The sequence below is a fragment of the Castor canadensis genome, chromosome 16 (assembly GCF_047511655.1).
Source record: "Castor canadensis chromosome 16, mCasCan1.hap1v2, whole genome shotgun sequence".
In the NCBI taxonomy this organism is placed as follows: Eukaryota; Metazoa; Chordata; class Mammalia; order Rodentia; family Castoridae; genus Castor; species Castor canadensis.
In genome coordinates this window covers 11,230,248-11,302,336 of record NC_133401.1, presented here as the reverse complement: position 1 = coordinate 11,302,336, position 72,089 = coordinate 11,230,248, and the positions used below count along the sequence as shown (strand labels likewise).

At 43.0% G+C, this 72,089-nt stretch overlaps 2 protein-coding genes across 2 annotated transcripts; one reads left to right on the top strand and one right to left on the bottom strand.

The window, feature by feature from the left end:
* Window positions 1-23,742: 23,742 nt before the first annotated feature.
* On the bottom strand, window positions 23,743-29,303 carry LOC141418198 (paired-like homeodomain transcription factor LEUTX). Its single transcript, XM_074058636.1, has 3 exons — window positions 29,186-29,303; window positions 25,156-25,307; window positions 23,743-24,105 (listed from the first exon to the last, which is right to left on the bottom strand). Exons 1-3 carry the CDS (start codon window positions 29,301-29,303, stop codon window positions 23,743-23,745), a joined length of 633 nt encoding a protein of 210 aa, XP_073914737.1.
* Window positions 29,304-41,657: 12,354 nt separating this feature from the next.
* LOC141418197 (paired-like homeodomain transcription factor LEUTX) lies at window positions 41,658-46,699 on the top strand. Its single transcript, XM_074058635.1, has 3 exons — window positions 41,658-41,664; window positions 45,212-45,363; window positions 46,430-46,699. The coding sequence occupies exons 1-3, from the start codon at window positions 41,658-41,660 to the stop codon at window positions 46,697-46,699; spliced, it is 429 nt and encodes a 142-aa protein (XP_073914736.1).
* Window positions 46,700-72,089: the final 25,390 nt, after the last annotated feature.

Below are 72,089 nucleotides of genomic sequence, written 5' to 3'. Positions count from 1 at the left end.
ATCTGTTCTATGATTCTTCTTTTGGAAAGAACTCATTTACTTCTGATCACCCTCTGTGTTATTCCAGGCCACTACTGTATGAAAAATCTTTTCAGACAACGGCATCACTTTTAAGTTTCCAGGCTCAATCCTGTGTTGTATTTGTCTTCAGAATTGCACAGAGGGAGGCTCGCAGGAAAGAAACTCTTAGTAGACCATTTGCTATTACTATTAGACTTAACATGTGAGAATACGGTTTTGGATCTAGTTCCTGCTCTAGACCCCAGTAGAACAGACCAAACAAAAATGGAGTCACTCATGCCAACTGCCTCATAATCAGCTCTAACTCTCCCCATTGGTCTGTTTCCTTGTTGCCCCTTGTAGCTTCTGTAGCCATGGCCAGGTAGGAGCACTTATCTTACCTTGTAGCATGGAGGCTGCCCCATGCACAAATTGCAAATAGAGCCAATTAGATCTCTGGTTAAATGTGTTATAATTTCTTCTTTTGACTTTAGTTTGCTATAAATTGCTAACTCACACTGATTTTCACTACACACGATTCATGGAATTCTTTCTCCTAAAGTACATTCCTAAGAGTGGGAAATTAAGAACTTCCATTAATTAATTAAGAATTAATTTTTTTGCAGTACTGGAATTGAAACTCAGTGCCTCGTGCTTGCTAGGCAGGCACTGTACCTCTTTACCCAACTTTCAGTCCTTTTTCTTAGTGTGGGGTATTTTTGATATAGAATCTTGGTTTTTTTGCCTGGGCTGGTCTTGATCCTAGATGATCTGCTCTCTTCTTCTCAAGTAGCTAGTGTTACACTGCCAAACTGAGAATTAATTTTAATTTTTTAGTAGGACCAAGGCTTGACACCAGGGCTTTGAACGTGCTATGCAAGCATTTGTGCATGCTGTCTACATCTGCAGGCCTCAGTTTTGGGAGCCAGAGTCTCATTAGGTAGCCCAGGTTGGCCTTGAATTAATAATCCTTTTTTTCCCTCAGCCTTCTAAGTGCTGGGATTACAGTGTTGGCCACCACTTTTTAAATATATGCTGATATGTGTAGCATGCACCTGTGTTGCGGGAGTTTGCTGGCTGAGATACGGGACTCTTGAGGCCATTAGCAAGAAGCAACATTTTATTGTGCCAGCACAGACTCAGCAGACTCATGTCCAAACGCTGAGCCCTGAGAACAAAGGGGTTTCACCTTATGTACCCTTGCAAGCAGGTTACAGAAGCAAAAAGCAAGGTCTAGTCCATAGATGGTTATATATAATTTTAGTGGCTACTTTATCCCAATGTTATGTGACTTTCCTGTCCCTAGTGCTACATGACCTTCCTCATGTTCAGATTTCTCAGGTTTTATCTCTCTGCTATGCTGTCCCTACCTCCCTGCTTCTTTCTCAGGACTCAGGCCTAGACTGTTTTCTTCTGATCCTCCTCCCTGCTACATTTGACCCACTTATGGTCAAAGAGCATCATCTTTATTTGGGGTTTGTATTTTTATAGTATTATTACATGTGTGGCTGTTTTTATTTCTGTAACAGCATTTATAATAGTCTTGATAAGCCACAGCTCCAGGGGAACCAGGCTGGCCAATATTAAGCATGCCCCTGGGATAAGGCCCAGTGCCCCTATCAGGGTTTTGAATCCCCCTAAAGCAGAAAACCATCCTCCAGACAGGTCATGGGATCCCATTCTCTCCAGGCCTGGACAGGGACATGGACAAGCTTTTTCATTCTGTCTGTGATCTCTTTTACAACCTTTTAAAATCATTAATTTGTAAGCAGCAGTTGTTTGGGTTATATTTTCTTACAAATTTCTTTTTCAGAAGGAAATAGTCTAAATCCAAGCAGTTCTGATAGATGGTATTGCTCATCTTACTGCTTTGTTTTGTCAGAAAATTGATGGCGCTTGCAGTTTAATTAGCTATAATTTCAACAATGGCCTGCAGCCTGAGGATGTGATTGAGCATATATAGACTCAGCCAGTGAGAGGAGCAAGTTTTTAGCTTTGGCAGAGATGGAAAATTCCTTCCGCATTTCCTCATAAAAGGAGTGAAAAACTTGGTATGAGGAACTGTCTTGGGTAACAGTTTCTAATTTGAGGTGTATCAGACTCTCAGGGTGAAGACCCTTTTTATCTATTTTTCTATCAATTACTTTTGCCTGTGTTTAACTAGATGGCTTATGCACAGTGAAATTTACAAGCTTACAGGTACCACTGGTGTAGTTAGGGGCAGCTTTCCCCTTGTGAAGGAGGGCTGCATATTTTGTCCTTTGTTAAACCAGATCAGTAGTAATAAATAGTAATTATGCATCCTGCCCAAAAGAGATAGAAGAGAGCTATAAAAACCTTTCACCATGAGATCAATCAGCGGGGGCAGTTTCTGCCAAGCCTATGGCGAAGACTGGGGTGAGAACTACAGCAGCAGATACAGACAAGGGGTGACAATGCATTACAGTGACATAACTGGGGTGAAAAACAGCCCCAAGCTTCTGCTGTGTGTACACTAGTCAGCTTTCCGGGGAAAGGGGTGGTGGTGACTAGAGCAGGGCTGTCATCCCGTTGTTCTTGGTGCCCCATTGTTTCCTGGGAAGCAGAGACCTATTGAGGGAGGATGCTCAGGTTCTGGAGGGTGCACCAACCTTTTGGAACAGTTTTTTTTAACCAGCAACAGTCAAAGTTGCTCCTTTTTTTCTTTCACCTTTTTAGGTAGGTTCTCCCTGTTTTTGCTCCCTAGAAGTAAAGGTGCCAGCAAGTTCACTATTTCTGGCATATTTTAATAATCCTATATTGTTTTCTATTTAGTTTTTATTTTTAAGACTTAAAAACTCAACTGAACAAGTACATTAAACCTTTCATCCTTTTCTGTCTCCAAACATTTGATGACATTTTATTTTTTCTCTCTTTTTTCCTTCTCTCTCTCTCTTCACTTTATCTGTGAAGACGTCATCCCAATTTTGTTCTCATTCTTCCATTTTTCCCTCTCTACATTCACAAGCCTTCTGCAACTTTCCTTTTCTTTCAAGTCTAACTAGATTTTATGTATCAGTGCAAGTCCATCCTTCATGTGCTAATTTTTGTAAGAGCTCAGTTAGTTCTGAGCCTCAGTCCTCCTTCAGGATGCCCATTTTAGGTGAAGATGTACAAATTGTGGCACCAAAACTACCCATCAAGACTGAAAGACTCTGATTTCTCCTCAGTCTGCCCAATAAATTGCTACCTGAATTTAACTAAACAACAGAGTCTGATTTTTGAAGACCAATTTTAGCCTCTTGGCTTTCCCAATTTCCTGAGTGTTAGGTTTTTTTTTTTTTACAATTACTCTGTAAACTTTATAAACTTCATTAACCACAGTTTTATCTACTGACCCTTCCAGGGGCCATCCTACACCAAAAGCAGGCCAATCTATTTCACAAAGGACCTTTAGCTTGTTATGAGTTAACTCCATAAGTCCAGTTATCAATCATAACAATCCAGTTATCAATCAAAGTTATCAATCATAACACTCCAAGAAAGTGTTTTTATTCTGATTTCTACCCATCTCCTCTCATTACCACACTGCCAGACAGACACAGAGTGGGAGGGAACTACTCACTCATTTCACAGCTGGGCTGTGTCTCATCTCACAGTTTCATATAATGTCACACAGCATAGTACTTCTACCCTGCTCCCTGAAACTGACAGACATGGCTTCACCCCAAAAAGGTGGTTACTAGGGTGTCTCATTGGGAGGTGATCAGTCTCCCCTTCTACCTCCTTGGACAGGCCTGAATTTGCACCTGGGTTCATACCAGTCTGATGAGCAGTACTCCCCTCCTCCCACTGGTTCCTGTGCCTCACTGGGTTCCGTTGTGCATCCAAGGCCCTCACTCCGACTCACCAGGAGGACAAATCCTCCTCCAGATCAAGCTGTCCATTGGCGCCTGGTGGGATCTCCTACTGGTGATCCAGGAGGATACATCCCAGTGACAAGAAGGGTGATTATTCACCATTTCTGCAATCCTGGATGAGCCCAAAAGCAACGTTGTGGGAGTATGCTAGCTGAGATATGGAACTCTGAGGAAATTATAAAGAAGCAATGCTTTATTGTACCAGCACAGCCCAGTGGACTCAGTCCAAAGGGTGAGCCCTGAGAACAAAGGGGTCTCACCTTATATATCCTTGCAAGCAGGTTACAGAAGCAAAAAGCAAGTTCTAATCTATATATGGTAATATTTAATTTTATTGGATACTTTATCTTAGTGCTACATAACTTTCCCCTGTCTAGTGCTATGTGACCTTCTTCATGTTCAAATTTCTCAGGTTTTATCTCTCTGCTATGCCATCCCTACCTCCCTGCTACTTTCTCAGGACTCAGCCCCTAGTTTTTTTTCTTCTGATCTTCTTCCTGCTACACCTGGACATTAGGCAAAAATTTCCTCAGATGCTAAGTATTCATCAATCCTCCACCTTACTCAATATAAACATATGGCCACTCTTTTTTTGTCTGTTTTCTTGTTTTTTTTTTTTTTGAGGTACTGGGGTTTGACTCAGGGCTTACTGCTTGAGCCACTCCACAAGCCCATTTTTCTGATGGGTTTTTTTAAGGTAAGAGCTGTGAACTATTTCTCCCTGGCTGCGTTTTTTAACACATCCAGGCTTTAATCTTTCTGATCTCTGCCTTCTGAGTAGCTAAGATTACAAGCATGAGTCACAAGCACACAGCTGTTTGTATGTGTTGAGACAGCTGCCCCATCCATGAATTGCAAATAGAGCCAACCAGATCTCCAGTGAAATGTGTCATAATTCCTATTTTGACTTAAGTTTTCTGTAAATTGATAACTCACACTTATTTTCACTACATACAATTCATGGAATACTTTCTCCTAAAGTACATTCATAAGAATGTAAAATTAAATATTTTCATTAATTAAGAATTAATTTTTTTACAGCACTGGGGTTTAGAACTCAGTGCCTCATGCTTGCAAGACAGGCACTGTACCACTTTAGCCAATTTTCAGCATTTTGTTTGGTGTTGGGTATTTTTGAGATAAAGTCATGTTTTTTTTGCCTGGTCTCATCTTGAACCTAGAACCTCTTGCTCTCTTCTTCTCATGTATCTAGGATTACACTGCCTTACTAAAAAGTAATTTTAATTTTAATTTTTTTCAGTGCCAGGAATTGAATCCAGGGGTTTGCACATGCTATGCAAGCATCTGTGCATACTGTCTATATCCCACAGGCCTCAGTTTTTGGAGACAGAGTCTCATTAGGTAGCCCAGGTTGGCCTTGAGTTCACAGTCCTCTTGTCTCAGCCTTCTAAGTGTTAAGATTACAACATGGGCTGCCACTTTTTAAATATATGCTGACACATGTAGCATACACCTAGGCATTAGCAAAAATTTCCTCAGACACTTAGATTTCATCAATCCTCCACCTTACCTACTTAAACATTTGGCCACTCTTTTTTTTTTTTTACAGTACTGTGACTTGAACTTAGAGCCTACACCTAGAGCCAATCCTCCAGCCCTTTTTTATGGGTTTTTTGAGATAGGGTCTCGTGAACTATTTTGCCTTAGGTGCTTCAAACCAATATCCTGGTCTCTACCTCCTGAGTAGCTGGAAATACAGGCACGAGTCACTGGTGCCTAGATGTTTGTATGTTTTGAGACAGGGTGTGCCTATGCAGCCCACACTGGCCTCGAACTTACTATGTAACTGTGTATTGAACTTCAGATCTTCTTACCTCAGCCTCCTGAGGGCTGGAATTACAGGCATGTACTACTGTGCTCGACTTCCATATTGCCACTTTTTAAATAGGACAATAGTAGGGGTGGGACTTCTAAGAATGTGGAGGTAGCTGACAGTTCTAAATTGAAAAGCAATGACATTCTTTAAGAAGACCAATTTGGAGAAAGACCTGGCTTAACCAGAATCTGTGACTTCATAAACCTGCAGTACTTAAGGCGTGCAAGATATGATACAAGTCTCAAGTTCAAGGGTGGGCTGATAACACTTAGGCTGCTGCCATTAAGAGTGGAAGCTCTTCACTCAGGCTGACTGTGTTCCAAGCCTGATTAGGTCGCACCAAGCTCCTGTGAAATGATAAAATGCTTATTGTGTCTGTGCTCTAATGTCCTTGACTGTAAAATGGATATAATAGTGGGACATGCATTCCAGCCTTTCTGTGATAACTAATGAAATAAATATGACCAGCATCTCAGCCTTGAAATCCCACCTTACACGCAGCAAATACCCAATAAATCTTAATTGTAAATATAGATGGATGTGCCCATTACACACATCTTGGCTGTTTCCATTACTTGGTTATTGTGAATAGTGCTGCAATAAACATGGGTGTGCAGGTGCCTCTGGAGTAACCAACCTGTGTCACATTCTTTTGGGTATATCCCCAAGAGTGGTATTGCTGGATCATGTGAAAATACCTCAGTTCTTGAGTGGCAAGACATGAATTGAAGCAAGATGTAAAAAAAAAGTAGAAGTAATAGTAAGGTTTATTAAGGAAAAGAATTTAGTATAACAGGATTAGAGTGGAGAGACATGGAGAAACATTTCCTACCTCCCATACTTGAAATGGGAGTAGATACACAAAATGGTGGCCCCATCTCTCAATTTTGTACTTTCAGGTTGCTGGGGGAATACACCTTGGTCAAACACAGTGGATGTGGGTGGCTGAGATGGCTACTGAAATCGGGATGTGTCATGTCATGCAGGCCCACCCAAATCACAGGGACAAAAGTGTGCTTTAGGACTTTAGCTTGCTAGACATGATATTCTCTACCCAGGGCTGTAGAGTAGCTTAAGTGGTAGAGCACCTGTCTAACTGTTGTGGGAGTTTGTTTGCTGACATATGGAACTCCTGAGGCAATTAGCAGGAAGCAACATTTTATTGTGCCAGCACAGAGTCAGTGAACTCATGTCCAAAGGCTGAGCCCTGAGAACAAAGGGGTCTCACCTTTCAACCTTGCAAGCAGGTTAAAGAAGCAAAAGGCAAGATCTAATCCATATATGGTTATATTTAGTCTTATTGGCTACTTTACCCTAGTGCTATGACTTTCCCCTCCATGGTGCTGCGTGACCTTCCTCATGTTCAGATTTCTCAGGTTTTATCTCTCTGCTATGCCGTCACTACCTCCCTGCTACTTTCTCAGGACTCAGGCCTAGACTGTTTTCTTCTGATCTCCTCCCTGCTACATTATTCCCCCCTTTGATGCTCAGACCCACTTAGGGTCAAAGAGCATCATCTTAACTTAGGGGTTTATATTTTTATAACATCATTACATGTAAGGCCATTTGTCACCTTTTTCTAAAGCCCAGTGGTTTCCCATGTTGGTCCCCCCACAAACATAGCATGATGTGACATTTAGTGTCTGGGCTATAGACCCAGCCAGTGAGAGGAACAAGTTTTCAGTTTTGGCAGAGATGGAAAATTCATTTTTCATCTTCTTATAAAAGGAGTGAAAAACTTGGTATGAACTCCTGGGGATATACCCAAAAGACTGTGGCACAGGTTACTCCAGAGGCACCTGCACACCCATGTTTATTGCAGCACTATTCACAATAGCCAAGTTATGGAAATAGCCAAGATGCCCCATTACTGATGAATGGATCAAGAAAATGTGGTATTTATACACAATGGAATTTTATGCAGCCATGAAGAAGAACGAAATGTTACCATTCGCTGGTAAATGGATGGAATTGGAGAACATCATTCTGAGTGAGGTTAGCCTGGCCCAAAAGACCAAAAATCATATATTCTCCCTCATATGTGGACATTAGATCAAGGGCAAACACAACAAGGGGATTGAACTTTGATCACAAGATAAAAGCCAGTGCACACAAGGGAGATATGAGGATAGGTAAGACACCTAAAAAATTAGCTAGCATTTGTTGCCCTCAACACAGAGAAACTAAAGCAGATACCTTAAAAGCAACTGAGGCCAATAGAAGAAGGGGACCAGGAACTAGAGAAAAGGTTAGATCAAAAAGAATTAACCTAGAAGGTAACACACATGCACAGGAAATCAATGTGAGTCAACTCCCTGCATAGCTATCCTTATCTCAAGTAGCAAAAACCATTGTTCCTTCCTATTATTGCTTATACTCTCTCTTCAACAAAATTAGAGGTAAGGGCAAAATACTTTCTGCCAGGTATTGAGGGGGTGGGGGGGAGAGGGTGGGGGTGGAGTGGGTGGTAAGGGAGGGGGTGGGGGCAGGGCGGAGAAATGACCCAAGCCTTCTATGCACATATGAATAATAAAAAAAGTTAAAAAAATAAAAACAAAAAAAATAAAGGAATTAGGTTTAAAAAATCTAATCTGTACAAGCAGCCATGTGCAAGTAAGCTTCTGGAATGACTGCTTAGCTTCTATTGAAAGCAGTCCTTGTGTATTTGTTAAATGCACACATATTTAACGCTCTAAATCATGCTGCCTTCCACCACAGTGGGTTAACTTCTCAGGTAAGGAGAGTGAGTTGATTAGATTTGATCTTTGATGGCTATAGGTGCTGACTGATGTGCTACCAGATTCCTACACCTCATACTTGACTCGGGGGTCCCAGCAATTGCATGTAGCCGCTCACCCCAGAAGTCAAATGGAATGGTAATGATGGATGGCAGGCAGGGAGTTTAAGCTCTGTGACCATGTGGGGAGGATGGAGGAGAGCACACGGCCAGCTTACTGTTGGGACTACTGACATGAGCGATGGGTTTGTCTAGAGGAAGCATTTGGCATGGGGGTGTCAGTAGGCATCATTAAGCAGTGGTTTTTAAACCATGGTGGTCATCATTCTCTCAGTTCTGGTCTTCAGGGTGGCCTTGGAGAAACTGTCATCGCTGTCACTGATAAAGGGGAGAATCCAATTCTCATAAGATTACTGCTCTGTCTTAGGGGACAGCCTTGGGGTAGTTGCTTCTGCATGGGGACCAGTGTCCTCACGCTGTGACCTGCTGTGAGTCTCCATGGTCCTGGACTCCAGGGTGACTGCAAGTTTAGAACAGTGACCTGAGACCTCAAGGCACTGACCCAAGGGATCTGGAACAGGACATGTAAAAGCTGGTGGTTGACAATCTGTTGATTGTGGTGCCCTGGGAAATATTGGAAACACCTTATTCCTCCTGGTGCCTTCATCCTGGAAGGGGAGCATGACTTCCTTTAGATGGACACTCCTGAAATGACTGACATGTCTATGGGAAGAGCTGAGCAGGAATATGATCCAGGTGCAGAAGGAGACAGGTGCAAAAGGAAGGCAGAGATTCCAGGTTTCTGTACTGCTTTTAGTTACCCACTTGGCATCTGCAGATTAGTGCTTTTTGAAAAGTCCTTGTTGCACTAAAAGAAAAAAAAGAGTTATCCATAGGATATAAGGCTTCAAAATACAGTTAATGATCATGAAAGTTGGCCATTGCTTGTGGACCACTTCCCATAAGCTATCCCTGTTATACTCTTTCTCATATGTCATTATTTAAGCTTTAGTTATTTTCTTTTGAAGTACCCCCACTACTTTGCATTGCCAGCATTATTTTTTAATATAATTTGTTATGTGTGCAAACGCAATGTGGAATGGATTTCAGGAGAAGTGTACTTGGTCAAGCAGAGGTCACTCCAGCAGGGAGGTCATTCTGTCTCTCATACCTTTCAACCTGGTAGGGAGAATACGGCCAGTGGCTTGGTGTGGGGCACAGAGTCCATATTCTCCCAATGCAGCCCAGCTCTATGTGCCTTTCCTGCACCTGTGCTTCTCAGTGGGAGCAGACTACAGCTAATTCAGTTCAGCCTCCCTTCCTCCCTTTTCCTGTTTCCCCATTTCCCTTCTTCTGGCATCTCTTTCAATACATCACTCGAAAAAAATTGTATCTTTAAAAGACCTTTTATGACTGGCAGAGTGCCTCAAGTTGTAGATCACCTGCTTTCAAGCATGAGGCCCCAAATTCAAACCCCAGTACTGTACTAAAATAAATTGGGTCAATAAATCATTTAAACAAGAATCTCTATCTCAGGCCATTCTTCTCAGGCATCTGATCTATGATACCATCAATTGGAAAGAACTCATTTATATCTTATTGGCCTCTGTGAGAAAGAAAAAGTTGCTGGGCCTGGTATTCATGTATTCCTAGCTACTTGGGAGGCAGAGATTTTGAGGTTTGCGGTTTGAGGTCCCCTCAGATAAAAAGTTGGTGAGACCCCATCTCAACCAATAAAAGATTTGGTGATGTGGTGACATGTGTCTATCATCCCAGCTACTTGGAAAGTGTAAATAGGAGGATCAGAGTCCAGGCTAGCCTTAGCATAAATGTGAAACCCTATTTGAAAAATACCCTAGCCAAAAAAGGCTGGGAGTTTGGCTCACATGGTAGAGCACTTGCCAATGAACCAAAATGTCCTAAGTTCAAACTCTAGTTGTCAAAAAGAAGAAGAAGAAGAACAAAATAGAGAGAGAGAGAGAGAGAGAGAGAGAGAGAGAGAGAGAGAGAGAGAGAAGAAAGAAAAAGAAAGAAAGGAAGGAAAACTTGTTACTGCAGGTTCTTGTATTGTTCAAATCTTCAGAGAGGAGGCAGGGCAAGATGGCGGAGTACTAGCTTTCACAAACTGACTAATCTCTTAACGAGAAGAGTCAGGGTAACAAAGTAGAGACTGTATTCAGAAGAGAGAGAGAATACTGGTACCCTGAAAGAAGAACAGGACAAGAGAAAAGCACAAAGAAACTGGTGACAGAACAATTAGGAGACTCCAGCCCATTGTGTATCTGAAGCCAAGTCATTGGTTGGAAGTTGTCATCACCTGTAGTCTTTCAGCTGAAATGTCTGCAAGCTCAGGCAGAAATGTGTAGTGGCTGGGTGGAAGTGTCGTTTTTCACCACTGGACTACGGGGTATCTCAGTAGCCAAATTTTTGCCCATGTGCTCAGGGCACTTGGGGAGTTGAGGGAAAATAGAAGCCTCCACCAGAAGATAATCTAGACAGCCATGGTGATAGTGGCAGACCTAGCTGTCGGACAAGCCCATATCTCCTAGAAGCCTTGAGCCCAGTGTGGGGATTTGGAGGGACAGGGCCTTCCCTGCTGTGCCAGGCTAGCATTGGGCAGAAACATGTTTTTGTCCCCATATTCCAGAAAGCTGTATCATCTTGATCAAGACTTAAAAATGAGGATCAATCATGACTCAGGGAGTATTGGGAGACATGACCACAATGTCAAGGAGGGAGAAGCCATGAAATGTGTTTGTGGAGAGGGAGAAGGTCTGACGTCGATCAGCTGGGAAGTATTAGCATCTAGAGCTCATGCAGTCTCAGGCATAGTGTACTGGTCTGAGGCTCCACCCTCCTTGGCAGAGCAGGTGCCATTGCCTGAGGATCACTGCAGAAATGGCAACAAGCCTGTAACTTGGAGTGCTCAGGTACCTGCCAGCTGTGGACTTTAGTTGCCAGGTGGAGCTGATTGCTGTGAGCACAGGACCTGGGAATTATGCAATTTCCCTCAGCCTCCTCCCTCACACAGGGCTGGCTCTAAAAGCAATGTGACCTGAAGACAGAGCGCCTGAATCCCTCAGATCTCCACTGCCACTGCAGAACTCAATGCTCTGTTTCTTATTTCCTTCACTATCTGAGACATTTATCGAAACCCCTAAGATTGGAGGCTAACTGACCCTGGGGGGACAAACTGGGAATCTGTGCAGCAAGTGAGAACCTGCCTGTCCCACAGACTAAAAATCTCCTTGCAGCCAGCTGTGGCTTACAGTACACAAAGAAGGGATGACTCTAAGGTGAAAGCAGCACAGAGGTGGAAACTGACATTTGACTCTTCCTGCCCTCAACCCACACATAGCACCAACACAGATGCTAGGAACTGCAACAGACTCCAGTTACTTCTCTTCTATTTGAGTGTTGCTGGGAATCAAAAGTGGTGCCCTGAGCACATGGGCAAGAATTTGTTTAATTGAAACCCTCCCCACACTGAGTGGAGAGTTGAGAAAGTACATCTCCACTCATACACAGTCCTGCCTAAACATTGAGGACATTTCAACTCAGCAACTACAGTTGATTATATCTTAAACCAGTGAGTTGGGCTATGCACAAATCCCTATACAGAAACACACTATGAAAAAATAATGCAACAGGACACCTCTAAAAGACAGCAACTCTAGTGATAGACACCAGCAACAATGAAGTACATAAAATCTCAGACAAACAATTCTAGAGAACAGGTACAAGAATGGTCAACAAAGGAAAGAGGTACAGATAAACACCTGAATGAATTACAAGAGAATACAAATAAATGCCAAATGAAATAAATAAGGCAATGCAGGATATGAAGGAGGAATTCAATGAAGATATAGTAATCTTGAAAAAATCAAATTGAAATTCTGGAAATGAAAACTTCAAGGAGTCAAATAAAAAAGAAAACTCAGTCAAAAGCCTGGCAATAGACTGGATGAGTTTGAACACACAGTATTGGCACTTGAAGACAAGCTAGAGGAATTAGAACCTTCAGATAAAGATGAAGAAAACAAATATGAAGGTCAAAATGGAACATCCACGACTTCTAGGTTACAATTCCAAGTCCAAATTATAAAACATAGGCACAGAAGAAGAGGTACAAACCAGAGGTATGGAAAACATATTCAATAATGTAATATGAGAAAATTTCCTGAAACATGAGAGAGAGACAGTCATCCTATGGAAGGCTTTTAGGACACCCAGCACACACACTCATACACACAAAAAACTCCTCCAAGTCACATTATAGTTAAAACTATGAATATACAGAACAAAGAAAGAATATTAAGAGCTACAATAGAGAAATGACAAGTTACATATAAAGTAAATCTATCTGCTTTCTCAAGAGAAACCCTAAAAGCAAGGCGGACAATGTATTTCAGACCTGAAAGAAAACAGCTGGTGACCTAAATTGGTATAGTCAGCAAAACTATCTTCCATGATTGAAGTAGAAATAAAAACCTTTCATGATAAACAAAAAGTAAAGGAATTCATGAATGGTAAGCCAGCACTTCAGAAGATATATAAAGGAATGCTACCTGCAGAAAGGAAGACAGATGTATTCAGGAAAATACCAGAAAGAATAAATCTTACTGGATGAGTAGATTAACAAATGAAGCTGATGAAAGACTCAAATACTATGAAAAAGAAAAATGACAGGTATTAGTACATATATTTCATAACAACTCTCAATGTTAATGTCTCAATTGTCCTACCAAAAGACATAGTCTGGTGTGTTTGATTAAAAAAAGACCAATCCATTTGTTGCCTAAAAGAAACATACCACACTGGCTAAACAAATACAGACTTAAAGTGAAAGGATGGAAAAAGGCACTCGAAGGAAGCAGAACCTGAAAGCAGGCAGGAATAGCTCCTCTCTGACATGCAGAATTCAAAATAAAATTAGAAGAGACAAAGAAGATCCTTTCATACTGAAAAAGAACCAACCCATCACAAGATATAATAATTATAAAATAATACACACTAAACATGAGCACACCCAATTCATAAAACATACACAACTAGACATAAGAGCACAGATAAACTTCATATAAAGTGAGTGAACTCCATACCTGATGTTCACAAACCAATGTCATCCAGATAAAGAATCAACAAGGAAATTTCAGAATTAAACGACACCATAAATGAAATAGATTAAATAAAGAAAATTGCAGACATACACGTTCTTCTCAGCAGCCCAGGGAACTTTCTCCAAAATAGGTCTTATTTTAGGACATAAACCATGTCTTAACAAATACAATAAAATAGAAGTGACTCATGTGCTTTATCAGATAACAATGGATTAACCCTAGAAATCAACAGCAAAAGGAACTACAGAAAATACTCAAACACATGGAGCCTGAACAATACACTGTCAATGATCAGTGGGTCAACAAAATAAAGCAGAAAGAAAAAATTCCTAAGACAAATGGAAATGAAAACAGAACTTACAAGAACCCTTGGGACACAGCAAAGGCAGCACTAAGAGGAAAGTGTATAGCTATGAGTGCCTGTATTTAAAATGTCAGAGGCTGGGTGGCAGTGTCTCACACCAGTAATCCTAGCTACCTGGGAGGAAGAGATCAGGAGTATCATGGTTCAAAGCCAGCTGGGGCAAATAGTTTGCAAGACCTTATGCAAAACAGGGCTGGTGGAGTTGCTCAAGGGCTAGAATCCCTGTCTAGGAAGCATGAGGCCCTGAGGTCAAGCCAGAGTGCCAGCAAAAACATAAATAAAATGTCAAAGAGTCCTCAAATAACCTAAGAATGCACCTCAAGACTTAGAAAACAAGAACAATGTAAAGCTGAAATTAGTTAGTGGAAAGAAATAATAAATATCAGAGAATAAATTAATGAAATGGAGAGTAAAAAAAAAATATATATATATATACATATAAAGAACCAATGAAACTAAAAGTTGGTTGTTTGAAAAGATAACCAATTAATTGACAAACTCTCAGCCAAACTCACCAAAGGCAACAGGGAGAAGACCCATAAAGTTAGAGATGATAAAAGAAGGGAATATCACCCCAAAGACCAATGAAATCCAGATGGAATACTTCAAAAACTTGTATTCACTTTTCCAAAAACACTTCATAACATAATGCTGTCAACATTGGAACAATTTTTAACATAATTTTATAATATTTACTGAAACATAATTCGCATACTAAGAAATTTGCCCTTTTAAAGTACAGTGCCGCTAGCCTACAGGAAACATTAATCTGTCTCCATGGATTTATCTATTTGCACATATCACATAAACAGAATCATAAAAATGTGTCTACTTTCACCTTGTATAAGCTTTACAAACTTTTTCCATGTTATAGCACATATCTGTAATTAATACCTTTTATCCACTTTCAGTTGATATTTGGGTTTCAACTTTTTGGCCATTATGAATAAAGCTATTATGAATGCTTTTGTTCAAGTTTTTGTGGGGACAACGAATTTTAGCAAGTACATATTTCTAAAGCCAAATAGCATTACAGGTTACAAGAATTTATCCCTGTCTAGCATGTTAGCTTCATAATTATATAACTTCTTATTCCAGGATCTGGCCTGAAGAAAATCATCCTCCACTGCCCCGGAAATTTCATTCTTTGGCCTCCGGTAGTCTCTCTTTCTTCATCAAAACCATCACTATGCATACGACTTGAACTGCTAGGTAACATTCTCCTTTTGGTCCCCTGGTAAGCATCCTCCATCTGTTTCTCTAGTCTCTAATTTTCTACATATCTGATTCCTCTTGAATCTTATCGTGAGCATCAGTGTGCCGGATGACATTCCTCAGGAAGACTTTCCCTAACGGAACCCGGGACATTCTTCAATCCCTGGATCCTGAGGAATTAGGCATCTTGTTAGTGGGAAACGAGGAAACGCTCCATTACAAGATCTCCTCCGACCCGGGCAGCAGCCAAGAAGTCGGGGCTCAAAGGCAGCTGTGCAGCTCCGCCCGAGCCCTCCGTGAAAGAGCGGCCTTCCCACCGGTTCCTCTGCCCTTGCCCGGGCCGGGGCTCCCGCCGCCTCCCCCAGCCCAGCCTGGCAGACCACGCAGCCTAAACTGGAAAATCTTGAAGAAATGGATAAATTTCTAGGTGCATTTGTCCTACCTAAAAAAACCCAAGAGGACATCAACAGGTCTATACCTCATTCTATGAGGCCAGCCTTCCACTGATATCAAAACCCAAAAAAGGAACAAAAAGTAGAAATTGTAGATCAAAATAGATGCAAAAATTCTTTTTTCATTTTATCATTTTTACATTTACTCACATGTGTATGTATATCATTTGGGCCATGACAGACTATAAGAAAGACATGGCGTTTTTGCTAGTTTGAGATAAAGACAGCTATACAGAGAGAGATTCTTAATAAAATCTTTGCAAATTTGTAATAAATCATTTGCAAACCAAATTCTTAATAAAATATTTGCAAACCAAATTCCACAACATGGTGAAGTGATCACACACTGTCGGGAGCTGACAGGTGTATGGAATAAACCGCGGGTTGGGTTTCAGTTTGGCACAGCCCACAACTGCAGAAAGGAGAAAGCATAGTTATTCCCAATAGATCGCTGCTTGAATTGGCACAGCCTCAACCGCAGAGGTGGGCAAGATGCGGTACAGCTGTTTAAGATGTTTACATTGGGAGAGAAGTTGTCACAGGTTTCTCCTGTTCCCGAGAGAATGTCACACCCTCCCCTGAGAAGTGTGTCTCCGCCTGGTGTTGCTACTGTGTATAATAAACGCACTGGAGGTGGAGGGGCCAGTGTGTCTCCATCAGAGCACCCAGCCTACCTGGCCCCAGCATCATGCACGTTTTGTCTTTTGTCTGTTGTCTTTTCCGGCATCTCCCATCGCCCCCATTTGTGCAGCCTGCTCTAAATGGTATATAAGAAATTTCCCTTTGTTCTTTGGGCTCAGACTTTGGACATGAGTCCACTGAGTTGCTGCCTGCTTGCTTAGTAACTTGCTTCCTGAAAGCTTTGGTGCCCTCTCAGTCTCTGTCTCAGCCCTCCTGCAACATTTCTGGGAGCCTGCCCTGGACTTGGATGGTGGCATTTCCACTCTTTGTCACTGGTTCAAAGTCCCCATCCCACTGGAACAGCTGCTTCTGCCAGGCACCACTGGACCATGTTCATCTGAGTGGGGGAGCCTCTCTCCTGGTGAGCGAAGGAATCGAGTTCTGGTTGCACAAAGAACATGGGAAGGCTTGGGAACCAATCTGGGAGCCCCACTCATCAGACTTGTAAGAACCGGAGTTCAAATTCAGACCTGCCTCAGGAGGCAGAAGGGAGTCTGATCAATTCTCAGTAGGAAACCAAGTTAAGCCCTTTTTTGGAGTGCAGCTGTGTCTTTCAGGTTCAGGGAGCAGTGTGGAAATACTGTGCTGTGTGAGAGTGTATGAAAGTGCAAGCCTGAGACACAGCCTGGTTATGAAGCACATGTGGAGTCCCAATCTGTGGATCTGTGGCAAACTCATATGGTCTAGGGTGAGCCCTAACAGGGTCACCATTCCAGAGTTTATATGGACACACTATGGCCAAGAGATGCCTAAATTCCCATGCGGGGTGCAGCTGGAGATGGGCAAGGTAAATGATGTTATTTGTTTTCCCCTGTGTGCTGCAAAGGTGAACCTCTTACCTCATCTCCACAGCTCTCATCCCTTCCGTCTTTGTTTCTATCTAGATGTCTAGCAAACAGGAGAAATGGGAAGAGGTCAGAGTAAAAACACTCCCCTAGAACTGTAAGAGGGAACTTAATGGAGATTATGAAGCCAAACTGACTACTGACAAGCTTAGGACCTTCTGTGAAATAAACCAGCCTGCTTTTCATGTAGGATGGCCCTTGGAGTGGTCATTAGATAAGGTCATGGCCAAAAGAGTTTTTAAAGTGGTTGTATGGGAGCCTGAAACACCCAGATGTTTCCTTATATTGATTGCTGGCAGGATGCAGTCCTTAGCACATGTGGCTAAAGGCCAACCCAAGGAAGCATGCAGGGTTATGGTAGCCAAGGTGGCAGCAGCTTCTAAGTACAGGGAAAAATGTAAAAAGCCAAAAAAATCCATATTAACGGTGAATCCCGAGGAGTCCCTGCCCTCCCCCCCATGTGTCACTGTTTAGATTAGAGCATTTCTAGGAGCTGCAGTTTTCTGCCAGATCTGGATCCCCAATTACTCTCTCTTGGAAAAACCCCTTATGAAGCAGAAAGTGGGAGAGTGGGAACCCATGGTATGGGGAGAAAACAAACAACCAAAAAAAGGCCTTTAAAAAATTAAGAGGGTCGAGAGCACACAAGGGAGGGGTGAGGATAGGTAAGACACCTAAAAAACTAGCTAGCATTTGTTGCCCTTAACGCAGAGAAACTAAAGCAGATACCTTAAAGCAACTGAGGCCAATAGGAAAAGGGGAACAGGTACTAGAGAAAAGGTTAGATCAAAAAGAATTAACCTAGAAGGTAATACCCATGCACAGGAAATCAATGTGAGTCAATGCCCTGTATAGCTATTCTTATCTCAACCAGCAAAAACCCTTGTTCCTTCCTATTATTGCTTATACTCTCTCTACAACAAAATTAGAAATAAGGGCAAAATAGTTTCTGCTGGGTATTGAGGGGGGGAGAGGGAGGGGGTGGAGTGGGTGGTAAGGGAGGGGGTGGGGGCATGGGGGAGAAACGAACCAAGCCTTGTATGCACATATGAATAATAAAAGAAGAATGGAAAAAAAATTAAGAGGGTACTTTCAACTGCCCCTGCTCTGACAAGGCCGGCAGTTATGACAAATCCCTTCTTCCTATATGTGTATGAGAGTCTGAGAGCTGTAGGAGTCTTGACCCAGCTGCTAGGTTCCCGGCACTGCCCAGTAACTTATTTATCAAAGCAACTTGATGCAGTTTCCCTAGGCTGGCCGCCCTGCCTGTGCACCCTGGCGCCCACTGCCTTCTTGGTGGCTGAAGCAGACAAACTTACTTTGAGACAAAAACTCACAGTCTGAGTTCCCCACTCTCTTTTGACTGTCATAAAATGTTAAGAAAATTATTGGTTAACAAATTCCTGAATGGTCAAATGTCAAAGGATATAAAAACCTGCATGTCCAGCTAGAAGTTGTTAAGACTCTAAACCCAGCCACCCTATTACAGATTAATTCAGGCCCACCTGAGCAAGCCTGTTTAAGGTTATGGATGAGGTGTTCTCCAGCCGGCCAGCCTTGACCAACCAGCCCATTAGTCTTCCAGATGTTCAGTATTTCACGGATGGCAACAGCTTTGTCCCAAAAGACACGCGTTTTGCTGGATATGCAGTAGTGACTCTGGAAGCTGTCATTAAAAACACAACAACTGCCAGTCGGGACTTCTAACTTGGGAGAAAAAGTGTTAAATATAGACAAAAAAATTCTAAAATTACTAAAAGCTAAGAGATTAAAAATAAAAGCTAAACATGGCCTACCACCCTAGTGTTCAGGAAAAATAAAATATATAAACAGGACTCTAAAATTACAAAAAAAAAAGTATGCCAAGAGACCCACCTACTATGGTATCAATAACTGCCAATATCCTTGCTCAGGATTAGGTTAAGCTCCACCAAACAGACAGGTCTTTCCCTTTTTGAAATGCTTTTTTTGGCATCCACTCCCTTTAGTCAAGGGCCTGTGATGGGACCTTAAAAAAATAGGTGACCTCACCCTGAGAGAACAGATAAAGGCCCTTGATTTGACTGTCTCAAAAATCAATGACTGGGTAAGAGGGAGACTCCCTGTTAGCCTGACAACTCCCATGCACACTTATAGACCAGGGGATGCTGTTTGGGTAAAGAAATGAAATGTTTGACCATAAAACCCTACTGGGGTGGCCCTTTTGTTGTTGTTTTGTCACCCCCACAACAGTTAAGTTAGCAGAGATCATTCCCTGGATCCACCACAGCCAAGTGAAGCCAGCTTCCCTCAATTGGGAGTGCATCCCTGACCCATTCTCCCCATACAAGATCACCTTCAGAATGCTAGAGCCCTTCCTCAACAGGACCCTGCTGTCCAGGAGACAACACAAAATCATGGACAAAGAGACATCAGCCCTTTTCTAGTCACTCTGGAAGCTGACTAGTCTACGAATGGCAGAAGCTTGAGGAGTTGCCCAACTCACTTTTGAAGATGAGTCTGTTCCATGTATTCTTGCTAATCTTGGTCAGTTCTCTACCTGGGGACAACCAGGCTTTGGACTGTAACTCATGTATAGTCCCTACATGAGTGGGGATTGCTGTTACCCTAACTCTGGTTTCCATACTTATTATACTTGTTCAGGAACCATTGCTGGGTCATGCACCCACAGCCATACCACCTACTCACTGTGCTTTCCTGATGGTCAGTGTATCTGTTTTAACCTCATTTATTTCCCTTGGGAGCAATGGCTAGAGGTCCAAAGTTCTCAGCTCATTAATCACACCTGGGTTAATGACTCCAACAAACCTGAGTCTATACTATGATGTGTATCCCGAAATAGCTGAAAACACCGGGCTTGGGCACCTGTTGGGGGCTAGCCTGAGAAAGGACCTAAGGTTAAATGACAAGTATGCATGCCCAAAAGATAACAGTGGGACATGCAGTTGTGTGTACTATAAACAACTCTACTGCCCTTGTTGGGTTATCAAAGGTGGGCAACTTAGCTTAAAGGGGAGGTCCATACCTCACATACAATTGCCATTCTTTTACAAAAAAGGAAGCAACCCTGACTGCACTCTTGCTGCCTGTAGCCCTGTAAATTTCACTATTTTCAACCTCAATTATACAGTCTGGGAAGCTGGGGAAAAGTCTGACATTTAATCTATAAAAAGGGAACAGACCCCAGTACTTTGCTGAATTTTCAACTATTCACAATCACTCATGAGAGCTTCTCATTCCAGGCCTTTCACTCATTTTATGAGGAGATACAAAGTGAGTTTCCCATCTCAGTTGCAACCAAAAACCTGTTGCTCTCACTAGCTGAGTCCACAGCACAAAGTCTGCATGTAATTTCGTGTGATGTTTGTGGAGGAAACAAATATGACAAGAGCTCTTTAATAAAACCACTCCCCCAGCCATGGGGAGAGCATTTGGCTCCTAAAAACCTCTATTATTGGGAATTACTGTATCTCCCATCCAAAAGACCAATTCTCCACTTGATCTGCTTGGGACAAAGATTTTACAATAATGCTACTCAGGAGATTCAGTGGTGGGGAGGGGGCTCCCAATCACACGGAGCCCCAACCTCAGCCTCTGGCTACAATAGCCTGGCATAATCTCAGTGTGAGTAACTGCTGATTACAGATTAATGATGAGAAAAGGGTAATTAAAGAGATTACCAGCAAGATAAAAAAGCTTGTCCATGTCCTTGTGCAGACCTGAAAGGGACAAAGTCCCAATGACCTATGAGGGGCTGGTTCTCAACCCTAGGTGGGTTCATGACCATGATAGGGACCATGTTCCTTGTCTTAAGAGCATCCTGATATTACCCCATCTAATCCCCTGGTACTGGGGTCTTTATCAAGATGATGCTCTTTGACCCAGAAGTGGGTCTGAGCATCAAAGGGGGCATAATGGCAGGGAGGAGAAGAGAGATTAAAGAGTGCTAAGGTGAAACAAAGAAAACTGGAGTTGAAGGCTGTTACCTGAGACCAGAAGAGGTCACCTCGCCACAGAGGTTAAAACACCCAATGAAATGACATGTGATTATGTATGGGACAAGCTGCACCCCATTTCTGTAACCTGCTCTAAATGGTAAATAAGGAAAGCCCCATTTGTTCTCAGGACTCAGCCCTTGGACTCGAGTCCACTGAGTTGCTGCCAGCTTGATTAATAAACTTGCTTCCCAAAAACTTTGGAGTCCTCTAGCCTCAGCCTGAACCCTCCTGTTACATGGCCACTGTGGAAATCACTGTGGAGGTTCCTCACAAACCAAACACAGAATTACCATATGGTCCTTTTTATGCTCCTGGGCACACATCCACGGAACAGAAGTCATTTCCATCTGATCCATGTTATCCTTTTCTCATCTTTACCAGAGACATGGCGAGAGAAACCATCCTTGCCTTGCTCCAGATCTTAGTGGGAAAGCTTTCCCTTCCCCCATCAGTTATTATTTTCACCATGGTTTGTCACAAATGGCCTTTGCTATGGTAAGGAAATTTGCTTCTATACCCAAACTTCTTTTTATACACTTTTTGACCTGAGCTTTTTCTCAAGATTTTATCACTACCCCTGTGTCATTCTGATGACATTAGCAGAGTGTCTTTTCCACCCTTCACTTTCAGGCTGTGTAAAAGGTGAAGTGAGTCTTGTGTAGGCAGCATGTAGTGGAACTTTTTAAAAAATGCATTCAGCCACTCTGTGTCTCTTGAGGGAACGTTTTAATCCATGTACATTCAAAGTAGCTGCTGCTAGGTACAGACTTAAAAGTATTGGACAGGTGTGGTGGTGACTGCCTGCAATCCCAGCTATGTGGTAGGTGGATGATGGTGGCTCAGGCACGAGCGTGAGACCTTACCAAAAATGAACTAAAATCAAAGGGTCTAGGGGCGTGCCTAAATGGTAGCACACTTGCCTAGTAAGTGCAGGAGCATGAGTTTGAGCTCCAATACCATAAAAGTGATTTGTCAGTGTAAATCCATTTATTTGTGTGGGAACTGCTACCTAGGCTCCACCTTCCACTGTTAGTCTGTTGTGTCAACGCCCAGATGCCCCTAGTGAGAAGCACGGCCATCAGGCAGCAGCTAGAAGTGATGGCAAACCCCTGCCCAAGAGAAACTGGGAGATGTGTTTTACCCCTTTTCTGCACTGCTGGTGGGTGTGACCCCTGGAAGTGCTAGATGCCTTATTTTGTGTTCTACTTTACTGCATTAACAAATTTTTGAGTGGAATCTTTCAAGGTTTAACATGTAGGATCATGTCATCTGTAAATAAAGAGAAGTTTACTTCTTCCTTTTCATTTTATGCCTTTCATTTCTTTTTCTTGTCTGATTGCTCTTGCTACTATCTCTTTGTTATATGATCTAGGGAGACTAGCTCTGCACCCCCAGACCTAATGAGGCTTAGGATGCAGACCCACAGGTGGGAACTGTGAAATTGGAACATAATGCATGCACAAGTTGCTTCCAGGAGTTATCAATGCACCTGCTTTTCTTCCAACTCCCCCCACAACTGGGGTATAAACTCAGCAAGTCACACCTGCTAGGTTAGCATTCCACTACTTGAGTCACACCAGCAGACCTTTTTGATTTAGTTTATTTTTTCAGACAAGGTCTCCCAATTTAGCTCCAATCATAGCTTGGGTATAGATCCTTTACTTCTGCCTGCATCATAGCCCGGTTACAGACAGATGCCATCACTCCTGGCCCTTTGACCAGTTTTGATTTCCTAGCAAGCCTTGAAAAGAGGATTGGGAAGTACCTAGAATCTGCCTAGGCCTTCAGAGGTCTGTACTCTCCATGCCAGGTAGCTCCATAAAGCTCATTTAATTAGGAACTTGGTTGTAAACAGCAGTGTTGGAAGAGTGTGCTGGAAAACCACTCCTGTGAGAAACTCAAAGCTTTGGATTTCAAAGCATGCGTTGTCCTGATCCTGGGAGAGGAGCTCCCTCCCAGAAGTGCTTAAGCACCCCTGTAAAACTGTCACTTTCTTCAGTGGGCTAGAGACTCTCGTGAATGGCCTGTCCCTTCCACTCCTGGAGACAGGAAAATGAAGAGGTACCTCAGGAACCTTAGAGGTTGGGCTAAGGCCCCAGTGCTCTCCCTCAGGGAAGAGCTGAGTTCTGGGATCATTCCTGACCCTAAGGCAGGGCCCAGGACGCGATTGTGCCTCAGTTTCCCCCCATGTTATGTAGAGGTGTTTCTTTAACTGCCCAGACACAGGAGCCCCTCAATGTGTTTCTCAACTGCTCCTGGAGCTAACCCATTCCTGCGCAGATTCAGAGGTGCATGGCTGAGGAGGGGCAGGGCGTCCTAGACGCTGCATTACTGATGTCATTAGACTGATGATGTCATTCAGTCTACTAGGATTTGGTATTGATATTGGGTGTGGGGGACTCAAGCAAAGCACAGAAAACACAGCAACGAGGAAGGCAGGTTGATTTATTTCCTCTTACAGAAAAACATAAACCTGATATCTGATCTGAGTAGGCTGAAATCAACCCATGATGATGTTCATCAATGTCCCTCCATCGGACAGGGTTTGAGTCACAGATGTCTTCCTTGGGCTGTGGGCATCAGAGAACACCATGAAGACCACTCCAGCCTCCCCTTCAGTGCAGGCATCCTGGCAACAGGTACCTGTCTAGGCTGTCGGGATCATCATCCCCAGGCAAAGCGTACAGCTCCACCAGTTGGTCCATGTTGTAGGCCATGGAGACCCAAGGAGGGGCTGCATCTTCCAGGTGGATCTCATGGATGTCACAGGGCTCCAAAGCACACTGTGAGCTTGATGCTGGGCCACCAGTTGCTCCTGGTCCCTTGTCTCCAGAACTCCCCTGTGGCTCCTGTTTAGCATCGTCTGAGCCTCTGGAACTGGCTGAAAAGGTGTCAGCCGCATTCCCTCCTGGTTTTGGGTTTGGCTCTTTCTCTTGCTGCTGTTTTTTCCACCTCACAAGATTGTTCTTAAACCAGGTCTGAGAGGGAAGAGACGGCAGGTTAATAAAGAGGGGCGATGCAAGGAGAACCCCCAGGACTCCCAGGAAACAGCTTTAACTTTTTTTGTTGTTGTTTTTGTGAAAAAGCTAATCCCCAATCTCTTTCTATTTATGTGAACAAGGGAAGTTCTTTTCGTCTCTGTTGTCCTGGATCCCAGAGGATAAAGTGGGTGGGAGATTGCATTTACAAAGGACAGGGCACCCAAAACCTGATCTTGAGGTACTCAGTACAGGGGTTCTGTGTTAGTGCTGGCTCTGGGTTTTCAGAGGCAGCATTCTGAGTACAGGGTGGAGTGGAGGCTGGGAAGCCCTCTGTCCTGAGTATGCCCTGGAGGGACCCTGAGATCTGCACTGGGCAGACTGAACAAAACACATGATAATGTTCGTCATTGTGACAATGTGGCTTGTCACCCCGAAGGATAGTGTGCTGGACTCTTGGTCCCCAATGTAAAGGTCTTGAAAGGTGATGAGACATTTAAGAGGTAAGGTTACTGGTAGGTGATGAGGTCACCGTGCTTCCTCTGTGAGGGGGATCAATGACCTCCAGGAAGTGGGTTAGCTCTTGAGTGTCTGTATTGCTCATCAGAGCAGTGGTGTTAAAAAGTGAGGACATCCTACCTGCTGCTCACGGCTGTCTCACATGCCCTCAGCACATGAGGACTCAGTGTGAGATCCTGCCCAGATGTGGCTCCCCAAACTTGGGACTCTTCAACCTCTAAAGCTGTAAGCCAAAGTAGTCAGTTTTTCCTTGACAGTACCCAGTCTCAGGAACTTCAGCAAGATTAAATAGAATCAGATAATACAGGAACAACCTACATGGGGGAATCTGAGAACCAGCCTCAGAGGGTTCTAGCATTGTGGGGCTGGAGTCTGAAAGACCTGGATTCAAATGTCACTATTATCTGAGAATCTGAGTGTCTCACGTGTGTGTGTGCCTGTGCAATTGTCACGAGTAGGCATTGTTGTGATGAAGGTTAACAGTGTGTGGATCTCTGGCTCAGGTGTGATGTAGACACAGTGGGGACACACCTTTATGACGGCCACATCAAGCTGCAGCCTGGCAGCCAGCGCCTGCACTGTGTCCCAGTCTGGTCTCTTGGTCTCACTGAAGACGTCCCTCAGCACCCTCAGCTGTCCCTCACTGAACCTTGTGCGTTGCCGACGAGCATGGTGTGGTCTTTCTGCAGAGGGAACAGACATCACACTTCCATTGAAAATTTCCAAATGCCAACATCTTCCTGAACCTGATCTCAGAATCCACAACTTGGTCTAAAATGTCACCTCATGCACCCTGCTTGTTGCCATCCTGCTGGGAGTGATCAATGCCCCAAATGTCAGCACCATCCTGAACTCAGTGGAGTACTTGTAGAGCCAAAAGTGGGGAAAGCTGTTTCCTGTGACCTCGCTCTGTCACCCCTGGTGGAGGAACATCAACCTCTTCCTGACTCTGGCCATCACTTTGTCTTTCTAGCAACCCGGCAGCATCTTTCTGTCTCTCTGAAACTCAGTTTCCCTAACTGGAAAGTGATTCAAACCAGGTAACTCCATTTATTCAGAAGAATGCACTAGAAATTCATAGGTGTAGAAAATGAGCCAGACTAGTGGGAGAAAAGTATCTGTCCTTGAATGTCCTCTGCTCACTGAACAAGACTCAAATGAGATCAATTCTCCATTCCCAGAATCAGTCCTGTAACAGGTGACTTCAACCCAGTGGGGAGGGCAGGGCAGGACAGGGATGCACCCTTTACCACACCCCATCCACCCCAAAAACTTCTTACAGACTCAGAAGGTAAAGCAAAGAGAACTGAAAAGAAAAATGGAGGCAATGAACCGAACCTGGGCACATTGTACGAGTATGTGGAAAACTCACAGGAAACCTCCTGGCCTGGGACTGTGGACTAATAAAAATGTTTTTAAAAAACACAAGAAAACACAAGCCTTAGAGGGAGAAATCCACCTTTTCCTCCACCAAGAAGAAATATTGAATAGTTTTATCTATAATTATTCTTTTGTATTGTGGCAGTTGCAGGTGGATTCATGTTTTGTGCTTTTTGTTTTTGTTCTTATGGCCATTCTGTCTCTACTGTGCTTACTCAGCCCTGTTTTCTCTCATGTCCTTCCGGTTTCCCTACACCTCCACCCATGCGCTATCCTTCTTTCATATTTTGCTTCCTCTCTCCTTTTTCCTTTCTTCAGCAAACCTTCTTTATACTTAATTATCTGTGTCTAATAATCTTCTAACTCCTAGTGTATCCTATAAGTATTCTAGTTCCTTTTCTTCCTTTCTAACCTTTCCAGGGGGGCAGCTGATGTTTCCAGGTGTTTTAAACTGCATTAAATATCTGATGTTTTTTCAGTTGTTGTTTGTCCTGCCTGCTTTCTGTCCCTTGAGTGATAGTAGGAACTGTGACTCCAAGAGGAGACTCTCCACTAAGAAGTCACCAAGAAAAAAGGAAGCAAATAAATATATAAATGAATGAATAAAACAAAGAGACATCCATCCTAAGTGATGCACAAATCACATTGCCAAAATAAACTGCATACAAGACAGCATTACCCTGAATCCAAAATACAATAAGGATGTAGCAAAAAGTGAAAATGAAAGACCAATTCCCTTGATTAACATAGATGCAAAAACTCTTATCATCTGGGTGCCTGTGGCTCACACCTATAATCCTAGCTACTCAGGAAGCATACATCAAGAGCACTGAGGTGTGAAACCAAATCTGGCAAAGAGTCCATAAGACCCTACCTCAATGAAACTCTTCACAAAAAGTGTCTGGTGGAGTGGCTCAAGGTGTAGGCCCTGAGTTCAAACCCCACAAAAGAAAAACTCTTAATAAAATACTTGCAAACCAAATTCATCAATACATTAAATAGATCATACACCAAGGTCAAGCTGGTTTCATTCCAGGCAGGCAAGGATGGTTCAACCAATGCAAATCAATAAACATAATACAGCACATAAATAGAATCAGGGACAAAAACCACATGAACACATCAGTAGTGGAAGAAAAAGCCTTTGATAAAATTCAACATCCCTTCATGATAATGCTTTGCAGAAAGTAGGAATAGAGCTGGTGGTGTGGCTCAAGAGGTAGACTGCTTGCCTAGCAAGTATGAGGCCCTGAGTTCAAACCCCAGCGTTGAGCAAAAAAAGCTATGAATAGAAGGAACTTACCTCAAAATAATAAAGAATATATAGTTAGAGAAGTTTATATTCCAACAATATGGGGTGTAAATCTGAAAGCATTTCCCTTACAATCAGGTCCTCTCTCTCCACCAACATTCAATATAGTCCTTGAGCTCCTAGCCAGAGCAATAAGGAAGAGGAAAGAAATAGAAGAGATTCAAAAGGAGAAGAAGGAAGTCAAGCTATCCCTGTATACTGATGATGGGATTCTATCCTTAAAAGACCCTAAAAACTACAGCAGAAAATTTTAAGACCTGATAAGTACTTTTAGCAAAGTAGCAGGTAACAAAATCAACATACAAAAATCAGGATCTTTTTATATGCCAACAGTGAACTATCTGAAAAAGAAATCACGAAATAATCCCATTCACAGTAGCCTCAAAAATAAATTAAGTGCCTACAAATAAAGCAAATTAAGAAGAAAGACAACCACAATGAAAACCATAAAACACTGAGGCAAGATACGGAGCAGAAATTGAAAGACAGAAAGGTCTCCCATTAAATGGATCAGAACAATCAATATTGTAAAAATGGCTATATGCTGGCAGCAAACAACAGATTCAAAGCAATCCCATCAAAATTCCAAAATTCTTTCCAGGTGCCTGTGGCTCACTGTAATCCTAGCTACTCAGGAGGCACAGGTCAGGAGGATCGAGGTTTGAAGCCAGCCTGAACAAATACGGTTCTTGAAACTGTATCTGGAAAATATCCATCACAATTTTGGGCTGGTGGAGTGGCTCAAGGTTTAGGCCTTGTGCTCAAGCCCCAGTACTTCAAAAAAATGTTATTCTTCACAGAAATAAAAAAATCAACTCAAAAATTCATATAGAAGCATAACAGACCCTGAATCACTAAAGCAATTCTGAGCAACAATTCTTAGCAAAACCAACAGAGCTGGGTTTGGGGGCAGGGCTCAGTGCTACAGTACAGCCTAGAAGGCATAAGGCCCAGAATTCAAACCTCAGCAGAGTTAAAAAAAAAAAACAAAAAACCAAAGTAAACTTAAGTAAGACATCTGGACAATAGAATTCATATGCAAACTTAAAACACAAGCTATAGACTGAAACAATGTATTTGCAATAAATGTAAGAGATAATAGTGTCTAGATGACAAAATAATTCTACCATGCCTCAAAAAGAAAAAGCTTAAGAAAATGGAGGAGGATGCAAACATGAAAATTAGCACAGGAGCAAACAAAATGGCATTGAAGATAAAGGGGCTCGGTTGCACCTTAGGAAAGAAACAGCGGGGTTGGGGAGGATGCCTGGTGGTTCAGCAGTGCATAGCAGACCGGCGGGCCAGGATTCCATCCCAGCACCAAATAAACGGGATGGAGCGGGGATTACGTCACGCACCATTTACACCTCCCTATTGTTGAGATGGAAATGTTTGGATTGGCCTGGTGGCTCACACCTGTAATGCGAGCTAAATCGGAGAGCAAAGACCAAGGCGGCCAGGAAAAAAGATCCAGACCCTATCTAGAAAATAAATTGAAAAAAAGAAAAAGGATGGGGTTCTACTCGCAGAGCACCTGCCACGCTCAAACCCCAGAAAAAAATAGTTTGAGAGACGCCTGGGGTGTGGCTCAGGGGTGCAGCCCTCGCCTAGCACGCACAAGATCCGGGTTCCAGGCCCAGCATTGATGGCGACACCTGATGCTATGATGATGTGGGGAGCAGACACTCCTGTCTTGCTGGGTCCAGCTGCAAACTGTTTTCAGATGCTCCCTGCTGGCGACACCCAGTGATCCTCAAATTGTGCACTGGCCTTCACAAAACCCGGGACCTCCACAAGATTCCCACTTCTCCCCTTGCTTTGCCCACAACCTCTGCTGAGCCCCAGGGTCTCGCCTTTGCCTCAGCTTACCTGACATGAAGGCTCTGGATGGTGATGGTGGATGTTCAGCCAGGTGTGCGCTCCGGCTGCAGAGCTGATGTGCCCGCAGGATGGAGGCCCAGTTATTTAAGGACGGTTTTAGTGTCATCAAGCCCCTGCCCTACCCCTCCCTACTGTCACACCCTTCCTTAATCCATTCACTGTCTGTGTCCTGAGAACCTGAACAGTGCAAGGAGCGGCATCCTGCCCAGACATCAGATGGGATTCAAGGCTGACTCCTGTCATCACAGAGACAGAAACCCAATGGCAGTCGTGCAAACAGAACATAGAGAAAATGTCCCAAACTTTCCCCAGCGACAAATGAGTGAGTACACAGCAAGGTGCTGACATGAAGAAGTTGGTAAGCTTGCTATGGGGGATGGGGGGTTTTGAACACAGGCTCCGGAGGACAGGGGACTCCTAGGAGACACCGAAGACACCCCAGGGGACTCTGAGGACCTTGAGAACAGTGACCTCAGCCAGTGCTCCCGATGGAGATAGTGACAGATGTCACTGAGGACGTCAAGTCATAGAGACCTCATGCACAGTAAGGGAGACTGGATTGGGCAGCCGGGAGCCCAGGGAGAGCTGTAAGCCAGAGACGTCACACTGCTCTGCATTTAAAGAATCAAGCTTCTCCAGTCTCTCTTTTCTCTTTCCATTCTCCCACGTTCTCCACCTTCCAGGCGCCATGTTTACTCATTCATTCATTCCTCTCCAGTGTTTTTCTCCATGGGAGGTGCTGTTTGTGACTTAGGTGTGCTTTGAGAGGACTTAGGGAGCTGGTCCCTGTCCAAAAACCTGGGCTCTGCACGGCTGATGTGGACCCAGTTTCTCTGAGCTGGAGATGAGACTCTGGCCTTGGTCCATCTTATGTCCCACACTCCCCAGTCAACACCCGCACACCAGTGTGCCTGTTTAGACAGGTCATGAGGAAACCAATGAACTCTTGTTCTGGATTCATTGTTAGGTAGCTCAAGCCCCCAAACCGTCAAAGGACCCACATATGTCTTTTCCAGGAAGAAATTTCAGGAAAACTAAAGCAGCCATAGGTAGAAAGTCCTTCCAAAGATGTATCTGAAAGGGGAAAGCTGCCCTCAGATTTTCTGCACCCACTGTAGACTCAGTCCTTGGAGTCTTCCTGTGGCACTTGTGAGGAAGAAAAGAGGCTAATCTGTTGAAAGCCTTTTCCTGTCAGAGGTCCCCATGGGAGGCCACTGCTTCTGAGGGACATTCTGGGAGGAGAGTGGCCCAAAGCCAAACACAGGGGAAGGGTTTGGACTTGATCCAAGTGAAGCCATTCGAGGATCTCCAAGACCAAGAGCACTCAGCCCTTTTGCTTGTGAGGCACTTGAAAAGGAGAAACCCTGGCCTCAACCCAAGCAAACTAATGGGGTGCCAGGGTCTCACCTGAGAGGCTCCATGTGAGGCAGAGGATGAATGGGGTTGAGGTTTCTGTACCTCAGGATTTGCTCTTCTAATTCCTCTGCTCTGAGCATTACCCCATTCTTTTCCCGATCCTTTCCAGTACTGGTGGTTATGGAATCCAGGGCCTCACTGAGCTATATACCCCTATCCCTGCACCACTTTTGTTGGGTTTTGATTTGGGTTTGGGGCTATCATAAATAGTGCTGCTATGAATCTGTGTGTCAGTGTATTTTGGTGAACACATGTAAGTGTGTGTCTATTGTCTTTTGCTTGTTTTTGGTGGGATTGGAGCTTGAACTCAGGGATTCACGCTTGCAAAGCAGGTGGTTTACCATTTACCACTTGAGCCACACCTTCAGAACTCTATTTTCCTTTTCTAGAGGTTCAGTTTGAACTCAAATCCTTGCCCTTGCTAGGCAGGTGCTCTGCCACATGAGCCACATCCCAGTTCTTGCATGTTTCAATTTCTGTGGGTGTTTTCCCAGGGTCGAGACTTGGGATTCCACCTTCCCCAAAGACTACATGTACAGGTTGATCACCCTTCATCTCAAAATCTGAAATGCCTCTCAGTTTAAAATGTTTGAGCACCAACATGACGCCACAAGTGGAAAATTCCACATCTGACCTCATGTGACAGGTCAAGGTCAAAATGCAGGCAAATAAACATACTGTGTAAAATTACCTTCAGTCTATGTGCATAAGATACACAGGAAACAAATGAATTTTGAATTTTGTGTTTAAACGTGGACCTAACCTAAATACGCAAATATTCAAATGCAAATATACCAATATCCAAAGAAATGTGAAATCCAAACCACTTCCGGTTCCAAACATTTCAGAGTAGGGTTACACAGCCTGTGCTATTTCAACTTATTTTTTCTCAGGCCCTCTTTGAACCGCTCATTGTGGCTCTTATATCAAGGTTTCCCAGGTAGGGTTCTTTGTTTTCAGGAATTTTTTGTTGCTTTTTAGCAGAATATGGTGAAGATTTCTCAACTAATGTTCTCACATTTGATTGTGAATGAGAATCACCTGGAGAGCTGGGAACTCTGAGTCATGATCATTCTATTTTTAGCTCATTGAAGGTCCACCATGTTGTTTTCAGAAGCTGTGCAATTTTGCATCTCACCAGCCATGTACAAGAGGCATAATTTTTCCCCATTCTCACTGACTCTTATTTCCTTTTTTTTTCAATTATAGCCAGGTGCAGATGCCAGTTGCTCACATCTGTAGTCCTATTGCTTGGGAGCCTGAGATCAAGAGTATCATGGTTCCAGGCTCACCCTGACCAAAAAGTTCAAAAACCCCATTTTGACCAACATCTGATTGCAATGGTTCATACCTGTCACCACAAACTCTTGGGAGGCTTAGACGGCAGTTACAAGACAGCTGAGGCCAAAAAGCTTGCAAGACTCCCACCTCAATGGAAAAATGCTGGTGTGGTCATGTGGTCCTGTATCCCAGCTCCTGCAGGAAGCATAAATAGGCTAGCCTGGGCAAAAAGCAAGACCCTATCTCCAAAATAAACAGAGCAAAAAGGGCTGGTGTCATGCAGGAGAGTGCCTGACTAGCAAGCATGGAGCCCTGAGTCCAAACCCCAGTACTGCCTACAAAGATATTTATAATATTAACCAAAGCCAAAAGGGCTGACAGCATGGGTCCAGTGGAATTGTCCCTGCCTAGGAAGGGGAGGTCCTGAGTTCAAGAATCTGCAACTCTGAAAAAGGGAGTGGGCATTGTCCAGCAAGCAGAGCCCTGAGCTCAAACCCTAGTATCCCCCTCAAAAAATATATACATATAAAATAATCATGATGGAGGGAGTGATATCTCCTTGTGGTTCTATTTGCATTTTCTTAATGACTCAGGACATTGAGCGTCCTTGTGGTTCTATTTGCATTTTCTTAATGACTCAGGACATTGAGCGTCTCCGTGTGCTTGCTAGTCATTAGTGAACCCTTTGGGGACATTTCTACAGAAGTCCTCTGCTCACATTTAAATTGTGGTTCACATCTTTTAATAGTTATGTAAAGTCCTATATTTATTAGCAGGAGTTTTTCTCTTTCTGTGGATTGCCTTTGTACTCTCTTTCATACACAATGTCTTTTTATTTTGATGAGATCCAATTTATGTGCTTTTTCCCTTGTTTCTTGTCTTTTTTTTTTGGCAGCTCTAGGGTTTGAATTCAGGGCCTAATGCTTGCTAGGCAGGTGCTGTACCGCTGAGGCACTCTGTCAGCTACCTTGTTTCTTGTGCTTTTGGTGTTATATTCAAGAAACCACCCCTGTATTCCAAATTCAAAATCATAAAGATTTTTATCCTAAGACTTGTGTAGTTTCAGCTTTGTATTGAGGTCATCGATCCATATCAAGTTCATTGTTGCATATGTTTGTAGGCAAGGGTCAAACATTGTTCTTTTATGAAGTGTTTCTTTTATTTTGAAGATTTTGAACTCAGGGCCTTGCTCTTGCTAGGTAAATGCTACACCACCTGAGGCCCTCCCCCAGCTCAATGGCTGCTCTTTTGCATGTGGCTATCCAGATGTTGAACCTTTGTTCTATCCAGATGTAGAATCTTTCTTCTATCCAGATGTAGAATCTTTGTTCTGGAACAAAGTGCATTTTGCCTGCAGAACAGAAAGTAGTTGGTGAAGGATTGTCTTTTCTACAAAAATAAAGGACAGTGGTAGGTGACAAAAGTCTGTCCAGGTGTGTTCACATCCGTTAGGGTTTAGTTGAGGAAATCTTAGAGAAAGGACTAAAGAGGACTGTTTCTTCTTTGAAGGGTTGGGACTTCAGGCACATATGAGAACATTGCAGGCAGCCTCCTCCTGCAGAGGGAGGGGAGAAACAATGAAAGGTGAGGGGGACCCTGATTCTGAGGTAGGTTTTAGGATCATTCAACTTCCTTTAGATCAAATTTCTCAGTATCCAAAAATGCCATATTTTTGTAGTATCATTCTCAGCTCCACCAGCAGTGTTTTGTTTTGTTTTTCTTTTTTCTTTTTACTTCCATTCAATGTAATGTTTTGGAAACCCATCTGTCAGGGTATAAGAATGACAAGTCCTTGGTCTTGCCAAAGAAAGAATTCAGAGCACACACACAGGAGTTTGTAACAGAGCAAGATTTTTTTTTAAGTCAAAGCAAGAATTTGATGCAGCAGAAGCAAATGCAAAGTAAGAGTATAGCTTCACAGATGCTGAGGGTGGGAGCCTGACCACACAGTCAAGTGCATGGAGCACTCACATCACAGACACTTTTCTGAACTGTGGGAGATTAGATACATTAATTTCATGTACAGAATGGGAGGAAATTTCTAAGAACTGGGGATGGGGAGGGTTTTACCTAATAAGAAGACCTCAGAGCCAAGATAGCAACTGAGCGGAAGTGTGCACATAAGCCACAGCTCTAATGAAATGTACTGAGGCATCTGGGGACCCTTTAGACTTGAGAAAGTGCCTATTAGGAAGTAGCCTCATTTGTGGTGAACCCATACTCCAGGACATTTGTTTACAGGACATTTGGTAGTGTATACACGAGTACCACGCTGCACCAGCTCTCTCTGGCTCCTTTCTGGTGTGGAGCTCTTTCTGCCTGGCCACTCCGTAACACATCCATGCTGTGTGTCTGTCTCTAGATTTTTTCTTATTGCTGAAGGTATTTCTTTATGTGGGAATCATTACAAATCCCTACCATTTGTGTGAGCTCTTGTGGCTACCTTCCCTACTTTGATGAAGGGCCAAAGAAGTAGAAATGAAGCTTGGAGAATGAACTTGACTTTGCAAAATGGACTATTTTGTGGCCCACATAATGGGACACAGGGAGCCAGTTGTGATGGCACATGTTTGTGATTGCAGCAACTCAAGATGAAGACTAGGCTGGTCAAACAAAAGTAGCAGCAAGACTCTCTGAAAAAGAAAAACAAAAGGGCAGAGAGCCTATAGCCCAAGTGTGCATGAGACCTGTGTTCAATCCCCAGGACATAAAAAAATAGGGTCCACATGGACCTTAAAATTGGGGCATCTCCTGAGTTGGAATGAGGGGGCCAGATGATCTGTAGACCCCCGCTTACAAGGTAGGAAAGGGAAGGGATCCTCGTGTTGTGACCATATCTCTTTGGGAAGGAATGGTCTTGCCCCTACCATGTTGAGTTTCTTGTTTTTGCAAAATATGATCACATTTTCCCTTCTTCAGTTTTACTCTCTTTTGTGTTTATTGTTTGGTTTGGAGGTTTTTTTTTGTTTCTTTGACTGTTGTTGTTTTGTAGTACCAGGTACTGAACTCAGGGCCTTGTGCTGACTAGACAAGTGCTGACCCTCAGCTCATTTTGCTTTAGTTTATTTTCAGAAAGGTTCTCGAGCTTTACCCTGGCCTGTCTCAGACTGTCATCTTCCTGTACCTGGGATTGCAGGCACACCCCACCACACCTGACTGCTCTGTGGTTTTTGAACCACGCCTACAGCACTAGTGGATCTATGTTCAAGTTTGAGGACATTTCTTTCTGAAGATTGGGATCTTGGTATGGGTGTTGATGTGCAATCTTCCAGCTGCTTCTCACTGAGCACAGTTCTCTTCCTTCGGGAAAGCGTCTAGTGCTTGCCTTTAGGCAGGCCTTGGAGTTTCACACCTTCCAATCCAGATGTCTTCCTCTGTTCAGATACAGAGAAGAGATGACTGGCCTCCTTTTAGTTCTTCATATACAACAAAATCATTCCTTCTTTTAGAGCCTTCTATGCGACAGCAGTCCTGAAAATTTCAAAAAATGGAATAAGGTTGCAGAGAGAATGTGCTAGGCTAAAAGATGTAGTGACCCAATTAAACTTGATCCAATCAAACTTGATTGGATGACACATTTAAAAAAATCTATACAGGACATCTGTTGGGGAGGTAGAAGTAGCAGCTCCAGTCTATTTACCAACTGCAAGCATGGCTCAAGCCATAGATCGAGCATTCTTCCACTTGAGCTATATGCTCCCTGCCCTTTTGTTTGCTTGTTTGTTTTTCTTTTTCAGAGAGGGTTTGCTTTGACAGAGCAAGTCTTGAACTTCAAATCCTCCTGTCTCTGCATCCTGAGTGGGTGGGATCACAGACTTGTGCCACAATGTGTTCCATTGTGTAGGCCACAAAATAGTCCATTTTGCAGAGTCAAGCTCATTCTCCAAGCTTCATTTCTACTTTTTGGCCCTTCATCAAAGTAGGGAAGGTAGCCACAAGAGCTCACACAAATGGTAGGGATTTGTAATGATTCCCACATAAAGAAATACCTTCAGCAATAAGAAGAAATCTAGAGACAGACACACAGCATGGATGTGTTGTGGAGTGGGCAGGCAGAAAGAGCTCCACACCAGAAAGGAGCCAGAGAGAGCTGGTGCAGCGTGGTACTTGTGTATACACTACCAAATGTCCTGTAAACAAATGTCCTGGAGTATGGGTTGACCACAGTTGAGGCTACTTCCTGTTAGAGTGGCCAACGGTCCTAGCAATGACCCTAACAGGCACTTTCTCAAGTCTAAAGGGTCCCCAGATGCCTCATGTACATTTCATTAGAGCTATGGCTTATGTGCACACCTCCGCTCAGTTGCTATCTTGGCTCTGAGGTCTTCTTATTAGGTAAAACCCTCCCCATCCCCAGTTCTTAGAAATTTCCTCCCATTCTGTACATGAAATTAATGTATCTAATCTCCCACAGTTCAGAAAAGTGTCTGAGATGTGAGTGCTCCATGAACTTGACTGTGTGGTCAGGCTCCCACCCTCAGCATCCGTGAAGCTATGCTCTTACTTTGCATTGGCTTCTGCTGCATCAAATTCTTGATTTTACCTTAATAAATATTTCTCTGTTAAAAAAACTCCTCTGTGTTTGACCCAACCTGTTTGGGAAACCTTTGGTTTCTAGAGAAGTTGTAAGCCCCAGATGTCAGGAAACCACGAAGCCATGTTTCAACTATGAAAGAAAGCCTGCTTCCCGTGTGTGCTGACACACATTAAAATTAAAATTGCTCATAAATGCTAACCTTTTCACTGTTTTTGATTTTTTTCTTTTCCTTTATTGTTGTACTGGGTGGGGTACATTGCCTTTTTAAAGTTTCTTACAATGTATCTCACCCCCAAATTCTGACCTTTTCTTTGTTACAGCAAATTGCTCACTTCTTGCCAGAATAAATGCCATTAGCTGTCTGCTTAAGGGTGTTCCTCGGTTCTCTCTGTGTGTGTACTGGGAGTGAGGGTGAAATATTGCCAGAAAGGCTCCTTTCTCTAGTGATTATTAGGTTATTCCAGGAAGCCCAGTGTCCTGTAATAAAAAGTTTCCTGTTGAAAACATTTCAAAGGATCAGCCTACCTTGTAGATTTTCTATGAATCACAAACTGTTTTGTATTTAATTTAGAGGAAAGGGTAAAAAAGTGAAAACTCAGTCTTCACGTAAAGCTTCAAGGGATGTTAGAGCTTAGAGAGTTTTTGCAGTTTTATGAGAAGTTGTACTACTAATTTTACTATATTCTTGTTTATAAGTGAGCAGATGCCTGGGGAAATTGTTGAGTTACAATGGCATTTCACTGAAATTCCTCCCAAGTTCAGACACTCTTCTAACACAGTGACACCTGTCTTCAGTTTCCTGTGAAATGTCAGTGGAAATTTCCCAGGAGCCATGTTTAGGATAAGTTGGTACTGTTCCTCGGTGTGACAGCTTTGGCCTTCTTGATTTTGGTGTATGTGCTCAAGTATCTAAACCTGTAGTCTGTGCTGTATATGCTATCCTAACTGTTAATTGTACTATTGATTATTTTGGTTATTTTGCTTGAAGATTGATTCAGACTTTTCAATTAGATAGAAATAAAGTTTTTCCTGCTTATAAAAAATGGGACCAAGGATCTGAATGAACACAGATGCAACAATTCTCAATGAGATACTAGCAAGTAAAATATACGAGCATATTTAAAGAATTAAAACCAAGTGCAACTGATTCCAAGATGCCATGTACCATCATCAGTCAGAGCTGGCCGCTGGTGACTCACACCTGTAATACTAGCTACTCAGGTGGCAGAGATCAGGAGGTTCCAGGTTCAAGACCAGCCAGAGCAAATAGTTTGCGAGTCCCTATCCTGAAAAACAACCAACACAAAAAGGGGATGGTAGAGTGTCTTAAGTGATAGAGTTCCTGTCTAGCAAGCACAAGACCCTGAGATCAAACCCCCCACCCCTCCACCCCCCAAAAAACAAGGGAAAAACATAAATTGGACTTCATCAAAATAAAAAAAGCATTGTGTATCAAAGAATATTCTTAGAGAGTGAAAAATAGATCCACAGAATGAGAAAATACATGCTAATATATGCCTATGTATAATTATTAAAATATAAGCAACACAATTTAAATACAAGCAGAGGAACTGCATAGACTTGTCCCCAAAACAGGTACACGAATCTCTGACAAGCACACAGAGATGCTCAATGTCCTGAGTCATTACGGAAATGCAAATAGAACCACAATAGGGTATTGCTGCCATCATCATGATTATATCATACATATTTTGGGGTGGCGGTACTACTGGGATTTGAGCTCAGCGCTCAGTGTTTTCTAGGCAAATGTTATAGCACTTGAACAAACACCTCACTCCCTCCCTTTTTTGGAGGTACATATGATTGAATCAGGGCCTCCCACTTTCTAGGGAGAGACCATACTACCTGAGACATGCTGTCAGCCCTTTTGGTTTGGTTAATATTATTAATATTTTTAGACAGGACTGGGGTTTGAACTCAGGGCTTCATGTTTGCTAAGCAGGCACTCTACTGCTTGAGCTACAATGACAGTCTTTTTGCTCTGTTTATTTTGGAGATAGGGTCTTGCTTTTTGCCCAGGCCATCCTGGACCACCTATTTATGCTTCCTGCAGTAGCTGGGATACAAGACCACACAGACATTTTTTTTCCTTTGAGGTGAGGGTCTTGCAAACTTTTTGGCCCTAGATGTCTTGGAATCACCATCCTCCCTATAGAAGCTTCCTTTCCTATAGTTTCGGATGACAGATGTGAGTGCCACTACACTCAGATATTGGATGAGATGAGTCCTCTAGTACTTTTTGTCCAGGGTGGACTTGAACTGTGATCTTCCTAATTTCATGTCCTATGTATCTAGGAGTATAGGCATGAGTCACTGGTGCCAGCACCTGGCTATAATTTTTTTAAAGAAAATAACAAGTGTTAGTGAGAATGAAGAAAAATTACGTTTCTCCTATATCAGTGAGATTCGAAATTATGTACCTTTAAAACAGTTTGCTGGATCCTCCATTAGCTAAAAATAGAATGACCAGGACTCAGACTTCCCAGCTCTCCAGGTGATTCTCATTCACATTGAAATGTGAAATGCTCAAAACCAAAACAAAACAAACACCCCAAACAGAAAACCCTACCTGGTAAACCTAGATATAAGAGCACCAATGGGAGGTTCCACAGAGCACAGGACAGGAAAAGACTTGAAATGGCACAGGTTGTATAACCCTCATCTGAAATGTTTGGAAATGGAAGTATTTTGGATTTCACATTGGATATTGGTATATTTGCATTTAAATATTTGCATGTTTATGTTAAACCCAAGTTGTTAGCCCTTTTGGCTTTGGTTAATATTATAAACTTCTTTGTAGACAGTACTGGGGTTTGGACTCAGGGCTCCATGCTAGCTAGTCAGGTGCTCTACTGCTCCACACCAGCTCTTTTTGCTCTATTTTGGAGATAGGGTCTTGCTTTTTGCCCAGGCTAGCCTATTTATGCTTCCTAAAGGAGCTGGGATACAGGACCACATGACCACACCAGCATTTTTTCATTGAGGTGGGAGTCTTGAAACTTTTTTGGCCCCAGCTGTCTTGGAACTGCCATCTTCCTATCTAAGCCTCCCAAGAGTTTGGGATGACAGGTATGAACCATCAGATATTGGTTAAAATGGGGTTTTTGAACTTTTTGGTCAGGGTGAGCCTAGAACCATGATACTCTTAATCTCAGGCTCCCAAGCAGTAGGATCACAGGTGTGAGAAACGAACATCTGCACCTGGCTATAATTAAAAAAAAAAAAAGGAAATAAGAGTCAGTGAGAATGGGGAAAATGCCACCTCTGGTACATGACTGGTTAGATGCAAAATTGTGCAGCTTCTGAACACAACATGGTGGACCTTCAATGAGCTAAAAATAGAATGACCATGACTCAGAGTTCCCAGCTCTCCAGGTGATTTCGCTCATTCACGATCAAATGTGAGAACATTAGTTGAAAAATCTCTACCATGTTCTTCACAAAAAGAAACAAAAAATTCCTGAAAATGGTACAAGCTGTGTAATCTTACTCTGAAATGTTTGGGACCAGAAGTGGTTTGAATTTCACATTTCTTTGGATATTGGTATATTTGCATTTGAATATTTGTGTATTTAGGTTAGATCCATGTTTACACACAAAATTCAAAATTCATTTGTATCCCATGTATCTTATGCACATAGCCTGAAGGTAAGTTTACACAGCATTTTTATTTTCCTGCGTTTTGACCTTGAACTGTCACATGAGGTCAGATGTCGAATTTTCCACTTGTGGTGTCATGTTGGTGCTCAAACATTTTAAACTGGGAGGCATTTCAGATTTTGAGATGAAGGGTGATCAACCTGTACATATAGTCTTTGGGAAAGGTGGAATCCCAAGTCTGGACCCTGGGAAAACACCCCCAGAAATTGAAACATGCAAGAACGGGGATGTGGCTCATGTGGCAGAGCCCCTGCCTAGCAAGGGCAAGGACTTGAGTTCAAACTGAACCTCTAGAAAAAGAAAATAGAGGACTGAAGGTGTGGCAGAAGCAGTTAAGAGCCTGTGAGGCAAGCCTGAAGGCCTGAGTTCAAGCCCTAATCCCACCAAAACAAACAAAAGACAATAGACACACACTTACATGTGTTCACCAAAATACATTGACACACAGATTCATAGCAGCACTATTTATGATAGCCCCAAACCCAAATCAAAAACCAACAAAAGTGGTGCAGGGATAGGGGTGTATAGCTCAGTGAGGCCCTGGATTTCATACCCAGCAGTACAGGAAAAAAAACCGGTAAGTGTAAACACATAGAGTAACACAGTATAAAAAAATAACAGTTCAAAATACAGCACTGAGAACAAGAGAGCTCTACATGCAAACAATATGGACCAAGGCCAGAGTCTCATCTCCAGCTCAGAGAAGCTGGATCCACATCAGCTGTGCAGAGCCCAGGTTTTTGGACAGGGACCAGCTCCCTAAGTCCTCTCAAAGCACACCGAAGTCACAAACAGCTCCTCCCATAGAGAAAAACACTGGAGAGGAATGAATGAATGAGTAAACATGGCTCCTGGAAGGTGGTGAAGGTGGGAGAATGAACAGAGAAAAGGACGCTGAGAGGCTGGAGATGCTTGATTCTTTAAATGCAGAGCAATGTCACCTCTTTGGCTCACAGCTCTCCCTGGTCTCCCGGCTGCCCAATCCAGTCTCCCTTACTGTGGATGAGGTCTCTATGACTTGACGTCCTCAGTGACATCTGTCACTATCTCCATTGGGAGCACTGGCTGAGGTCGCCGTCCCCAAGGTCCTCAGAGTCCCCTGGGGTGTCTTTGGTGTCTCCTAGGAGTCCCGGAGCCCGTGTTCAACCCCCCCCCCATCCCCCATAGCAAGCTTACCAACTTCTTCATGTCAGCACCTTGCTGTGATGTGTACTCACTCATTTGCTGCTGGTGAAAGTTTGGGACATTTTCTCTATGTTCTGTTTGCACGACTGCCATTGGGTTTCCGTCTCTGTGATGACAGGAATCAGCCTTGAATCCCATCTGATGTCAGGGCGGATCGCCACTTCTCACACTGCTCAGGTTCTCAGGACATAGAGAGCAAATGGATTAAGGAAGGGTGTGACAGTAGGGAGGGGTAGGGCAGGGGCTTGATGACACTAAAACCGTCCTTAAATAACTGGGCCCTCCATCCTGCGGGCACATCAGCTCAGGAGTCAGAGCACACACCTGGCTGAACATCCACTATCACCGTCCAGAGCCTTCATGTCGGGTAAGCTGAGGCAAAGGCGGGACCCTGGGGCTCAGCAGAGGTTGTGGGCAAAGCAAGGGGAGAAGTGGGAATCTCGTGGAGGTCCCGGGTTTTGTGAAGGCCAGTGCACAATTTGAGGATCACTGGGTGACACCAGCAGGGAGCATCTGAAAACAGTTTGCAGCTGGACCCAGCAAGACAGGAGTGTCTGCTCCCCACATCGTCATAGCATCAGGTGTCGCCATCAGTGCTGGGCCTGGAACCCGGATCTTGTGCGTGCTAGGCGAGGGCTCCACCCCTGAGCCACACCCCAGGCGTCTCTCAAACTATTTTTTCTGGGGTTTGAGCGTGGCAGGTGCTCTGCGAGTAGAGCCCCATCCTTTTTTTTTTTCAGTTTATTTTCTAGATAGGGTCTGGATCTTTTTTCCTGGTCGCCTTGGATTATGACCTCCCATTTAGCTGGGATTACAGTTGTGGGCCACCAGGCCGATCCAAACATTTCCATCTCAACAATAGGGAGGTGTAAAATGGTGCGTGACGTAATCCCCACTCCATCCCGTTTATTTGGTGCTGGGATGGAATCCTGGCCTGCCGGTCTGCTATGCACCGCTGAACCACCAGGCATCCTCCCCAACCCCGCTGTTTCTTTCCTAAGGTGCAACCGAGCCTCTTTATCTTCAATGCCATTTTGTTTGCTCCTGTGCTCATTTTCATGTTTGCATCCTCCTCCATTTTCTTAAGCTTATTCTCCTTCAGGTTTAGTAGAATGATTTTGTTGTCTTCTAGACACTCTTTATCTCTTACTTTTATTGCAAATACATTGTTGCAGTCTAGCTTGTATTTTAATTTGCCTATGAGTTCTATTGTCCAGATGTCTTATTTAATTTTTTTTTTGTGGTACGGGGGTTTGAGCTCAGGACTTTCACCATGAGCCCATCTGCCAGCCCCAGCTTTGTGTGTGTGTGTGTGTGTGTGTGTGTGTGTGAAGGATTTTTGGAGATAGGATCTCACGAAATGTTTTCCCTTTCTCTGTCTCCTTTGTAGCTAGGATTACGGTGAGCCACTGGCACCTAGCAAGACATTGGAATTTTGATGGGATTGCTTTGAATCTGTCCTTTGCTGTCAGCATGTAGCAATTTTCACAATATTAATTGTTCTGACCGTTTAATGGGAGACCTTCCCTTCTTTCAATTTCTGCTCAGTATCTTGCTTCAGTGTTTTATGGTTTTAATTGTGGTTGTCTCTCTTGTCCTTAGTTAGCTTTATTTGTAGGCATTTACATTTTTTTTGAGGCTACTGTGAGTGGTATTATTTTCCTGGTTTCTTTTTCAGGTAGTTCACTTTTCGCATATAAACAAGATCCTGGTTTTTCTATGTTGACTTTGTAACCTGCTACTTTTCTAAAGTACTTATCAGCTCTTAAAATTTTCTCCTATCAGTTTTAGGGTCTTTCAAGGATAGGATCCCATCATCGGCAACATGCATAGCTTGATTTCCCCGATCCCCATTTGTATCTCATATACTTCTTTCCCCTGCCTCATTGCGCTGGCTAGGAGCTGGAGGACTATATACTTTATGGCTTTTTTTGATCAACACTGTGGTTTGAACTCAGGGCCTCAGGCTTGCTAGGCAAGCAGTCTACCACTTGAGCCACACCACCAGCTCTATTCCTACTTTCTGCAAAGCATTATCATGAAGGGATGTTGAATTTTATCAAAGGCTTTTTCTTCCACTACTGATGTGTTCATGTGGTTTTTGTCCCTGATTCTATTTATGTGCTGTATTATGTTTATTGATTTGCATTGGTTGAACCATCCTTGCCTGCCTGGAATGAAACCAGCTTGACCTTGGTGTATGATCTATTTAATGTATTGATGAATTTGGTTTGCAAGTATTTTATTAAGAGTTTTTCTTTTGTGGGGTTTGAACTCAGGGCCTACACCTTGAGCCACTCCACCAGACACTTTTTGTGAAGAGTTTCATTGAGGTAGGGTCTTATGGACTCTTTGCCAGATTTGGTTTCACACCTCAGTGCTCTTGATGTATGCTTCCTGAGTAGCTAGGATTATAGGTGTGAGCCACAGGCACCCAGATGATAAGAGTTTTTGCATCTATGTTAATCAAGGGAATTGGTCTTTCATTTTCACTTTTTGCTACATCCTTATTGTATTTTGGATTCAGGGTAATGCTGTCTTGTATGCAGTTTATTTTGGCAGTGTGATTTGTGCATCACTTAGGATGGATATCTCTTTGTTTTATTCATTCATTTATATATTTATTTGCTTCCTTTTTTCTTGGTGACTTCTTAGTGAAGAGACTCCTCTTGGAGTCACAGTTCCTACTATCACTCAAGGGACAGAAAGCAGGCAGGACAAACAACAACTGAAAAAACATCAGATATTTAATGCAGTTTAAAACACCTGGAAACATCAGCTGCCCCCCTAGAAAGGTTAGAAAGGAAGAAAAGGAACTAGAATACTTATAGGATACACTAGGAGTTAGAAGATTATTAGACACAGATAATTAAGTATAAAGAAGGTTTGCTGAAGAAAGGAAAAAGGAGAGAGGAAGCAAAATATGAAAGAGGGAAAGCACATGGGTGGAGGTGTCGGGAAAAACAGAAGGACATGAGAGAGAACAGGTCTGAGTAAGCACAGCAAGAGACAGAATGGCCACAATAATAAAAATGAAAAGTACAAAACAACATGAATCCACCTGCAACTGCCAGCATACGAATGAAAAATTATAGATAAAACTATTCGATATTTCTTCTTAGTGGGGGAAATGGTGGATTTCTCCCTCTAAGGCTTGTGTTTTCTTGTGTTTTTTAAAACATTTTTATTAGTCTACAGTCCCAGGCCAGGAGGTTTCCTGTGAGTTTTCCACATACTCATACAATGTGCCCGGGTTTAGTTCATTGCCTCCATTTTTCTTTTCAGTTCTCTTTGCTTTACCTTCTGAGTCTGTAAGAAGTTTTTGGGGTGGGTGGGGTGTGGTAAGGGGTGCATCCCTGTCCTGCCCTGCCCTCCCCACTGGGTTGGAGTCACCTGTCACAGGACTGATTCTGGGAATGGAGAGTTGATCTCATTTGAGTCTTGTTCAGTGAGCAGAGGACATTCAAGGACAGATACTTTTCTCCCACTAGTCTGGCTCATTTTCCACACCTATGAATTTCTAGTGCATTCTTCTGAATAAATGGATAGTTACCTGGCTTGAGTCACTTTCCAGTGGGGGAAGCTGAGTTTCAGAGAGACAGAAAGATGCTTCTGGGTTGCTAGAAAGACAAAGTGATGGCCAGAGTCAGGAAGAGGTTGATGTTCCTCCACCAGGGGTGACAGAGCGAGGTCACAGGAAACAGCTTTCCCCACTTTTGGCTCTACAAGTACCCCACTGAGTCCAGGATGGTGCTGACATTGTGGGGGGGTGTTGATCACTTCCAGCAGGATGTCAACAAGCAGGGTGCATGAGGTGACATTTTAGACCAAGTTGTGGATTCTGAGATCAGGTTCAGGAAGATGTTGGCATTTGGAAATTTTCAATGGAAGTGTGATGTCTGTTCCCTCTGCAGAAAGACCACACCATGCTTGTTGGCAGCGCACAAGGTTCGGTGAGGGACAGCTGAGGGTGCTGAGGGACGTCTTCAGCGAGACCAAGCAACTAGACTGGGACACAGTGCACGCGCTGGCTGCCAGGCTGCAGCTTGATGTGGCCGTCATAAAGGTGTGTCCCCACTGTGTCTACATCACACCTGAGCCAGAGATCCACACACTGTTAACCTTCATCACAACAATGCCTACTCGTGACAATTGCACAGGCACACACACCCTTGAGACACTCGGATTCTCAGATAATAGTGACATTTGAATCCAGGTCTTTCAGACTCCAGCCCCACAATGCTAGAACCCTCTGAGGCTGGTTCTCAGATTCCCCCATGTAGGTTGTTTCTGTATTATCTGATTCTATGTAGTCTTGCTGAAGTTCCTGAGACTGGGTACTGTCAAGGAAAAACTGATTACTTTGGCTTACAGCTTTGGAGGCTGAAGAGTCCCAAGCTTGGGGAGCCACATCTGGGCAGAGTCTCACACTGCGTCCTCATGTGCTGAGGGCACATGAGACAGCATGAGCAGCACATGGGATGTCCTCACTTTTTAACAGTCCACTCTGGGAATTCATACAGTCCCCTAAGACCTAACCCATTTCATGGAGAAAGTCATTGATCCCTTTCACAGAGGAAGCACGTTGACTTCAGGCCCTTCCAGTAGCCCTGCCTCTTAAAGGTCTCATCACCTTTCAACACTTTTACATTGGGACCAAACTTCCAACACACTATCTTTTGGGGGACAAGCTACACCCAAGCTCTAGCTTCTCTATTTCTAGGTTCTGCTTCAACAGGACAGTCACATCATTCAGGTGCATTGCATCTACATCCCAGGGTAAACTCAGGGTGGATGAATCTGAGGGCTTCCCAACCTCCACTCTACCCTGTAGTCAGAATGCTGTCTCTGAAAACCCAGAGCCAGCAACACCTGTGCTGATTCCTCCAGATCAGGTTTTGGGGGCCCTGTCTTTTACTACCCTTTGAAAATCCAATCTCCCACACACTTTATCCTCTGGGATATAGGACGGCAGAGATGAAAAGAACTTTCTTTGTTCACACAAATAGAAAGAGATTGGAGATTAGCTTTTTCACAACAAAAAAAAAATAAGTTAAGCTGCTTCCTGGGAGTCCTGGGGTTTCTGCATGGACTCCCCCATCTTTATTAACCTGCCGTCTCTTCCCTCGCAGGGCTGGTTTAAGAACAATCTTGTGAGGTGGAAAAAACAGCAGCAAGAGAAAGAGCCAAACCCAACACCAGGAGGGAATGAGGCTGACACCCTATCAGCCGGTTCCAGAGGCTCAGACGACGCTAAGCAGAAGCCACAGGGGTGTTCTGGAGACAAGGGACCGGGAGCGACTGGTGGCCCAGCATCGAGCTCACAGTGTGCTTCGGAGCCCTGTGACATCCATGAGATCCACCTGGAAGATGCGGCCCCTCCTTGGACTTCCATGCCCTAGGACATCAACCAACTGGTGGAGCTCTATGCCTTGCCTGGGGACAACGATCCCAGCAGCCTAGACAGGTACCTCTTGCCAGAATGCCTGCACTGAGGGGTGAGGTTGGAGTGGTTTTCAGGGTGTCCTCTGACGCCCACAGCCCCGGGAAGATGTCTGTGACTCAAACCCTGTCCTATGGAAGGACACTGACCGACACCATCATTGGTTGAGTTTCTGCCCAGCTCAGATCTCAGGGATTTATGTTTTTCTGTAAGGCGAAATAAATCAACCTGTCTTTCCTCATTGCTGTGTTTTCTGTGCTTTGCTTGAGTTCCCCCACACCCAAACGTCAATATCAAATCCTAGTGACTGAATGACGTCATCAGTCTAATGACGTCACTAACGTGGTGTCTAGGACGCCGCGACCCTCCTCAGCCATGCATCTCTGAATCTGCGCAGGAATGGGTTCTCTCCAGGAGAAGTTGAGAAACACATTGAGGGCTACTGTGCCTGGGCAGTTAAGGAAACACCCCTACTAAACAGGGTGGGAAAGTGAGGCACCATCTCGTCCTGGACCCTGCCTTAGGGTCAGGAACGATCCCAGAACTCAGCTTATCCCTGAGGTAGTGCACTGGGGCCTTAGCCCAACCTCTAAGGTTCCCGAGGTACCTCTTCATTTTCCCATCTCCAGGAGTGGAAGGGACAGGACATTCACGAGAGTCTCTAGACCACTGAACAACGTGGCAATTTTACAGGGGTGCTTAAGCACTTCTGGGAGGAGCTCCTCTCCCAGGATCAGGACAATGCATGCTTTGAAATCCAAAGCTTTGAGTTTCTCACAGGAGTGGTTTTCCAGCACACTCTTCCAACACTGCTGTTCACAACCAAGTTCCTAATTGAGCTTTATGGATCTACCTGGCATGCAGAGTACAGACCTCTGAGGGCCTAGGCAGTTTCGAGGCACTTCCCAATCCTCTTTTCCAGGCTTGCTAGGAAATCAAAACTGGTCAAAGGGCCAGGAGTGATGGCATCTGCCTGTAACCAGGGCTATGATGCAGGCAGAGGTAAAGGATCTTTACCCAAGGTATGATTGGGGCTAAATCAGGAGACCCAGTCTGAAAATATTAACTGAATCAAAAAGAGCTGCTGGTGTGACTCAAGTAGTGGAATGCTAACCTAGCAGGTGTGACTTGCTGAGTGTATACCCCAGTTGTGAGGGGAGGGGAAGGAAAACAGGTGCATTGATTACTCCTGGAAGCAACTTGTCCATGCATTATGTCCCAATTTCACAGTTCCCACCTAAGAACCTGCATCCTAAGCCTCATTAGGTCTGGGGGTGCAAGGGAGTATGTACATGTGAATCTCCCTAGAACACATAGCAAAGAGATACTAGCAAGAGCATCAGACAAGAAAAAGAAATGAAAGGCTTAAAATGAAAAGGAAGAAGTAAACTTCACTTTATTTTCAGATGACATGATCCTACATGTGAAACACTGAAAGATTCCACTCAAAAACTTGTCAATCTAGTAAAGTAGCAGAACACAAAATAAGGCATCTGGCACTTCCAGGGGTCACACCCACCAGCAGTGCAGAGAAGGGGTAAAACACATCCCCCAGTTTCTCTAGGGCAGGGGTTTGCCGTCACTTCTAGCTGCTGCCTGATGGTCATGCTTCTCACTAGGGGCATCTGGGAGTTGACACAACAGACTAACAGTGGATCGTGGAGCCTAGGTAGGAGATCACACACAAATAAATGGATTTACACTGACAAATCTCTTTTTTTATGGCATTGGGGATCAAACTCAGGGTCCCACACTTACTATGCAACTGTGCTACCACTTGAGGCATGCCCCTAGTCTTTTTTGATTTTAGTTTATTTTTTGGTAAGGTCTCACCATGATCCGCCTACTTCTGCCTCCCATATGGCTGGGATTGCAGGCAGTCACCACCACACCTGTCCAACACTTTTAAGTCTGCACCTAGCAGCAGCTACTTTGAATGTACATGGATTAAACCTTTCCCTCAAGAGACACAGAGAGGCTGAATTTGTTTTTAAAAGTCCCACTACATGCTGCCTACACAAGACTCACTTCACCTTTTACACAGCCTGAAAGTGAAGGGTGGAAAAGACACTCTGCTAATGTCATCAGAATGACACAGGGGTAGTGATAAAATCTTGAGAAAAAGCTCAGGTCAAAAAGTGTATGAAAAGAAGTTTGGGTATAGAAGCAAATTTCTTTACCATAGCAAAGGCCATTTGTGACAAACCATGGTGAAAATAATAACTGATGGGGGAAGGGAAAGCTTTCCCACTAAGATCTGGAGCAAGGCAAGGATGGTTACTCTCGCCATGTCTCTGGTAAAGATGAGAAAAGGATAACATGGATCAGATGGAAATGACTTCTGTTCCGTGGATGTGTGCCCAGGAGCATAAAAAGGACCATATGGTAATTCTGTGTTTGGTTTGTGAGGAACCTCCACAGTGATTTCCACAGTGGCCATGTAACAGGAGGGTTCAGGCTGAGGCTAGAGGACTCCAAAGTTTTTGGGAAGCAAGTTTATTAATCAAGCTGGCAGCAACTCAGTGGACTCGAGTCCAAGGGCTGAGTCCTGAGAACAAATGGGGCTTTCCTTATTTACCATTTAGAGCAGGTTACAGAAATGGGGTGCAGCTTGTCCCATACATAATCACATGTCATTTCATTGGGTGTTTTAACCTCTGTGGCGAGGTGACCTCTTCTGGTCTCAGGTAACAGCCTTCAACTCCAGTTTTCTTTGTTTCACCTTAGCACTCTTTAATCTCTCTTCTCCCCCCTGCCATTATGCCCCCTTTGATGCTCAGACCCACTTCTGGGTCAAAGAGCATCATCTTGATAAAGACCCCAGTACCAGGGGATCAGACAGGGTAATATCAGGATGCTCTTAAGACAAGGAACATGGTCCCTATCACGGTCTTGAACCCACCTAGGGTTGAGAACCAGCCCCGCATAGGTCTTTGGGACTTTGTCCCTTTCAGGTCTACACAGGGACATGGACAAGCTTTTTTATCTTGCTGGTAATCTCTTTAATTACCTTTTTCTCATCATTAATCTGTAATCAGCAGTTACTCACATTGAGATTATGCCAGGCTATTGTAGCCAGAGGCTGAGGTTGGGGCTCCGTGTGATTGGGAGCCCCCTCCCCACCACTGAGTCTCCTGAGTAGCATTATTGTAAAATCTTTGTCCCAAGCAGATTAAGTGGAGAATTGGTCTTTTGGATGGGAGATACAGTAATTCATAATAATAGAGGTTTTTAGGAGCCAAATGCTCTCCCCATGGCTGGGAGAGTGGTTTCATTATAGAGCTCTTGTCATATTTGTTTTCTCTACAAACATCACAAGAAGTTACATTCAGACTTTAAGCTGTGGACTCAGCTAGTGAGAGCAACAGGTTTTTGGTTGCAACTGAGATGGGAAATTCACTTTGTATCTCCTCATAAAATGAGTGAAAGGCCTGGAATGAGGAGCTCTCACGAGTGATTGTGAATAGTTGGAAATGCAGCAAAGTACTGGGGTCTGTTCCCTTTTTATAGATTAAATGTCAGACTTTTCCCCAGCTTCCCAGTCTGTATAATTGAGGTTGAAAATAGTGAAATTTACAGGGCTACAGGCAGCAAGAGTGCAGTCAGGGTTGCTTCCTTTTTTGTAAAAGAATGGCAATTGTATGTGAGGTATGGACCTCCCCTTTAAGCTAAGTTGCCCACCTTTCATAACCCAACAAGGGCAGTAGAGTTGTTTATAGTACACACAACTGCATGTCCCACTGTTATCTTTTGGGCATATATACTTGTCATTTAACCTTAGGTCCTTTCCCAGGCTAGCCCCCCACAGGTGCCCAAGCCTGGTGTTTTCAGCTATTTCAGGACACACATCATAGTACAGACACAGGTTTGTTGGAGTCACTAACCCAGGTGTGATTAATGAGCTGAAAACTTTGGACCTCTCGCCATTGCTCCCAAGAGCAATAAATGGGGTTAAAACAGATACACTGACTATCACGAAAGCACACTGAGTAGGTGGTATGGCTGTGGTGCATGACCCAAGAATGGTGCCTGCACAAGAATAATAAGTATGGAAACCAGAGTTAGGGTAACAGCATTCCCCACTCAGGTAGGGAGTATACAAGAATCACAGTCCAGGGGTTAGGGGTTTAGCTCAGTGGAAGAGCGCTTGCCTGGCAAGTGCATGGCCCTGAGTTCAGTCCCCAGCACTGAAAAAAAAAAGAGTCACAGTCCAAAGCCTGGGGCTCCCCAGATAGAGAGCTGACTAAGATTAGCAAGAATACACAGAATGGACTCATTCTCAAAGTGAGATGGGCAACTCCTCAAGCTTCTGACATTCATAGACTAGTCAGCTTCCAGAGTGACTAGAAAAGGGCTGATGTCTCTTTGTCTGTGGATTCGTGTTGTCTCCTGGACAGCAGGGTCCTATTGGGGAAAGGCTCTAGCGCTCTGAAGGTGATCTTGTATGGTGAGAATGGGTCAGGGATGCACTCCCAATCGAGGGAAGCTGGCTTCACTCAGCTGTGGTGGATCCAGGGAACGATCTCTGCTACGTTAACTGCTGTGGGGGTGACAAAACAACAAAAGGGTATTGCCAGTGGGGCTTTATAGTTGAACATTTCATTTCTTTACCCAAACAGCATCCCCTGGTTTATAAGGGTGCATGGGAGTTGTCAGGCTAACAGGGAGTCTCTCTCTTACCCAGTCATTGATTTTTGAGAGAGTCAAATCAAAGGCCTTTATCTGTTGTCTCAGGGTGAGGTCACCTATTTTTTTAAGGTCCCCTCACAGGCCCTTGACTGAAGGGAGTAGATGCCAAAATAAATATTTCAAAAGGGGAAAGAGTCTGTTTGGTGGGGCTTAATCTAATCCTGAGCAAGGCTATGGGCAGTTATTGATCCCATAATAGGTGGGTCTCTTGGCATATTTTTTATTGTAATTTTTAGAATCCTGTTTATACTTTTTATTTTTCCCAAACACTGGGGGTGGTAGGCCAGGTTTAGCTTTTAAGTTACTTTTAATCTCTTAGCCATTAACTCATTAACTCTTAGCCACTTCAGCCACAAAAGCTGGCTCATTGTCTGACCCAATAGACACCCTATTACAGGTTAATTCAGGCCCACCAGAGCAAGACTGTTTAGAGATTATGGAGAAGTTTTCTGAATTCAGGGATGATTTTTTTTAAGACACCTGGCCACTTTTTGGTCTTTCTCAGTCCGAGTGGGGCAGGCTTTTATCCATCCTGAGAAGGTGTAGACAAACACCAGCAAACATCGGGGATTGGTTTTGGCCCTCAGACTGCACCTTTTACATATTGTCTTACTTGGTGACATAAAAATGCTGGGCAGGGTGGTCTCAAAGGCTATTTGTCCTGAGTGAGTTCCTTCATGGAACTCTTTGACAAATGGGAGCCAGTGACTCAGGTATGACAATGCAAGCCTCAGTAAACTTCCACCATCTGTCCAGTAGAAAATTTTCACCGTCAGTCTCAAACCAAGCCTGTTCTCGTGAAGCACACCATAGATCTCATTCAGATAAGGAACACAGGAACAAGGCAGCTGTCCATGAGGATGATGTTTGTCCTCCTGTGAGGGCTGCTCACTTGGCTTCCCTATCAGCCTTTCTATTTCCCCAAACAGCTGTTGTCCCCCTTCTGGTGCCCTGGGCAGTGCATGACCTCTACTCGCTTAGGGGCCCACAGAGCTTTTAGTAATTTTAGAATTTTTTGTCTATATTTAGCACTTTTTCTCCCAAGTTAGAAGTCCCAACTGGCAGTGGTTGTGTTTTTAATGACAGCTTCCAGAGTCACTACTGCATATCCAGCAAAACGAGTGTCTTTTGGGACAAAGCTGTTGCCATCCGTGAAATACTGAACATCTGGAAGACTAATGGGCTGGTTGGTCAAGGCTGGCCAGCTGGAGAACATCTCATCCATAACCTTAAACAGGCTTGCTCAGGTGGGCCTGAATTAACCTGTAATAGGGTGGCTGGGTTTAGAGTCTTAACAACTTCTAGCTGGACATGCAGGTTTTTATATCCTTTGACATTTGACCATTCAGGAATTTGATAACCAATCATTTTCTTTATGAGCCATGACAGTCAAAAGAGAGTGGGGAACTCAGACTGTGAGTTTTTGTCTCAAAGTAAGTTTGTCTGCTTCAGCCACCAAGAAGGCAGTGGCCGCCAGGGTGCACAGGCAGGGCGGCCAGCCTAGGGAAACTGCATCAAGTTGCTTTGATAAATAAGTCACTGGGCAGTGCCAGGAACCTAGCAGCTGGGTCAAGACTCCTACAGCTCTCAGACTCTCATAAGTCTGAAGAAGGGATTTGTAATAACTGCCGGCCCTGTCAGAGCAGGGGCAGTTGAGAGTGCCCTGTTAATTTTTTAAAGGCCTTTTTTTGTTTGTTTGTTTTCTCCCCATACCATGGGTTCCCACTCTCCCACTTTCTGCTTCATAAAGGGGTTTTTCCAAGAGAGAGTAATTGGGGATCCATATCCCACAGAAACCTGCAGCTCCTAGAAATTCTCTATTCTGTACAGTGGCACATGGTGGGGGGTGTGAACTCCTTGAGATCCATGGGTTTTTTTTTTGTTATTTTATTTATTTATTTATTTAGTTTTAAAATTCATATGTGCATACAAGGCTTGGGTCATTTCTCCCCCCTGCTCCCACCCCCTCCCTTACCACCCACTCAGCCCTCTCCCTCTCCCCCCTACCCCCTTAATACCCAGCAGAAACTATTTTGCTGTTATTTCTAATTTTGTTGTAGAGAGAGTATAAGCCATAATAGGAAGGAACAAGGGTTTTTGCTGTTTGAGATAAGGATAGCTATAGTGTGAGATTCCTCTCATTGCTTTCCTGTACATAAGTGTTACTTTCTAAATTAATTTTTCTCGAACTGACCTTTTCTCTAGTTCCTGATCCCCTTCTCCTATTGGCCTCTGTCACCTTAAAGTTTCTGCATTAGTTTCTCTGCATTGAGGGCAACAAATGCTATCTTGTTTTTTGGGTGTCTTACCTATCCTCATATCTCCCTTGTGTGCTCTCAGTTTATCATGTGGAGATCTACTGTTAATATGGGGTTTTTTTTTGGATTTTTACATTTTTCCCTGTACTTAGAAGCTGCTGCCACCTTGGCTACCATAACCCTACATGCTTTCTCTGGGTTGGGCTTTAGCCACATGTGCTAAGGACTGCATCCTGCCAGCAATCAATATAAGGAAACATCTGGGTGTTTCAGGCTCCCATACAACCACTTTAAAAACTCTTTTGGCCATGACCTTATCTAATGACCACTCCAAGGGCCATCCTACATCAAAAGCAGGCCGGTTTATTTCACAGAAGGTCCTAAGCTTGTCAGTAGTCAGTCCATAATATCCACTAAGTTCCCTCTTAAAGTTCTAGGGGAGTGTTTTTACTCTGACCTCTTCACATTTCTCCTGTTTGCCAGACATCTAGATAGAAACAAAGATGGAAGGGATGAGGGCTGTGGAGATGAGGTAAGAGGTTCACCTTTGCAGCACATAAGGGAAAACAAATAACATCATCACTTTGTCCATCTCCAGCTGCACCCCTCATGGGGATTTAGGTGTCTCTTGGCCATAGTGAGTCCATATAAACTCTGGACTGGAGACCCTGTTAGGGCTCACCCTAGACCATATGAGTTTGCCACAGATCCACAGATTGGGACTCCACATGTGCTTCATAACCAGGCTGTGTCTCAGGCTTTCACTTTCATACACTCTCACACAGCACAGTATTTCCACACTGCTCCCTGAACCTGAAAGACACAGCTGCACTCCAAAAAAGGGCTTTACTTGGTTTCCTACTGAGAATTGATCAGACTCCCTTCTTCCTCTTGAGGCAGGTCTGAATTTGAACTCAGGTTCTTACAAGTCTGATGAGTGGGGCTCCAAGATTGGTTCCCAAGCCTTCTCATGTTCTTTGTGCAACCGGAACTCACTTCCTTCGCTCACCAGGAGAGAGGCTCCCCCACTCAGATGAACATGGTCCAGTGGTGCCTGGCAGGGGCAGCTGTTCCAGTGGGATGGGGACTTTGAACCAGTGACAAGGAGTGGAATCGCCACCATCCAAGTCCAGGGCGGGCTCACAGAAATGTTGCAGGAGGGCTGAGACAGACTGAGAGGGCACCAAAGCTTTCAGGAAGTAAGTTACTAAGCAAGCAGGCAGCAACTCAGTGGACTCATGACCAAAGGCTGAGTCCCGAGAACAAAGGGAGTTTTCTTATATACCATTTAGAGCAGGCTGCACAAATGGGGGTGATGGGAGATGCCGGAAAAGACAACAGACAAAAGACAAAACGTGCATGACGCTGGGGCCAGGTAGGCTGGGTGCTCTGATGGAGACACACCGGCCCCTCCACCTCCAGTGCGTTTATTATACACAGTAGCAACACCAGGCGGAGACACACTTCTCAGGGGAGGGTGTGACATTGTAATCCTCGGGAACAGGAGAAACCTGTGACAACTTCTCTCCCAATGTAAACATCTTAAACAGCTGTACCGCATCTTGCCCACCTCTGCGGTTGAGGCTGTGCCAATTCAAGCAGCGATCTATTGGGAATAACTATGCTTTCTCCTTTCTGCAGTTGTGGGCTGTGCCAAACTGAAACCCAACCCGCGGTTTATTCCATACACCTGTCAGCTCCCGACAGTGTGTGATCACTTCACCATGTTGTGGAATTTGGTTTGCAAATATTTTATTAAGAATTTGGTTTGCAAATGATTTATTACAAATTTTGCAAAGATTTTTTAAGAATCTCTCTCTGTACAGCTGTCTTTATCTCAAACTAGCAAAAACGCCATGTCTTTCTTATAGTCTGTCATGGCCCAAATGATATATATACACAGGTGAGTAAATGTAAAAATGATAAAATGAAAAAAGAATTTTTGCATCTATGTTCATCTACAATTTCTACTTTTTGTTTCCTTTTTTTGGTTTTGGTACCAGTGGAAGGCTCGCCTCATAGAATGAGGTACAGACCTGTTGATGTCCTCTTGGGTCGTTTTAGATAGGTCACATGCACCTAGAAATTTATCCATTTCTTCAAGATTTCCAGTTTATTAGAATACAAGTTTTTGAAGTATTCCCTCGTGATCCTCTGTATTTAAATATAGGCACTCATAGCTATAAACTTTCCTGTTAGTGCTGCCTTTGCTTTGTCCCAAGGGTTCTTGTAAGTTCTGTTTTCATTTCCATTTGTCTTAGGAATTTTTTATTTCTGTTTTGTTTGTTGACCCACTGAGCATTGACTGTGTATTGTTCAGGCTCCATGTTTTTGTGTATTTTCTGTAGTTTCTTTTGCTGTTGATTTCTAGGATTAATCCATTATTATCTTATAAAATACATGAGTCACTTCTATTTTATTATATTTGTTAAGATATGGTTTATGTCCTAAAATAAGACCTATTTTGGAGAAAGTTCCCTGGGCTGCTGAGAAGAATGTGCATGTCTGCAGTTTTATTTATTTAATCCATTTCATCTATGGTGTCTTTTAATTCTGAAATTTCTTTGTTGATTCTTTATCTGGATGACATTCGTTTGTGAACATCAGGTGTGGAGTTCATGCACTTTATATGAAGTTTATCTGTGCTCTTATGTGTAGTTGTGTTTGTTTTATGAATTGGGTGTGCTCATGTTTAGTGTGTATTATTTTACAATTGTTATATCTTGTGATGGGTTGCTTCTTTTTCAGTATGAAAGGATTTTCTTTGTCTCTTCTAATTTTATTTTGAATTCTGAATGTCAGAGAGGAGCTATTCCTGCCTGCTTTCAGGTTCTGCTTCCTTCGAGTGCCTTTTTCCATCCTTTCACTTTAAGTCTGTATTTGTCTAGCCATTGTGGTATGTTTCTTTTAGGCAACAAATGGATTGGTCTTTTTTTAAAATCAAACACACCAGTCTACGTCTTTTGGTAGGAGAATTGAGACATTAACATTGAGAGTTGTTATGGAAATACATGTACTAATACCTGTCATTTTTCTTTTTCATAATATTTGAGTCTTTCATCAGCTTCATTTGTTAATCTTCTCATCCAGTAAGATTTATTCTTTCTGGTATTTTCCTGATTACATCTATCTTCCTTTCTGCAGGTAGCATTCCTTTATATATCTTCTGAAGTGCTGGCTTCCCATTCATGCATTCCTTTAGTTTTTGTTTATCATGAAAGGTTTTTATTTCTACTTCAATCATGGAAGATAGTTTTGCTGAATATACCAGTTTAGGTCACCAGCTGTTTTCTTTCAGGTCTGAAATACATTGTCTGCCTTTCTTTTAGGGTTTCTCTTGAGAAATCAGATAGATTTGCTTTATATGTAGTTTGTCACTTCTCTATTGTAGCTCTTAATATTCTTTCTTTGTTCTGTATATTTACAGTTTTAACTATAATGTGACTCGGAGGAGTTTGGTGTGTGTATGTGTGTGTGTGCTGGGTGTCCTAAAACCCTTCCATGGGATGACTGTCTCTTTCTCATGTTTCAGGAAATTTTCTCATATTACATTATTGAATATGTTTTCCATACCTCTGGTTTGTACCTCTTCTTCTATGCCTGTGTTTTATAATTTGTACTTGTAATTGTAACCTAGAAGTCGTGGTTGTTCCATTTTGACCTTCATATTTGTTTTCTTCATCTTTATCTGAAGGTTCTAATTCCTCTAGCTTGTCTTCAAGTGCTAATACTGTGTCTTCATACCCATCCTCCTTCATATCCTGCTTTGCCTTATTTATTTCATTTAGCATGAAATGTGCCTGTGGAGAGGGAGAAGGTCTGACGTGGATCAGCTGGGAAGTGGATTACAGTTTGCTTGTTTATTTGCATAAATGTGGCAGTATGTCTTCCTTCCAAGTACATGGGTGAAAATGATGTCACTTCACATATTTTTCTTAGCATGATCGTTTTTGAAGTGCTGATATCGTCCCCTTTGTTGCATAACGCCTGGACTTTCAGCTATTGTGGGTAGCATTCTCCATGTGATGAATATGGACAGGCTTTGTTTTATTTTGTGTGTGGTGTGGGTTTGTGTGTGTGTGTGTGTTTGTGTGCAATATTTGTAGTTTGAAAATGTATTAATTTCTTTGCTCATTCTAATAGGTTCTCAGACTACAAACTGTTTGACAGACATTGTGTATACCCACTTTACAGGAATACATAAGACCCCTTCAGTCAAACTCTTTCTTTTACACTGTGGCAATTGATGGAATACACCAGGCTGTGCTAGTGTTCAATGACTTTTGATTTTGCTAAATGCTGCTATTCAGTACATACAAGCAAAGAAATTCATTCACTCGATAACAATTAAGATATCACCAGTTTGTGTGTGTGTGTGTGTCTGTGTGTGTATGTGTTTGTTATCTTTATGTTTCAATTTGCCACCCTGATTTGTAGAAATTAGCTTAATTCCCAATGTCAGTTTGAGGAAAAGCCTTGAGTCACCCTGACTTTAAGTCTTCAGTTCCTTGAATGACAGGTGTAGTGTTTTGTCACTGAGAATTTTTGTAGAAATGAATGCCCTTCCCGAGTGTTTCATGGTATTCCACAGTTTGTGGTGTTCCTGAAAGAAGCCTTCATTGGAGAAAGGGTATCCATTTCACTGACTAGAAAGTACTATGCATTCATTGACAACCCCTTGTGTGATCCAGTACATTTCTCGGATGAAAGTGAATTAATTTCTTTGTCCTCGTTAAGTGAATTCCTGTGGTCAGTTTCTCGCTCTTGCCAGCCAGTCTGTGCGTTTCCCTGTTTTGATGAAGTTAGGAACAGAGAAGTCTAGAATAACAACATCCTGGTTCGCAGTGTGGTAGAGTTTGCGTCCACATTTGGGAAGAACCTCAGGTGATGTTAGATGTTGTTCTGAGAGGGAAGTTGCCTCATCCAATGTGAAAGGAGTTTTCCTGGCTGATGGAAGTGAAAAAGGCTTTAGGCGTTTTGGTGCTGAACTCAAAAAAACACATCTTGTTGTCCAAAATTTGGGTACTAGATTGGGAATTCTTGAAATAGGAGAGAAATATCATCCCAGTTCCACCTAGAGCAAGCAGAGGTGGTATTATGGAGCATGAAAGGCATGATCAGGTACAAACATCTTTGCAGGACACTGTGACACAAGTGGCTGGAGACTGGAGGGGGAGGGTCCTTAAGGGCAGTGCTTACGCACTCTGACCAATCAGGAAAGACATGGTTGTGACATCACAGTGGGCTCACAGACCCTTGAACTTGGAGAGTCCTGAGGCTGCTCCTGCCTGGCCTATTGCTATGGCACCCAGCCAACCAACAGGAAGAAGCTGAAGGAAGGTGCCTCTGATCTGTGTTGAGTCTTCACAGTTAAGTGTGGCCTAGGGAAATGGGGGGCATTCAGAGCAGGAGCCCCATGGGTGACCTGAGCCCATCAGATTAGGGGAATCCATTCTTCACTGCTAGCCAAAGCTTCCATGTCCCACAGTGTGGAATGTCCACAGGCCTGTGAGGCACATAGGGCTGGATCTAAATTTGCAGAACAGGCCGCCATGGATCTCACTGTGATACACACGCTGCCTTGATTTCATGGGCCCACCAGACCACATGATCTTAGGGTGTGGTGCTAGCAAAATGGGAAGGTAAGTTGACATTACATGGCGGCCCAGGCACCTGTTGATTTGACAGCAACTCTTCTGTTGCCTACAGGGTACACTAAACCATGGGCAAGGAATGTTGGAAGAAGTTAACCTGATTCTCCACTGTTTCCTGGTATCCATTAAGGATTGCTATTGCTGAAAGGTACTTTTCTTACATGAAGGTTCAGAAATTCACTGACTCCAGAATGTTTGCTATTCCAGGAGCAATGAATGTGTGTATGTTTGTGTGTATTTCTTTGTGTGCTTCTGTGCATATGTGTATGTGTGTGTGTGTGTGTGTGTGTGTGTGTGTGGGAGCCCATGCACACAGGATTGGTAGGATAATATATCTTTTGTCAGTTTCTTTGAGATACCCTTTTCCAAAATGGCAGTCACGATTGTTTCTTGGAAGTCAATAATTTTGGATAGATCAAATCTTCTTTTCTGTGGATCAAGTACAATATATTTTGTAAGGAGGAACTATTCAGCATTCATGGAATATAAACAATTCAAGTGATTGCTTCAGGCACAGTCTTGGTGGATTACACTTTGCTTGTTTATTTGCATAAATGTGACAGTATATCTTCCTTCCAAGAACATTGATGGAAATAATGTCACTTCACATATTTTTCTTAGCATGATCCTTTCTGAAGTGCTGATATTGTCCCCTCAGTAGCGTAACACCTGTACTTTCAGCTATTGTGGGTAACTTTCCCCATGCGATGAATATGGACAGTCTTTGTTTTATTTTGTGTGTGGTTTGTGTGTGTGTGTGTGCAATATTTCTGGTTTGAAAATGTTTTAGTTTCTTTGCTCGTTCTAATCAGTTCTCAGACTACAAACTATTTCACACACATTGTGTATACCCACTGTTTAGGCATGCGTAAAACCCCTTCAATCAAACTGTTTCTTTTACACTATTCAGTACATACAAGCAAAGAAATTCATTCACTCGATAACAATTAGGATATCACCAGTTTGTGTGTGTGTGTGTATGTGTTTGTGTATGTGTTTGTTATCTTTCTGTTTCAATTTGCCTCCTTGATTTGTAGAAATTAGCTTAATTCCTGATGTCAGTTTGAAGAAAAGCCTTGAGTCACCCTGACTTTAAGTCTTCAGTTCCTTGAATGAAAGGTGTAGTGATTTGTCACTGAGAATATTGGCAGAAATGAATATCCTTCCCGAGTGTTTCATGGTATTCCATAGCTTGTGGTGTTCCTGAAAGCTGCCATTCACTGGAGAAAGGGTACCAATCACTGTCTTGGGAATACTATGCATTCATTGACTATCCCCTGTGTGATCCAGTGCATTTCTTGGATGAAAGTGAATTAATCTCTTTGTCCTCATTAAGTGAATTCCTGTGGTCAGTTTCATGCTCTTGCCAGCCAGTGCATACATTTCCATGTTTTGATGAAGTTAGGAACAGAGAAACCTGGGTAACAACATCGTGGTTCCCAGTGTGGTACTCTTTGCATCCACATAAGGGAATAACTTCAGGTGAAAGGAGATGTTCTGAGAGGGAAGTTGCCTCATCCAAAATGAAAGGAGTTTCCTGGCTGATGGAAGTGCAAAAGGTTTGAGGCATTTTTGTACTCACCTCAAAAAAACGCATCTTGTCATCCAAAATTTGAATACTAGATTGGGAGTTCTTGGAAACAGGAGAGAAATATCACCCCAGTTCCACCTAGAACAAGTGGAGGTAGTAATATGGAGCAGGAACGCCATGCTCAGATCTAAACATCTTGCCTGGATGCTATAACACAAGTGGCTGGAGACCTGAGTTGGCTGGGTCCTTAAGGAGAGTGCTTACGCAGTCCGACCAATCAGGAAAAACCTGGTTGTGTTGTCACAGTGGGCTCACAGCCCCTTGAACTTGGAGAGTCCTGAGGCAAGCTCCTGCCTGGCCTGTTGCTATGGCAGCCCAGCCAGCCAAGCATGAAGAAGCTGAAGGAACGGGCCCCTGTCTTGTGTGAAAGACTTCTCTGTTAATTGTGACCTAGGGAAACAAGGGGCAGAAAGAGCAGGAGCACATGGGTAACTTGAGCCCATCAGATTGAGGGAATCCATTCTTCATTGCTAGACAAAGCTTCCATGTCCCACAGTTTGGAATGCCAACAGGCCTGTGTGCCACCTGGGGCTGTATCTAACTTTGCAGAACAGTCCACCGTGGACCTCACTGTGATAAACACACTGCCTTGATTTGAGAGGTTCACCAGACCACGTGATCTTAGAGTGTGGTACTAGCGGTCTGGCAAGCTAAGAATGAGGTTATATGGCGGCCCATGCACCTGTTGATCTGACAGCAATTCTTCTCTGGCCTGCAGGGTACACTAAACCATGGGCAAGGAATGATGGAAGAAGTTAACCTGATTCTCCAGTGTTTCCTGGTATTCATTAAGGATTGGTACTGCTGAAAGGTACTTTTCTTACATGATTTCCAGAAATTCACTGACTCCATAATGTTTGCTATTGGATGAGCAATGAATATGTGTGTGTTTGTGTGTATTTGTTTGTGTGCCTCTGTGCATGTGTGCATGTGTGTGTGTGTGTGTGTGTGTGTGTGTGTGTGTTTCTGGGAGCCCTTGCACACAGGGTTGGTATGATAATAGTTCATTTGTCAGTTTCTGGGAGATACACTTTTTCAAAAAATGGCAGTAATGATTGCTTCCTGGAAGTCAATAATTTTGGAAAATCAAACTTTATTTTCCATACACAAAGTACAATTTATTCTATAAGGAGGAACTCTTCAGGATTCAGGGAATATGTGCACTGTATGTCCAGACATCATGATACATGGGTCAATGTGCCTCACTGGCTTACTAAAAAGGATTTCAATTCAAGTGATTGCTTCAGGCACAGACTCTGATGGTTTACACTTTGCTTGTTTATTTGAATAAATGTGGCAGTGTGTCTTCCTTCCAAGAACATGGGTGGAAATGATGTCCTTCACATATTTTTCTTAGCATGATCCTTTTTGAAGTGCTGATATTGTCCCCTCAGTAGCATAAAGCCTGGACTTTGTGCTATTGGGGGTCATATTCCCCATGCGATGAATATGGACAGGTTTTGTTTTATTTTCTTGTGTATTTGTGTGTGAAATATTTCTAGTTTGATAATGAATTTCTTTGCTCTTTCTAATATTATCACATTACAAACAATTTCACACTCATGTGCATCCCCACTATTTAGGCATGCATAAGACCCCTTCAATCAAACTCTTTCTTTTACACTGTGGAAATTGATGGAATGCACCAGGCTGTACTAGTGTTCAATGACTTCTGATTTTGCTAAACGTTGCTATTTAGTACACACAAGCAAAGACATTCATTCAATCAGTAACAATTACGATATCACCACTTTGTATGTGTGTGTGTGTGTGTGTGTGTTTGTGGGAGCCCTTGCACACGGGGTTGATAGGATTATATTTCTTTTGTTAGTTTCTGTGATATGCCCTTTTTAAAAAAACTGCAGTCAAGATTGTTTCCTGGAAGTCAATAATTTCGGATAGATCAAACGTTCATTTCCGTAGATCAAGTACGATATATTTTGTAAGGAGGAACTATTCAGCATTCAGGGAATATGTGCAGTGTATTTCCATGCCTCATGAAACATGGGTCAATGTGCATCACTGGCTTACTAAAAAAGATTTCAATTCAAGTGATTGCTTCAGTCACAGACTCTGGTGGATTACATTTTGCTTGTTTATTTGCATAAATGCGGCAGTATGTCTTCCTTCCAAAAACATGCGTGGAATTGATGTCACTTCAGATATTTTTCTTAGCATGATCTTTTTTGAAGTGCTGGTATTGTCCCCTCAGTAGCATAACATCTGGACTTTGTGTTATTGTGGGTCACATCCCCATGCAATTAATATGGCCAAGTTTGTTTTACTTGTGTGTGTGTGAGTGTGTGTTTGTGTGTGCAATATTTCTAGTTTGATAATGAATTTCTTTGCTCTTTCTAATAATTATCACATTACAAACAATTTCACACTCATGTGCATCCCCACTATTTAGGCATGCATGAGACCCCTTCAATCAAACTCTTTTACACTGTGGAAATTGATGGAATGCAATAGGCGGTGGTAGTGTTCAATAACTTTGGACGTTGCTAAACATTGCTATTCGGTACACACAAGCAAAAAATTCATTCAATTGATAACAATTAGGATATCTCCACTTTGTATGTGTGTCTGTGTGTGTGTGTTTGTGTACGTGTGTGTGTTTGTTTGTGTGTTTGTTATATTTGTCTTTCAATTTTCCTCACTGATTTGTAGAAATTAGCTTAATTCTTGATGTCAGTTTGAGAAAAAGCCTTGAGTGGCCCTGACTTTAATTCTTCAGTTCCTTGAATGAAAGGTGTAGTGTTTTGTCACTGAGAAGTTTTGCAGAAATGAATGTCCTTCCAGAGTGTTTCATGGTATTCTATAGTTTGTGGTGTTCCTGAAATCTGCCATTCACTGGAGAAAGGGTCCCAATATCACTGACTTGGAAATACTATGCATTCATTGTCTATCCCCTGTGTGATCCAGTGTATTTCTCGGATGAAAGTGAATTAATTTCTTTGTCCATATTAAGTGAATTCCTGTGGTCAGTTTCACTCTCTTGGCATCAAATGTGTACGATTCCGTGTATGGATGAAGTTAGGAGCAGAGAAGTCTTTAATAACAACATCCTTGTTCCCAGTGTGGTACACTTTGTGTCCACACAAGGGAAAAACTTCAGGTGATGGGAGATGTTGTTCTGAGAGGGAAATTGCCTCATCCAATGTGAATGGAGTTTTCCTGGCTGGTGAAAGTGCAAAAGGCTTGAGGCATTTTTATACTCACCTCAAAAAAACACATCTTGTCATCCAAAATTTGGGTACAAGATGGGAGTTCTTGGAAACAGAAGAGAAATATCATCCCAGTTCCACCTAGAACAAGCGGAGGTGGCAATATGGAGCAGGAAAGCCATACTCAGATCCAAATATCTTCCCAGGACCCTATGATGCCAGTAGCTGGAGACTGGAGGGGCAGGGTCCTAAATGGGAGTGCTTATGAAGTCCGACCAATCATGAAAGACATGGTTGTGATGTCACAGTGGCTCACAGACCCTTGAACTTGGAGAGTCCTGAGGCAGCACCTGCCTGGCATGTTGTTACGGCAGCCCAGCCAGCCAAGCATTTAGAAGCTGAAGGAAGGTGCCCCTGATCTGTGTTGAAGTCTTCTCAGTTAAGTGTGGCCTATGAAATGGGGGGCATTCAGAGCAGGTGCCCCATGGGTGACCTGAGCCCATCAGATTGGGGGAAACCATTCTTCACTGCTAGCTAAAACTTCCATGTCTCACAGTGTGGAATGTCCACAGGCCTGTGTGCCACCTGGGTCTGGATCTAACTTTGCAGAACAGGCCACCGTGGATACACACGCTGCCTTGGTTTCAGGGGCCCACCAGACCACCTGATCTTAGAGTGTGGTACTAGCAGACTGGCAAGGTAAGAATAATGTTTACATGACGGCCCTGGCACCTGTTGAACTGACAGCAATTCTTCTGTGGTCTGCAGGGTACACAAAACCATGGGCAAAGAATGTTGGAAAAAGTTAACCTAATTCTCCAGTGTTTCCTGGTATTCATTAAGGGTTGCTACTGCTGAAAGCTACTTTTCTTACATGAAGGTCGAGAAATTCACTGACTCCAGAATGTTTGCTATTCGAGGAGCCATTGATGTGAGTGCATTTGTGTTTGTGTGCTTCTGTGCATGTGTGTGTGTGTGTGTGTGTGTGTGTTTGTGGGAGCCCTTGCACACAGGATTGGTAGGATAATATTTCTTTTGTCAGTTTCTGTGAGATGCCCTTTTTCAAAAAATGGCAGTCATGATTGTTTCCTGGAAGTCAATAATTTCGGATAGATCAAACTTTCTTTTCCATAGATCAAGTACAGTATATTTTGTAAGGAGGAACTATTAAACATTCAGGAAATCTGTGCAGTGTATGTCCAGGCCTCATGATACATGGGTCAATGTGCATCACTGGCTTACTGAAACGGATTTCAATTCAAGTGATTGCTTCAGTCACAGACTCTGGTGGATTAGACTTTGCTTGTTTATTTGCATAAATGCAGCAGTAAGTCTTCCTTCCAAGAGCATGGGTGGAAATGATGTGACTTCACATATTTCTCTTAGCATGACCCTTTTGCAGTGCTGATATTGTCCCCTCAGTAGTGTAACGCCTGGACTTGTGCTATTGCGGGTGACATTTGCCATTGCAATGAATAAGGCCAGGCTTTGTTTTATTTTGTGTGTGTGTGTGTGTGTGTGTGTGTGTGTGTGCAATATATCTAGTTTGATAATGAATTTCTTTGCTCATTCTAATAATTATCATATTACAAGCTATTTCACACTCATGTCCATGCCCACTCTTTAGGCCTGTATAAGACCCCTTCAATCAAACTCTTTCGTTTCACTGTGGAAATTGATGGAATGCACCAGGCTGTACTAGTGTTCAATGACTTCTGATTTTGCTAAATGTTGCTATTTAGTACACACAAGCAAAGACATTCATTCAATCAATAACAATTAGGATATCACCACTTTGTGTGTGTGTGTGTGTGTGTGTGTGTGTGTGTGTGTGTGTGTGTTTGTGGGAGCCCTTGCTTACAGTGTTGATAGGATAATATTTCTTTTCAGTTTCTGTGAGATGCCCTTTTTTAAAAAATGGCAGTCACGATTTTTTCCTGGAAGTCAATAATTTCGGATAGATCAAACGTTCTTTTCCGTAGATCAAGTACAATGTATTTTGTAAGGAGGAACTATTCAGCATTCAGGGAATATGTGCAGTGTATGTCCATGCCTCATGAAACATGGGTCAATGTGCATCACTGGCTTACTAAAAAGGATTTCAATTCAAGTGATTGCTTCAGTCACAGACTCTGGTGGATTACACTTTACTTGTTTATTTGCATAAATGTGGCAGTATGTCTTCCTTCCAAGAACATGAGTGGAAATTATGTCACTTCACATATTTTTCTTAGCATGATCCTTTTTGAGGTGCTGTTATTGTCCCTTCAGTAGCATAATGTCTGGATGTTGTGCTATTGCAGCTCACATCCTCATGTAATGAATATGGCCAGGTTTTGTTTTATTTGTGTGTGTGAGTGTGTGTTTGTGTGTGCAATATTTCTAATTTGATAATGAATTTCTTTGCTCATTCTAACCATTATCATATTACAAACTATTTCACACTCATGTGCATCCCCACTATTTAGCCATGCATAAGACCCCTTCAATCAAACTCTTTCTTTTACACTGTAGAAATTGATGGAATGCAATAAGCTGTGCTAATGTTCAATAACTTCCGATTTTTCTAAATGTTATTCAGTACACACAAGCATAGAAATTCTTTCAATGGATAACAATTAGGATATCACCACTTTGTGTGTATGTCTGTGTGTGTGTGTATAGGTTTGTGTTTGTTTGTGTGTTTGTTATATTTCTCTTTCAATTTTCCTCACTGAGTTGTAGAAATTAGCTAAGTTCTCAATGTCAGTTGGAGGACAAGCCTTGAGTGCCCCTGACTTTAAGTCTTCAGTTCCTTGAATGAAAGGTGTAGTGTTTGGTGACTGAGAAGTTCTGCAGAAATGAATGTCTTTCCCTAGTGTTTCATGGTATTCATAGTTTGTGGTTTTCCTGAAGGCTGCCGTTCACTGGAGAAAGGGTACCAATATCACTGACTTTGAAATACTATGCATTCATTGACTATCCCCTATGTGATCCAGCGCATTTCTCAGATGAAAGTGAATTAATTTCTTTGTCCACATTAAGTGAATTCCTGTGGTCAGTTTCACACCCTTGGCAGGCAGTGTGTACATTTCTGTGTTTTGATGAAGTTAGGAACAGAGAAGTCTGGAATAACAACATCCTGGTTCCCAGTGTGGTACACTTCGCGTCCACATAAGGGAATAACTTGAAGTAAAGGGAGATGTTGTTCTGAGAGGGAAGTTGCCTCATCCAATGTGAAAGGAGTTTTCCTGGCTGATGGAAGTGCAAAAGGCTTGAGGTGTTTTTGTACTCACATCAAAAAAACACATCTTGTCATCCAAAATTTGGGTACTAGATTGGGAGTTCGTGGAAAGAGGAGAAAAATATCATCCCAGTTCCACCTAGAACCTGCAGAAGTGGTAACATGGAGCAGGAAAGCCATGCTCAGATCCAAACATCTTCCCAGGATACTATGACCAAAGTTCCTGGAAACTGGAGGGGGAGGGTTTTTAAGGGGAGTGCTTAGGAAATCAGAACTATCAGGAAAGGCATAGTTGTGATGTCACAGTGACTACAGACCCTTGAACATGGAGAGTCCTCTGGCAACTCCTGCATGGACTGTTGCTATGGCAGCCCAGCCAGTCAAGCAGGAAGAAGTTGAGGGAAGGTGCCCCTGATCTGTGTTTAAGTCTTCTCATTTAAATGTGGCCTAGGGAAATGGGGGGCATTCAGAGCAGGAGCAACAAAGGTGACCTGAGACCATCAGATTGGGTGAATCCATTTTTCACTGCTAGCCATAACTTCCATGTTCCATGGTGTTTAATGTCCACAGAACTGTGTGCCAACTAGGGCTTGATCAAACTTTGCAGAACAGTCCACTGTGGATCTCACTGTGATACACACCCTGCCTTGATTTCAGAGGCCCAGGAGACCACCTGATCTTAGTGTGTGGTACTAGCAGACTGGCAATGTAAGAATGAGGGTTACATGGCATCCCGGGCAACTGTTAATCTGACAGCAATTCTTCTCTGGCCTGCAGGATACACAAAAGCATGTTCAAGGAATGTTGGAAGAAGTTAACCTAATGCTCTGTTGTTTCTTGGTATTCATTAATGATTGCTACTGCTGAAAGGTTCTTTCTTACATGAAGGTCCAGAAATTTACTGAGTCCAGAATGTTTGCTATTCAAGGAGTCATGATTGTGTTTGTATTTGTGTGTATTTGTTCGTGTGCTTCTGTGCATGTGTGTATGTGTGTGTTTAGGGAGCCATTGCACGCAAGGTAAGTAGGATAATATTTCTTTTGTCAGTTTCTGTGAGATGTCCTTTTTAAAAATTGGCAGTCATGATTGTTTCCTGGAAGTCAATAATTTTGGATAGATCAAACTTTCTTTTCCGTAGATCAAGTACAATATATTTTGTAAGGAGGAACTATTCAGCATTCAGGGAATATGTGCAGCGTATGTCCAGGCCCCTGATACATGTGTAAATGTGCATCACTGGCTTACTAAAAAGGATTTCAATTCAAGTGATTGCTTCAGTCACGGACTCTGGTGGATTACACTTTGCTTGTTTATTTGCATGAATGTGGCAGTATGTCTTCCTTCCAAAAACATGGTTGGAAATGATGTCACTTTACATATTTTTCTTAGCATGATCCTTTTCAAGTGCTGATATTTTCCCCTCAGTGGCATAATGCCTGGGCCTTGTGCTGTTGCGGGTCCCATTCCCCATGTGATGAATATGGCCCAGTTTTCTTTTTGTGTGTGTGTGTGTGTGTGTGTGTGTGTGTGTGTGTGTGTTTGTGTATGCAATATTTCTAGCTTGAGAATGAATGAATTTCTTTCCTCGGTCTAATAATAATCATATTACAAACCATTTTACACTCATTTGCATACCCACTGTTTAGGCCTGCATAAGATCACTTTAATCAAACTCTTTCTTTTACACTGTGGAAATTGATGGAATGTAGCAGGGTTTGCTAGTATTCAATGAGTTCTGATTTGCTAAATGCTGCTATTCAGTACACACAAGCAAAGAAATTCAATCAGTTGATAACAATTAGGATATCACCACTTTGTGTGTGTGTGTGTGTGTATATGTGTATGTTTGTTTGTTTGTTCATTATATTTCTCTTTCAATTTTCCTCACTGATTTTGTGTAGTGTTTTGTCACTGAGAAGTGTGGCAGAAATGAATGTCCTTCCCGAATGTTTCATGGTATTTCATGGTTTGTGTTGTTCCTGAAAGCTGCCGTGCACTGGAGAAAGGGTACCAATATCACTGACTTAGAAATACTATGCATTCATTGACTATACCCTGTGTGACCCAGTGCATTTCTCGGATGAATGTGAATTAATTTCTTTGTTCACATTAAGTGAATTCCTGTGTAAGTTTCACTCTCTTGGCAGCCAGTGTGTACTTTTTGGTTTTTTGATGAAGATAGGAACAGAGAAGTCTGGAATAACAACATCCTTGTTACCAGTGTGGTACACTTTGTGTCCACCTAAGGGAATAACTTCAGGTGAAGGAAAACGTTGTTCTGAGAGGGAAATTGCTTAATCCAATGTGAAAGGAGTTTTCCTGGCAGATGGAAGTGCAAAAGGCTTGAGGCGTTTTTGTACTCACATCAAAAAAACACATCTTTTTGTCCAAAATTTGGGTACTGGTTGGGAGTTCTTGGAAACAGAAGAGAAATATCATCCCAGTTCCAGCTAGAACAAGCGGAGGCGATAATATGGAGCAGGAAAGCCATGCTCAGATCCAAACATCTTCCCAGGAACCTATGACACAAGTGGCTGGAGACTGGTGGGGAGGGTCCTTAAGGGGAGTGCTTACGCAGACCGACCAATCAGGAAAGACATGGTTGTGATCTCACAGTGGGCTCACACACCCTTGAATTGGAGAGTCCTGTGGCAGCTCCTGCCTGGACTGTTGCTATGGCAGCCCAGCCAGCCAAGCAGGAAGAAGCTGAAGGAAGGTGCCCCTGATCTGTCTTGAAGTCTTCTCAGTTAAGTGTGGCCTAGGGAAATGGGGGGCAATCAGAGCAGGAGCCCCATGGTGACCTGAGCCCAGCAGATTGGGAGAATTCATTCTTTACTGCTAACCAAAGTTTCCATGTCCCAGGGTGTGGAATGTCCACAGTCCTGTGTGCCACCTGGGTCTGGATCTAACTTTGCAGAACAGGCCACAGTGGATCTCACTGTGATACACACCCTGCCTTGATTTCAGGGGCCCAGCAGACCACCTGCTCTGAGGGTGTGGTACTAGCGGACTGGCAAGGTAAGAATGAGGGTTACATGGCATCCCAGGCATCTGTTGATCTGACAGCATCAATTCTTTTCTGGTGTGCAGGGTACACAAAAGCATGTTCAAGGAATGTTAGAAGAAGTTAACCTAATGCTCCATTGTTTCCTGGTATTCATTAAGGATTGCTACAGCTGAAATTGTCTTTCTTACATGAAGGTCCAGAAATTTGCTGACTCCGGAATGTTTGCTATTCGAGGAGCCATGAATGTGTGTGTGTTTGTGTGTGTTTGTTTGTGTGCTTCTGTGCATGTGTGTATGTATGTGTTTGTGTGTTTTTGTGGGAGCCCTTGCACACAGGGTGGTATGATAATATTTCTTTTGTCAGTTTCTGTGGGATATCTTTTCTCAAAAAATGGCAATCACGATTGTTTCCTGGCAGTCAATAATTTAGGATAGATCAAATTTTCTTTTCTGTAGATCAGGTACAATATATTCTGTAAGAGGAACTATTCAGCATTCAGGGAATATGTGCAGTGTATGCACAGGGATCATGATACATGGGTAAATGTGCATCACTGGCTTACTAAATAGGATTTCTATTCAAGTGATTGCTTCAGTCATGGACTCTGGTGGATTACACTTTTCTTGTTTATTTGCATAAATGTGGCAGTGTGTCTTCCTTCCAAGAACATAGGTGGAAATGGTGTCACTGAACATATTTTTCTTTGCATGATCCTTTTTGAAGTGCTGATATTGTCCCCTCAGTAGTGTAACGCTAGGACTTTCAGCTATAATGGTCACATTCCCCATGCAATTAATATGGACAGGTTTTTAAAAAAAATTTTTTTGTGTGTGATTGTATGTGCAATATTTCTAGATTGCAAATGGATTATTTTTTTGCTCATTCTAATAAGTTCTCATGCTACAAACAATTTCAAACTCACTGTGTATACTCACTGTTTACACATGCATAAGACTCCTTCAATCAAACTCTTTCTTTTACACTGTGGAAATTGATAGAATGCACCAGGCTGTCCTGGTGTTCAATAAGTTCTGATTTTGCTAAATGTTGCTATTCAGTACATAAAAGCAAACAAATTCATTCACATGATACAATTAGGATAACACCACTTTGTGTGTATGTGTGTGTGTCTGTGTGTGTGTGTGTGTGTGTTTGTTTGAGTGCTTGTTATTTTTCTGTTTCAATTTACCTCATTGATTTGTAGAAATTAGCTTAATTCCTGATGTCACTTTGAGGAAAAGCCTTGAGTCGACCTGACTTTCAGTCTTCAGTTCCTTGAATGAAAGGTGTAATGTTTGGTCACTGAGAAATTTTGCAGAAATGAATGTCCTTCCTGAGTGTTTCATGGTATTCCATAGATTGTGGTGTTCCTGAAAGTTGCTGTTCACTGGAGAAAGGGTACTAATTTCAGTGACTAGGAAATACTGTGCATTCATTGGCTGTCACCTGTGGGATCCAGTGCATTTCTCAAATGAAAGTGACTTAATTTCTTTGTCCACATTAAGTGAATTCCTGTGGTCAGTTTCACACTCTTGCCAGCCAGTGTGTGCATTTCCCTGTTTTGATGAAGTTAGAAACAGAGAAGCCTGGATAATAACATCCTTGTTCCCAGTGTGGTACACTTGAGTCCACATAAGTAAATAACCTCAGATAATGGGACATGTTGTTCTGAGAGGGAAATTGCCTCATCCAATGTAAAAGGAGTTTTCCTGTCTGAAAGACATGCAAAGGGCTTGAGGAGTTTTTGTACTCACCAAAGA

Bases quoted from the DNA above. Each gene is read 5' to 3' on its own strand.
- LOC141418197 (XM_074058635.1), top strand. The intron at 45,364-46,429 runs GTGTGTCCCCAC...CTTCCCTCGCAG, and splicing joins TTGATGTGGCCGTCATAAAG to GGCTGGTTTAAGAACAATCT.
- LOC141418198 (XM_074058636.1), bottom strand. From the start codon at position 29,303: ATGACACTAAAACCGTCCTTAAATAACTGGGCCTCCATCCTGCGGGCA. The intron at 25,308-29,185 runs GTAAGCTGAGGC...TTCCCTCTGCAG, and splicing joins ATCCAGAGCCTTCATGTCAG to AAAGACCACACCATGCTCGT. The intron at 24,106-25,155 runs GTGTGTCCCCAC...CTTCCCTCTCAG, and splicing joins TTGATGTGGCCGTCATAAAG to ACCTGGTTTAAGAACAATCT.